General features: G+C 46.1%; 1 pseudogene; it reads left to right on the forward strand.

The window, feature by feature from the left end:
* Positions 1 to 21,914: 21,914 nt before the first annotated feature.
* Positions 21,915 to 59,740, forward strand: LOC123153533 (uncharacterized; annotated as a pseudogene).
* Positions 59,741 to 72,089: the final 12,349 nt, after the last annotated feature.

Raw genomic sequence — 72,089 nt, forward strand, 5'->3', positions numbered from 1 at the left:
TTAATCTGTTCGTCAGTTTTCTTTTTTCCTTGGATTTTCCGCGATTATTTCTGATCGCGATTTTTGATCCGATTTTCGTTTTAGTATAACTTTTTGCTCGTTTATCGGAATCAGGTGATTCAAGCGCCTAGAGTTTCGTCTCGAAACCCTCTTTCCGTTTAACCTACTCAAACAAGTTTTGCTTCTGTCAATTTTGACTTAGGTCCAGATTAGTTATCGAAGCTTGTTTCTTTCGCCGTTTGATTTTCTTGGTTTCGTTCGATCTGTTTCTTTTTGCAAACTGGAGTTCTTAAGTTGAACTTTCTGGTTAGATCTCTTATTTGAGTTTTACCTATGCATTAGATGAGTACTTATTGTATGCTTGTTTGTTTGTTTGCGATAGAGTACCCGGAGTGCACCGCTTGTTACTTCAAATCTCTAGGTTTCACGGATCATCAACAAGGCAAGTAACACTTTGATCATACCTCTTACTACCCAGTTTTATTGCATTAGATCAATCCTCAAACCATTGCATAAATAGGATCTGATTAATATGTGGGTTTTGGGAAGTAGATGAGGTCGTACCTATTACCTGTTTTATTATCAAACCCTGCGAGTTACTTCTACGTTTTCTTATGCCATGCTATGCTAGTAGACGTGGATTGGGTGAGTGTATCCATGACAGATGTGAGATTGTTTACTTAATGGTTAAACTTAAGATGGCAACTTTAACACACATCTGGGTGGATTGAGGCACCTGGTTATTCCAGCGATTGCCTGTTTTTCCTTCTGGACCGCCACCCAGGCTCAAAGGGATCATGAGATTATTCATACTAGAAACTTCCGTGTGCAGGCACAAGCTACTATGGGCTCTAGCATAGTTGATTAAGTGGTGTGAACTCTTAAAGTGGTAGACTAGCAGATGTAGGGGAAAGTAGGTGTAACGGTCTACCCGATCGTAAGGTGCTAGCGCTTCTGAAAGACTATGTCTGGGTCATCCATTTCTCAAACACCATGTAGTGCGAGAATCCTAACGGAGGAGATCGAGTTTTGTGGGGAAAAGTGCGCAAACCTCTGCAGAGTGTATAAACTAATCATGGTTAGCCGTGTCCCCGGTTATGGACGTCTTGAGTATCTAGTACTTGGATTATCATGTGAATCTCATCATGTGACTTTAATTAATTTTGTTGGGTTTTAGTGATAATGTGTAATTGGGATTGAGAGGGTGTCTACACTCTCAATGTTTAACAAACACCATGATAGTTAAATAAAATTTATTCCTTTGCAGTAGGGAAAAACTTGCTTTACGCAAAACTATAACCATAGAGCTTTCCACCAGCCATACATGCATGTAGTATAGCCTATTTCTGTTCACTACTCTCTATGTGTTACATTGCCAGAATATTCCATATGCTGACTCGTTTTCGGGCTGCAACGTTCATGTTGCAGACTTTTCAGACAACGAATAAGGAGCCTTAGATCGTGGTTCTATACTCAGTGATGCCGTTGGAGTTGATGGACTCACTTATCTTCCAAGCCTTCCGCTGTTATCATTATTAGATGGCCTTAAGACATATTATTTTTAATAAGTTCTCTTTTGAGACACTCGATGTAATAAGTGTGTGATTGCTACTCTGTTATAAATCCTTCAAGTACTGTGCGTGTCAGCATTACTGATCCAGGGATGACACTAATGCATAGAGGTCAGACTGTTTGAGGTGTGGTCGCTACAAATTTGAACTGCGGGTCCTCCATAGCTTGCCCGTTATTTTTGCTAAAAATCCTTTTTAGCTTCACAGGTAGGCATTTCATCATAGAATCAGCAACAGGTTGGCATGACTCAAACCCTAGCCACGGACGGCCGCCGCGATGAAATCGGCTGGATTTTGAAAACACCATAGAAAAATTCAAAAAAATCCAAAAATGTGAGACCTCCACGGCACATCATCAAATGTGGCCTACCAACTAGAAAAAAAATACTAAACTTGCAATGCCGGTGTTTTTTTTTTGAAAAGGTGTTCTCAAAAACGACCTACCATAAACAAAGATTCATGGCTTTCAAGCCAAACTAGCAACGATATGGCCGCACTCGTTGAATAGTTTTTGATAATATGTGCAAATTTGGCGCATGCCTCCATCTTGTGATGGCAAACAATGTTGCCAAAGCTAGGTTCCAACTTGTTTCACAAAAAAACCGTTTTCATTTTTTGAATGCTAAAAACATGCGTTTTTCATGAAGTGGCTACAAGGAGGGTCACCCCAAAACGGCGCCATTCCATGTCTATCTGAAAGTAGACCCTATTTTACGAACAATCGCCAAAAATCATGCTTTTCCGACCCTCGTAGCTACTTCCGGCCATTCAGACAACCTTCGACGATTCAGCTGGAACCAGCTGGAATTTGAACTGCGGGTCCTCCATAGCTTGCCCGTTATTTTCGCTAAAAATCCTTTTTAGCTCCACAGGTAGGCATTTCATCACAGAATCGACAACATGTTGGCACGACTCAATGTTGGGGAACATAGTAATTTCAAAAAAAATCCTACGCACACGCAAGATCATGGTGATGCATAGCAACGAGAGGGGAGAGTGTGATCTACGTACCCTTGTAGACCGACAGCGGAAGCGTTGTGTCAACGCGGTTGATGTAGTCGTACGTCTTCACGATCCGACCGATCCAAGCACCGTTACTCCGGCACCTCCGAGTTCTTGGCACACGTTCAGCTCGATGATGATCCCCGGGCTCCAATCCAGCAAAGCGTCGGGGAGGAGTTCCGTCAGCACGACGGCATGGTGACGATTTTGATGTTCTACCGTCGCAGGGCTTCGCCTAAGCACCGCTACAATATGACCGAGGTGGAATATGGTGGAGGGGGGCACCGCACACGGCTAAGGAACAATCACAAAGATCAACTTGTGTGTCTAGAGGTGCCCCCTGCCCCCGTATATAAAGGAGCAAGGGGGAGGGGGCGGCTGGCCTAGAAGGGGGCGCGCCAAGGGGAGTCCTACTCCCACTGGGAGTAGGACTCCTTCCTTCCTTGTTGGAGTAGGAGAAGGGGAAAGAGGGGGGGAGGAAAAAGGAAATGGGGGCTGCGCCCCTTGTCCAATTCGGACCAGAGGGGGGGCGCATGCCTCCTTCCTTTTTGCGCCTCTCCTCTATTCCTGTATGGCCCAATAAGGCCCATATACTCCCCGGCGAATTCCCATAACTCTCCGGTACTCCGAAAAATACCCGAATCACTCGAAACCTTTCTGATGTCCGAATATAGTCGTCCAATATATCGATCTTTACATCTCGACCATTTCGAGACTCCTCGTCATGTACCCGATCTCATCCGGGACTCCGAACTCCTTCGGTACATCAAAACTCATAATATAACTGTCATCGAAACCTTAAGCGTGCGGACCCTATGGTTCGAGAACAATGTAGACATGACCGAGACATGTCTCCGGTCAATAACCAATAGCGGAACCTGGATGCTCATATTGGCTCCTACATATTCTACGAAGATCTTTATCGGTCAGACCGCATAACAACATACGTTGTTCCCTTTGTCATCAGTATGTTACTTGCCCGAGATTCGATCGTCGGTATCTCAATACCTAGTTCAATCTCATTACCGGCAAGTCTCTTTACTCGTTCCGTAATACATCATCTCACAACTAACTCATTAGTTGCAATGCTTGCAAGGCTTTATGTGATGTGCATTACCGAGAGGGCCCAGAGATACCTCTCCGACAATCGGAGTGACAAATCCTAGTCTCAAAATACGCCAACCCAACATGTACCTTTGGAGACACCTGTAGAGCACCTTTATAATCACCCAGTTACGTTGTGACATTTGGTAGCACACAAAGTGTTCCTCCGGCAAACGGGAGTTGCATAATCTCATAGTCATAGGAACATGTATAAGTCATGAAGAAAGAAATAGCAACATACTAAACGATCGGGTGCTAAGCTAATGGAATGGGTCATGTCAATCAGATCATTCACCTAATGATGTGATCCCGTTAATCAAATAACAACTCTTTGTGCATGGTTAGGAAACATAACCATCTTTGATTAACGAGCTAGTCAAGTAGAGGCATACTAGTGACACTCTGTTTGTCTATGTATTCACACATGTATTATGTTTCCGGTTAATACAATTCTAGCATGAATAATAAACATTTATCATGATATAAGGAAATAAATAATAACTTTATTATTGCCTCTAGGGCATATTTCCTTCAGTCTCCCACTTGCACTAGAGTCAATAATCTAGTTCACATCACCATGTGATTTAACACTAATAGTTCACATCTTTATGTGATTAGTTCACATCTTCATGTGACCAACACCCAAAGGGTTTACTAGATTCAGTAATCTAGTTCATATCGCTATGCGATTAACACCCAAAGAGTACTAAGGTGTGATCATGTTTTGCTTGTGAGAGAAGTTTAGTCAACGGGTCTGCCACATTCAGATCCGTATGTATTTTGCAAATTTCTATGTCATCAATGCTCTGCACAGAGCTACTCTAGCTAATTGCTCCCACTTTCAATATGTATTCAGATTGAGACTTAGAGTCATCTGGATTAGTGTCAAAACTTGCATCGACGTAACCCTTTACGACGAACCTTTTTGTCACCTCCATGATCGAGAAACATATCCTTATTCCACTAAGGATAATTTTGCCCGCTGTCCAGTGATCTACTCCTAGATCACTATTGTGCTACCTTGCCAAAATTAGTGTAGGGTATACAGTAGATCTGGTACATAGCATGGCATACTTTATAGAACCTATGGCTGAGGCATAGGGAATGACTTTCATTCTCTTTCTATCTTCTATCGTGGTCGGGTTTTGAGTCTTACTCAATTTCACACCTTGTAACACAGACAAGAACTCTTTCTTTGACTGTTCTATTTTGAACTACTTCAAAATCTTGTCAAGGTATGTACTCATTGAAAAAAACTTATCAAGTGTCTTGATCTATCTCTATAGATCTTGATGTTCAATATGTCAGCAGCTTCACCAAGGTCTTACTTTGGAAAATTCCTTTCAAACACTCCTTTATGCTTTGCAGAATAATTCTACATTATTTCCGATCAACAATATGTCATTCACATATACTTATCAGAAATGTTGTAGTGCTCCCACTCACTTTCTTGTAAATACAGGCTTCATCGCAAGTTTGTATAAAACTATATGCTTTGATCAACTTATCAAAGCGTATATTCCAACTCCGAGATGCTTGCACCAGTCCATATATGGATCGCTGGAGCTTGCATATTTTGTTAGCACCTTTAGGATTGACAAAACCTTCTAGTTGTATCATATACAACTCTTCTTTAATAAATCTATTAAGGAATGCAGTTTTGTTTATCCATTTGCCAGATTTCATAAAATGCGGTAATTGTTAACATGATTCGGACAGACTTAAGCATAGATACGAGTGAGAAACTCTCATCGTAGTCAACACCTTGAACTTGTCGAAAACCTTTTGCGACAATTCTAGCTTTGTAGATAGTAACACTACTATCAGCATTCGTCTTCCTCTTGAAGATCCATTTATTCTCAATTGCTTGCCAATCATTGGGCAAGTCAACCAAAGTCCATACTTTGTTCTCGTACATGGATCCCATCTCAGATTTCATGGCCTCAAGCCATTTTGCGGAATCTGGGCTCACCATCGCTTCTTCATAGTTCGTAGGTTCGTCATGGTCAAGTAGCGTGACCTCCAGAACAGGATTACCGTACCACTCTGGTGCGGATCTCACTCTGGTTTACCTACGAGATTCGGTAGTAACTTGATCTCAAGTTACATGATCATCATCATTAGCTTCCTCACTAATTGGTGTAGTAGTCACAGGAACAGATTTCTATGATGAACTACTTTCCAATAAGGGAGAAGGTACAATTACCTTATCAAGTTCTACTTTCCTCCCACTCATTTCTTTAGAGAGAACCTCCTTCTCTAGAAAGGATCCATTCTTAGCAACGAATGTCTTGCCTTTGGATCTGTGATAGAAGGTGTACCCAACAATAACTTTATGGGTATCCTATGAAGACACACTTTTCCAATTTGGGTTTGAGCTTATCAGGATGAAACTTTTTCACATAAGCATTGCAACCCCAAACTTTAAGAAACGACAACTTTGGTTTCTTGCCAAACCATAGTTCATATGGTGTCGTCTCAACAGATTTAGATGGTGCCCTTTTAACGTGAATGCAGCTGTCTCTAATGCATAACCCCAAAACGATAGTGGTAGATCGGTAAGAGACATCATAGATTGCACTATATCCAATAAAGTACGGTTATGACGTTCGGACACACCATTATGCTGTGGTGTTCCATGTGGCATGAGTTTGTGAAACTATTCCACATTGTTTTAATTGAAGACCAAACTCGTAACTCAAATATTTGTCTCCGCGATCAGATCGTAGAAACTTTATTTTCTTGTCGCGATGATTTTCCACTTCACTCTGAAATTCTTTGAACTTTTCAAATGTTTCAGACTTATGTTTCATCAAGTAGATATACCCATATCTGCTCAAATCATCTGTGAAGTTCAGAAAATAACGATACTTACGGTGAGCCCTAACACTCATCGGACCGCATACATCAGTATGTATTATTTCCAATAAGTCAGTTGCTCGTTCCGGAGAACGGAGTCTTAGTCGTCTTGCCCATGAGGCATGGTTCGCAAGCATCAAGTGATTCATAATCAAGTGATTCCAAAATCCCATCAGATGGAGTTTCTTCATGCGCTTTACACCAATATGACCTAAACGGCAGTGCTACAAATAAGTTGCACTATCATTATTAACTTTGCATCTTTTGGTTTCAATATTATGATTATGTGTATCACTACGATCGAGATCCAACGAACTATTTTCATTGGGTGTGTAACCATATAAGGTTTTATTCTTGTAAATAGAACAACAATTTATTCTCTTACTTAAATGAATAACCGTATTACAATAAACATGATCAAATCATATTCATGCTTAACGCAAACACCAAATAACACTTATTCAGGTTCAACACTAATCCCGAAGTATAGGGAGTGTGCGATGATGATCATATCAATCTTGGAACCACTTCCAACACACATCATCACTTCACCCTTAACTAGTCTCTGTTTATTCTGCAACTCCCGTTTCGAGTTACTAATCTTAGCAACTGAACTAGTATCAAATACTGAGGGGTTGCTATAAACACTAGTAAAGTACACATCAATAACATGTATATCAAATATACTTATGTTCACTTTGCCATCCTTCTTATCTGCCAATCACTTGGGGTAGTTCCACTTCCAGTGACCAGTCCCTTTGCAGTAGAAACACTTAGTCTCAGGCTTAGGACCAGACTTGGGCTTCTTCACTTGAGCAACAACTTGCTTGCTATTCTTCTTGAAGTTCCCCTTCTTCCCTCTTCCCTTTTCTTGAAACTGGTGGTCTTGTCTACCATCAACACTTGATGTTTTTCTCGATTTCTACCTTCGTCAATTTCCGCATTACGAAGAGCTTGGGAATCCTTTCCATTATCCCTTGCATATCATAGTTCATCACGAAGTTCTACTAACTTGGTGATGGTGACTAGAGAATTCTGTCAATCACTATCTTATTTGGAAGATTAACTCCCACTTGATTCAAGCGATTGTAGTACTCAGACAATCTGGTCACATGCTCACTAGTTGAGCGATTCTCCTCCATCTTTTAGCTATAGAACTTGTTGGAGACTTCATATCTCTCAACTCGGGTATTTGCTTGAAATATTAACTTCAACTCCTGGAACATCTCATATGCTCCATGACGTTCAAAACGTCTTTGAAGTCCCGATTCTTAGCCATTAAGCATGGTGCACTAAACTATCAAGTAGTCATCATATTGATCTAGCCAAACGTTCATAACGTCTGCATCTGCTCCTGCAATAGGTCCGTCACCTAGCAATGCATCAAGGACATAATTCTTCTGTGCAGCAATGAGGATAAACCTCAGATCACGGATCCAATCCGCATCATTGCTACTAACATCTTTCAACACTATTTTCTCTAGGAACATATCAAAATAAACACAGGGAAGCAACAACGCAAGCTATTGATCTACAACATAATTTGCAAAATACTACTAGGACTAAGTTCATGATAAATTTAAGTTCAATTAATCATATTACTTAAGAACTCCCACTTAGATAGACATCCCTCTAATCCTCTAAGTGATTACGTGATCCAAATCAACTAAACCATGTCCGATCATCACGTGAGATGGAGTAGTTTCATTTGTGAACATCACTATGTTGATCATATCTACTATATGATTCACGCTCGACCTTTCGGTCTCCGTGTTCCAAGGCCATATCTGTATATGCTTGGCTCGTCAAGTATAACCTGAGTATTCCGCGTGTGCAACTGTTTTGCACCCGTTGTATTTGAACGTAGAGCCTATCACACCTGATCATCATGTGGTGTCTCAGCACGAAGAACTTTCGCAACGGTGCATACTTAGGGAGAACACTTCTTGATAATTAGTGAGAGATCATCTTATAATGCTATCGTCAATCTAAGCAAGATAAGATGCATAAAAGATAAACATCAGATGCAATCAATATAAGTGATATGATATGGCCATCATCATCTTGTGCTTGTGATCTCCATCTTCGAAGCACCGTCCTGATCACCATCGTCATCGGCGCGACACCTTGATCTCCATCGTAGCATCGTTGTCGTCTTGCTAATCTTATGCTTCCACGACTATCGCTACCGCTTAGTGATAAAGTAAAGCATTACAGCGCGATTGCATTGTATACAACAAAGCGACAACCATATGGCTCCTGCCAGTTGCCGATAACTCGGTTACAAAACATGATCATCTCATACAATAAAATTTAGCATCATGTCTTGACCATATCACATCACAACATGCCCTGCAAAAACAAGTTAGACGTCCTCTACTTTGTTGTTGCAAGTTTTACGTGGCTGCTACGGGCTTAAGCAAGAACCAATCTTACCAACGCATCAAAACCACAATGATAGTTTGTCAAGTTGGTGCTGTTTTAACCTTCGCAAGGACCGGGCGTAGCCACACTCGGTTCAACTAAAGTTGGAGAAACTATCACCCGCTAGCCACCTTTGTGCAAAGCACGTCGGGAGAACCGGTCTCGCGTAAGCGTACGCGTAATGTCGGTCTGGGCCGCTTCGTCCAACAATACCACCGAACCGAAGTATGACATGCTGGTAAGCAGTATGACTTATATCGCCCACAACTCACTTGTGTCCTACTCGTGCATATAACATCAACACATAAAACCTAGGCTCGGATGCCACTATTGGGGAACGTAGTAATTTCAAAAAAAATCCTACGCACATGCAAGATCATGGTGATGCATAGCAACGAGACGGGAGAGTGTGATCTACGTACCCTTGTAGACCGACAGCGGAAGTGTTGTGACAACGCGGTTGATGTAGTCGTACGTCTTCACGATCCGACCGATCCAAGCACCGTTACTCCGGCACCTCCGAGTTCTTGGCACACGTTCAGCTCGATGACGATCCCCGGGCTCCGATCCAGCAAAGCGTCGGGGAGGAGTTCCGTCAGCACGATGGTGTGGTGACGACTTTGATGTTCTACCATCGCAGGGCTTCGCCTAAGCACCGCTACAATATGACCGAGGTGGAATATGGTGGAGGGGGGCACCGCACACGGCTAAGGAATGATCACGAAGATCAACTTGTGTGTCTAGAGGTGCCCGCCTGCCCCCGTATATAAAGGAGCAAGGGGGAGGGGGCGGCTGGCCTAGAAGGGGGCGCGCCAAGGCGAGTCCTACTCCCACTGGGAGTAGGACTCCTTCCTTCCTTGTTGGAGTAGGAGAAGGGGAAAGAGGGGGAGAGGAAAAAGGAAATGGGGGCTGCGCCCCTTGTCCAATTCGGACCAGAGGGGGGGCGCAGGCCTCCTTCCTTTTGGCCTCTCTCCTCTATTCCTGTATGGCCCAATAAGGCCCATATACTCCCTGGCGAATTCCCGTAACTCTCCAGTACTCCGAAAAATACCCGAATCACTCGGAACCTTTCCGATGTCCGAATATAGTCGTCCAATATATCGATCTTTACATCTCGACCATTTAGAGACTCCTCGTCATGTCCCCGATCTCATCCGGGACTCCGAACTCCTTCGATACATCAAAACTCATAATATAACTGTCATCGAAACCTTAAGCGTGTGGACCCTACGGTTCGAGAACAATGTAGACATGACCGAGACATGTCTCCGGTCAATAACCAATAGCGGAACCTGGATGCTCATATTGGCTCCTACATATTCTATGAAGATCTTTATCGGTCAGACCGCATAACAACATACGTTGTTCCCTTTGTCATCAGTATGTTACTTGCCTGAGATTCGATCGTCGGTATCTCAATACCTAGTTCAATCTCGTTACCGGCAAGTCTCTTTACTCGTTCCGTAATACATCATCTCACAACTAACTCATTAGTTGCAATGCTTGCAAGGCTTTATGTGATGTGCATTACCGAGAGGGCCCAGAGATACCTCTCCGACAATCGGAGTGACAAATCCTAGTCTCGAAATACGCCAACCCAACATGTACCTTTGGAGACACCTGTAGAGCACCTTTATAATCACCCAGTTACGTTGTGACATTTGGTAGCACACAAAGTGTTCCTCTGGCAAACGGGAGTTGCATAATCTCATAGTCATAGGAACATGTATAAGTCATGAAGAAAGCAATAGCAACATACTAAACGATCGGGTGTTAAGCTAATGGAATGGGTCATGTCAATCAGATCATTCACCTAATGATGTGATCCCGTTAATCAAATAACAACTCTTTGTCCATGGTTAGGAAACATAACCATCTTTGATTAACGAGCTAGTCAAGTAGAGGCATACTAGTGACACTCTGTTTGTCTATGTATTCACACATGTATTATGTTTCCGGTTAATACAATTCTAGCACGAATAATAAATATTTATCATGATATAAGGAAATAAATAATAACTTTATTATTGCCTCTAGGGAATATTTCCTTCACTCAAACCCTAGCCACGGACGGCCGCCGCGACGAAATCAGCCGGTTTTTGAAAGCACCGTAAAAAATTCAAAAAAATCAAAAAAAGGGAGACCTCTGCGTCACATCATCAAATGTGGCCTACCAACTAGCAAAAATAATAAACTTGCAATACTGGTGTTTTTTTGAAAAGGTGTCCTCAAAAACGACCTACCATGAACGAAGATTCATGGCTTTCAAGCCAAACTAGCAACGATATGGCCGCATTCGTTGAACAGTTTTTGATAATATGCCCAAATTTGGCGCATGCTCTATCTTGTGATGGCAAACAATGTTGCCAAAGCTAGGTTCCAACTTTTTTCACAAAAAACCGTTTTTCATTTTTTGAATGCTAAAAACATGTGTTTTTCGTGAAGCGGCTACAAGGAGGGTCACCCCAAATGGTGCCATTCCATATATATCCGAAATTAGACCCTATTTTACGGACGGTCGCCAAAAATCATGCTTTTCTGACCATCATAGCTACTTCCGGCCATTTTAGACAACCTTTGGCCGATTCAGCTGGAACCGGCTAGAATTTGAACTGCGGGTCCTCCATAGCTTGCCCATTATTTTCTCTAAAAAATCCTTTTTAGCTTCATAGGTAGGCATTTCATCACAGAATCGACAATAGGTTGGCATGACTCAACCCCTGGCCACGGACGGCCGCCGCAACGAAATCGGCCGGTTTTTGAAAACACTGTAAAAAATTCAAAAAAAATAAAAAAAATGGGAGACCTTCGCGTCACATCATCAAATGTGGCCTACCAACTAGAAAAAATACTAAACTTGCAATACCGGTGTTTTATTGACCTATTCGGTATGATTTTAACCATGATTTCTACAAAGTATTAAAAAACCTAAAATTTTCTGCCCCCAAACCCAAAAGAATTTCCCTCCCACACCAAAAGTTTACATTCACCAAAATTTCCATCCACTCCCTCCATTCCCTCTCCCACTACCAGGCGGGACTCACCACTCCCTCTCCCACTAACACGCGGGATCCCCTCCCTTCCCCGTAACCCTAGCCCCGCCCCTCCACTCCCCATTACCCACTCCGCAACCCTAGCGCCGCCCCTCCTCCGTGCCGCCCTGACACCCCGCACCTCCCCTCCCCGATGAACCCTGCTCCACGCCGCCCCTCCCTGCTCCACGCTGACCCACTCCCACTCCCTCCCCTGCTCCGTGCTGCCCCGCCACGCCTCTGCACCGCCCCGCCGCGCCGCGGTGTGCCGCCCTCCACAACGACGAATCCACCCTTCTCTCTCCCCTCGACGACGGTGGCTACATCAACGGCTACATCGACCACATCGGCGACGACTACATCAAAGATAGTGACTACATCAACGACAGTGACTACATCGATGACGGTGGCTACATCATCCACATCATCAACGATCGATGATGGAAGGTACCCCTCTCCTCTCCCCTCCCCCCTCCCCTCGATCTTCTAGGGTTCGATAGATCCCCCTCCTGGTCGATCTAGGGTTAGGATTCGGTCGATCTAGGGTTAGGATTCTGTCGATCTATGGTTAGGATTCGGTCGATCTAGGAGCTCCTGGTGGTTCTTGTTCATGTTCATCTAGGAGCTCCTGGTGATTCTAGGGTTAGGACCTCCTGGTGGTTTGTTTGATCCCCCTCATGGTTTAGGGTTCATGTTGATGGAGAGGAAGTGCATGATTTTAGGGGATGGGGATGGATGAGGAAGTGGATGATGTTAGAGGAAGTGCATGATTTTAGGGGATGGGGATGGATGAGGAAGTGAATGAGGTTAGAGGGAGATCCCCCTCTGGTTCATGTTGCTTCTGTATGATTTAATTACTTAGCTTGTATCAGTAGCACTTGGAGAAGAAGCTACTTGCTTGCTTGTTTGTATTAACAGTACTTGCTTGCTTGTATGATTCAATTTCCTTCCATGCTTACTTGTTTCTATCAGTAGCAGTTTGATTGTTTCTATCAGTAGCACTTTCCATGCTTGCTTGCTTGTATTAGTAGCACTTATGCACTTTGCTTGCTTGCTACTAGGGTTTGTATCAACATGTACTTGATTGCTTGTAGCACTTTGCTTGTAGTACTTTGCTATCAGTAGCAGTATTGGGGTTTGTAGCAGTGTTCTTCTTTTGTGATATGCGCATGAAGCTTGTGTTCTTCTTTCCAGTGAACAAGAGAATGCTTAGTACTTATTGTGGTATTGGAATTCCTGGTGTGTTAAGGCTGTATGACTAGTTTTAATATATACTAGATTGGTGCTAGATAATTTTGGGTGCTATAATATACATAGTTGATTCTAATTGTCGAAATGTCTTAACTTGTGTGTCTTCTAGTTTGTAGCCATTTTTGGTGTGTAGAGGCAGCATAATATTAGTTGAGAATAATTTTTTCATCTGCTTTTGTACTTCTACAGGTACTTTTGTTTCATGCTTTACCAGTGGCAACATCTAGTTGTTTTGAAGGTCCTCATGATATACTCGTCTAGCTTCCTGTCAGACTGTCTAAGCATGTGTACATGACACCAATTCACTAGTTCATGTTGCTTGCTTGCTAACATACATGTTGCTTGCTATCATACATGCTTAATTAGGGTCTCCATCAGCAGTACTTGCTTGTATCAATAGCACATGGAGAAGAAGCTACTTGCTTGCTTATTAATTAAGGTTTGTACCAATAGTACTTGCTTGCTTCTCTTCAATTTCCTTCATTGCTTGCTTGTTTCTATCAGTAGCACTTCGCTTGCTTGCTTGTTTAGTGTACATATCTTTCTAGTGTACATGCATGCTTGTTTAGTGCACTTACATGTTTGCTTAAGTAATAACACTACATCATTGTATGTGCATGATGGTCCAAAGGCTTTCCTTTATTGATACAAGTGCAACATTTTACTTTATCCCTATTGCATCTGATTGTTGTTTATTCTATTTTGCAAGCACCACCTCAAGATCATCCATGACAAGGAGGACAAGGTCAAACATGAGGCCAACTGTTGGTATGCAACTTGCTCCTTGTGGTTATACTATCCGTTTCATAAAATATGTGTCTTAATATGCTAAGTGAAATGTATTGCTGCAATCTGAATAAGTTGGCTTAATTGTGCATGTGTGCTGTTAGCCTTCCTTACCTGAATAACTAGGATTAAATGATAATAAAATATCATAAGATATGTTTGGTTGGCTATCCATGCATTCCAAACATTCACCTGATAGTTATGTTTCCTTTATCATGCAAAGACTCACCAAGTACGAGAAGTTTAGGGCTAGAAATATGATGAGGAACAATCGGATGTTCCAGTCCCTTGGCATCGGTGCAATAGCGTCGATGATTAGGAAAACAAATGATGTACAAGAAGGTAGAAGTAATGAGGTTCAAGAAGGTAGTGGAGTTATCAATGATGACCGAGAGTACAATCCTAAGGAGGATGAAGTTATTGATGGAGATGAAGTGGATGATGTCATAGTGAAGAAGACTGTTAAGGTGCAAACTCTGTCTTTGCTTGGAGGGTTGGGGTTCTTGTATTTTATGTGTTTCCTTGTGCTCACATATTTCTCTTGTGATCTAATGCTTTTTCCGTGCTGTTTATACAAGGCACTAAAGGAATCTAGGGCGAAGAGGCCTGGCGTTAAGAAGACAGTCAGCAAGAAGAAGAGCTCAGAAACATCTGCTGCAATGCCTCCAGGAAGGGTGATGGCCCCAGCTCCAGGACAAAAAAAGTGGATCCTGGAACCTGATGAACCTGCCCCTGATAGAGTCACAAGGCGTAAAGCAAAGATGGCGAGTGCGACGGACCATCAGGAAAGTCTGCTGTGCATGGACTATGAGACCTTGGTGCAAATGGGTGATGAGTTGCTGCCCATGGATGAAGGAGCCACTCTCCGCATGGATGGAAGTAGCACTGTCTGCCTAGATGAAGGAGGAACTATCTGCATAGATGAAGCAGGCACTATCCACATAGACCTCAGCCTTGTTGCACCTTCTATTGATAGGAACGTTGTCATCAGTGAAGAAGAACAACAGCTTGTGCTTCAACCAGGCAAGTTGACCTTTGCAATGCTCTCTTTTACTAGTGCATTTTCCAAATGGAATGATCTTGTATGCTTTTCTCGATTTCTTCATTTGTCGATTTCTATTCTAATTTATGAGTTCAATTTCATTTTCAGATGCAATGACTACCAAGACTAGACTTAGAAAGGGCAAAGGGCTAGAGAGAATCACAAAGTCGCTTGGTAGCAAGGTGCCTATCCATATTGCCGAAGGGATGAAGCATCCAGAGAAGCCTCTGCAGGCAGAAAAGCTTGCTTCTGAGTGTGGACTCGTTGCAAGAAGCCATCTGCCGATTCTTCCTCACTTCAAGCTATACCAAAAATGCTAGTCTATTGGAGAACTACATTGGGAAAGTTGATGTAAGCTACTTATTTCGTAGTTAATGTGCTATCTATTTTCTGTTACACCTATGCATGACCACTAATATTGTTCCTACCTTGTTTGCTGTCTTGGTAGGCAAATTTTGAGATGAACACGGACTCGGAGACCATCAACACCGCGTGCAAAGATATTATGCAGAAAAATTCAAAGAACAGACGCCATCAGATCAAGAAGAAGTATTTTGATACCGTAGCAGCAAACAAAGTCAGCATCAAGTCTCCGGTGCCAGATCTGACGGACGGTGAATGGCAAGCTCTGGTGGAGATGTGGTCTACCCCAAGACATAAGGTTTGTCTCTGCTTTGTTTGCTGCTTTATGTTCTGCACATGATATGCTAGTGCTAGATCATGCTGACAATATGCTTTTTTGTAGGAAACCTGTGTGTCGAACAAGATGAATCGAGAAAAAGTCGTGTACAATCAGAGAACTAGTTAGAGGCACTACACAACACACATTTTTGCCACTATGAGAACTTTTCTCTAGAGACCTTACCGTTTGATCCTCGTTGAATAACATTTCTGATTCTTGCTGAATAACATTTTGATTTTTGTTGAAATTTTTTTCAGAAAGAAGAGCGTAAGGGTGAGGAGATGTCTGCGGTTGACTTGTTTAAGGCCACCAGAATAGCAAGAAGCACGGGTTTTCGGGGCCAGTCAAGACTGCTATAGTAAGTCACTCCATGCTTTGTCCAGCCAGTTCAAACTTTTGTCTAGAAACCTCAGCCCTGTTTGATTCACAGCCAGCTTTGATGCTGTTTCATGTCAAGAACACACTCTATGTTCCATGCTTTGATGTTATTTGATAGTTCAACAAATATATTAGACCTTGTTATAGCTATTTGTTGCATTTTTTATGATATGATGAAATTTGATCTGAATGTTAGTTTGATGATCGGCTCACTCGGGAAGCCATCTTATATAGAACCACCATTCTAGGCTTAATGACGTGATCATATTGTTCAAATTGCATGTCTCCAGGTCACATAAGTTACTAGTCAAATAATGTTGTCAAGTTACTAGTCATCATCTTCTTCTATTTGAGCTTGAGTAAAATATCTATGTATAGATTTTGTGTGCTGGTTTGGTTACTTCAAATAATCCATTTGTGTGCTGGTTTGGTTTCTCTTGCTTGGATTGGTTTGCAAAATGTGAAATAGATCTCCCACTAATGCCTATCATTTTCCTCCATATGCTAGCTTGAGATGGAAAAAATTAAGGACGCGCCGGTACCAGAAGGTGAAGAGCGAAAGTCTACTGTTGAAATTGTTGAAGAAGTGCTCAAGACCAAAGTCAAGAAAAGCACATTCCTCAGGAATGTTGGGCTCCAATCATCTAGCAACAACTCTAGCAAGGCAACTGATGTTGTGGCTGCTCATGTTTGTTATCTTGAGCAGAAGCTGGAGAGGTCGGAGCTTCAAGCTGAAGTGATGCGAGAAGAATTGGTGGCAATCAAGATAACGACGGAAGAAGCTGAAGCTGCACGCGACAAGGAACTTGAGCTGCTACGCAAGAAGTCTCAAGATCGGGATGAGAAGTTAGCCCACTTGATGGCTTTCTTTGGAGCTAAGGTAGTTTGAACCTGCGAGCAGGATGAGTAGTTTGAACTTGTGAATCTGTGTTGCATTTTGGACCTGGGTTACATTTTGGTAGTCTCAATTGTTGCTGTTGTAGTTTGTCTTTGAACATGTGAACTTATGTCATAGTAGGTTGTGAACTTATGCAGTTTGTTGCATTTTGCACTTGGCAAGTGAACCTGGGAGCACTTGTGAACTTGGGAGCATTTTGCATTTTGCACTTGGCTGTTTGAACCTGTGATGGCAGTTTGGAAGCTATGCCTTTTCTGTGAAGTTATGAACCTGTGAAGTTATGCATTTTCTGAATATTATTTGGATTAAACTTAGTTGGACTGCAAAAAGGCCGAGGCCCAAACAAGAATTAGACTAAAAAGGCTCGGGCCTAAAAAAAGAGTTGACTATAAGAAAAAAGTTTGTAAAAGGCTGCATCACAGAAAATAAAAAGGCCAAGGCCCAAATTTGAACTAGACTAAAAATGTTGTGGCCCAAAACAATAGTGGACTATAAAAAAATTCATCAAAAAAGGCTCCATTCCCAGAAAATAAAAGGCCAAATTATTGGGCCAGGCCCATGTAGATAAGCAAAATAAAGAGTAAAAAACATTAAATGGGCTGAATTATTGGGCTTGGCCCATGTAGACGGCTGAAATGGACCAGGCTGATTCTATTTTACGACCTTTTCATTTGGTCGTAACTCTACCACGTTAGCTTGCCACTGTGGATCTGACGTGGTGTGATCGGATTGCTAGTGACCAAATTAATTGGTCGTTAAATCTACGACCTTTTTTGGGTCATAAACATCTACGACCATTCCAGAAGAAAGGTCGTTAATTTCAGTTTCCGAAGGCCAGCTTTTGACCTTCTATTTTTGGTCACAAAAGGATCACAAATGGAAAACAATGACCATTCAATGACCAATAGTGGTGGTCACAAGTTGACATATTTCTTGTAGTGTACTATTGCTGATGAGAATGCCAGGTTGAAGACATTACTTGAAACAGGGATGTACAAAAGCCTCAAAGGGCATTAGACACTGTGTGATGTCCTCAAGAAACAGATTCTGAACCAAAACCCTAGGAAAGAGGGTGTTGGGATCGAGAGGAAAATGAATGTTGATGGTTCATACTGGAAGCCTGAGCAGTACCCCAAAACCACATGGGTTGCTGCAAAGGAACCTTCAATGGATCCATCTATCTTATCTGGCTTTACTTGTGCTAACCCTATTATCATTAATGAATCCTTTGATGCAAACTACAAACTATTTAAGAATCAGAATGGTGAAGTGTTTGCCAGGTATATTGGTACTAACTACGGGAATGGACCACCTTTGAAGAAGATCTGGGTGCCCAAAAGTTGTCTTGAGAAACTTCATGTGAATGTCATCATGACACCACCAGGGAAGAAGACAAACCCCAGACCAAAGTCTTCATATGGTCCAAAGGCTTCATACATACAGAGGACTCACCAGAGTCACCCTAACACCAATGTTTTGCAAGGAAACCATACTCGAACTTATGAATATGAGCGTGTTTCATCAAACCCCTATGTTCATAAGACAAAGAACTATTCTGCTTATTCTTATGAGTATTATTCACCTCCTACAAGGCTATTTGCTAGGGCTCCAAAGCCAAAATTCTCAAATGCTGCACTTAGACTCATTGCTTCTAAGCCACCCCTAAAGATGTGGGTGGTTAAGAAAAATTAACTCTCTTTTGCAGGGAAAGGTCTCCAGCCGGAAATCAAATGCGTCTGATGCTTATGCTGGGGACCTAAAACATCTTGTGGGACCCAAGATAAAATGTCCAAATGGTCTTATTATGTATTTCGTCCCAGGATTTCTTGACAAACATCCTACTTATCCTAACCGAGACCTAAATTTTCATAATCCGCTTGTTCCTCAAATGTTTATGCTTCACAATACTCTTGGTGAAGCCTATCCCCCAAACTGCACTCTAGGGTATGACACCAAAGGCTTCAGAATGGATTATGGACAATGGATGCACTAATCACATGACTGGTGATCGAAGTCTTCTCATGGATTCAACCCTACATCCATCTGACAAGAGTCACATCACATTTACTGACACTGGTAAAAAGCAAGCTATTGGGTCTAGGTAGAGTTGCAATCTCAAAGGATCAGCACATGGATAAAGTGATGCTTGTTGAATCCCTTGGTTTCAACTTAATGTCTGCCTCAATGCTTTGTGATCTGAACATGATTGTGATGTTTGGAAAATATCAGTGCCTCGTGCTTATGGAATCTGACAAATCTCTAGTCTTTGAAGGGTATCAAAAAGACGATTTGTACATTGTGGATTTCTCAGCAGGTCAACAGCTGGCTGTATGTCTTCTAGCAAACGCTTTAGAGTGCTGGCTCTAGCATCGGAGGCTAGGGCATGCTGGCATGAGGAACTTGTACACTCTCGCGAAGAAGAAGAAGAAGCATGTCATAAGCATCGAGGGTGTCAAGCTCAAGAAGGTTCATCTGTGTGGTGCCTGCGAAGCTAGAAAGATGACTAGGGCCAAGCATCCCTCGAAGAAAATCATGACAACTTCCCATCCCTTCGAGCTGCCTCACATGGACTTATTTGGCCCTACTCACTAATCTACTCTTACTACCACTGCTTGCCTCTATGGCTTCGTTATTGTTGATGATTACTCAAGATATACATGGGTGCACATAATCCTCTACAAGAATGAAGTGCAGGATGTCTTCAGACGATTCGCCAATCGTGCCATGACAAACTATGGCATCAAGATCAAGAACATCCGAAGTGACAATGGCACAGAGTTCAAGAATACCGGCCTCGACACTTATCTTGATACATTGGGCATCACTCATGAGTTCTCAGCTCCATACACACCTCATCAGAATGGCACCGTGGAGCGCAAGAATAGAACCCTCATTGAGATGGCACGGACGATGCTCGATGAGTACAAGACTCCAAGGAAGTTCTGGCCCGAAGCCATTGATACTGCATGCCACATCATCAACCGTGTTTATCTTCACAAGCTTCTAAAGAAGACATCATATGAGCTACTAACTGGTAAGAAGCAAAACGTCAGCTACTTCAGAGTATTTGGTGCTAGGTGCTGGATCAAGGATCCACATCACACTTCCAAATTTGCACCGAAAGCACATGAAGGTTTTATGCTTGGCTACGGAAAGGATTCGCACTCCTACAGAGTCTTCAACCTCTTTCACTATAAAGTTGTTGAAACTGTGGATGTGTGGTTCGATGAAACTAATGGCTCGCAAAGAGAGCACCTGTCAAATGTGCTAGATGAAGTCTCACCAAGTGAATCCATCAAGCTTATGGGTACTAGAGAAATCATACCTTTAGAGGCACAGGCTGAAGAAGAACTCATCATCTCTGCACCTAATCAACCCGAAGACAATGCTCAACCTGAAGTCAATGCCAATGATGAAGACAATGATCAGCAAGAGCAAAGTCTTCGTCGAGTTCATCCTTGTGTTGCAAATGAAGTGCAGATTGAGAAGATAATCAATAGCATCAATGCACCAGGTCCACTCACTTGTTCAATAGCAACATAGCTAGCAAATTTCTGTGGGAATTTTCGAATGTGGGGTTCTGGCAAACCCTTAAGGTTCGAACACTGGGGTGCGCGTGAAGTCTTTCCCTCCTACCGATCTATGCCCTAGCTCGCTAAGATCTCGCGAACGAACTCGATGAACTCGCAACACAGAAAGACACAAGATTTATACTGGTTCGGGCCACCATTATGGTGTAACACCCTACTCTAGTGTGGTGGTGGTGGATTGCCTCTCAGGATGATGATGAACAATACAATGGGAAGAACAGCCTCCTGAGGTTGAGGTGTTCTTGTGCGTGGCTAACTTGTGTGGGTGAGAGAGTGATCTAAGATGCCGTCTCCTCGCCCCCCATTTCTATGGTGGTGTCTCTACTTATAGAGGCCCTGGTCCCCTTCCCAAATATTGAGCGGGAAGGGAGCCAACAATGGCGGGCAAATTTGAAGGGGGATAGCTAGTACAAGCTATCTTGACAAAAGGTGGTCTCTCTCTGCGAAAGGCTCTGGTGGTGACACCGTCTTGTGCTCCACGATGAACTCCGTCTTGCCGTCCCTCTGGTCTTGGTCTTGTTGCACCGAAATGGCCTTGGTACTCCGCGGTTGCGCTTGCCTCCTTTGCACCAAAGAGGAAACAAGGACGCTGTGCGTGCTGGCACTCGCCTAGCGCCCGCTTGGTGTCGATCATCATGGCTCACTTCACGAGAGCCTCGTGAGGTTTGCCTCGCCTTGATATCTCCGCTCCTCGTGAGCCTGCCTGACTAGGCCACTCCAGAAGAGGTCTCGTGTCGTCTGCCTCACGAGGCTTGGCCCCTCGCGTGGGTCTTGGGTGCCTTGTTGGTGAAGATGGGTCGTACGGCCTGCTGGCTCAGCCATGCCTCGGGTCGCAGGCAGGCAAGTCTGGGGACCCCCGTTCCCAGGACGCCGACAGTAGCCCCGGGGCCCAAGGTGCACTCGGGCTTGGCTTCACGGCGAAGCCAAGGGCCAAGCATGAAGCACCGCGGGCCCCAAAAGCTTGTGGCCTCGATTGACGCGTGGCGGTTGATTGGACATGGGCGTCTCCGCTTCCCCACGCTGCCTCGGCAACTACACGACTTGATGAATCCTTGCGACATGCAATGGAAACCATCATTACCTGCAATCGTGGGAGGTGTTGGTTGGCCTTCTCTTGCTATAAATGGGGCGGGGGGGCAGAGCCCCCGTTGCCCATCTCTTCCTCGCTTGCTGCTTCTTCTTCATCGCTTCGTTGCTCGCTGTGCCACCAATGGCGCCACGAAGGAAGTTCTCCGCCGCCGAGAAGGGAAAGGCCCCTCGCGAGGGACCCGACTCGCCGGCGCCCAAGCGCGGACATGGCCGTCCGCGCAAGCACACCGCGTCCCCTGTCGCGGCCCACTGTCGGAGTGGCGGCACAGCACGTGGAGTGGGTCGTCCCAGCCACGGCGATCCAGCTGATGAGGGGAGGCATGCTTTGGTGGCACCCCCTCCGTCCATGCTTCCACACGGTGGAAGTGTCGCCCGAGTTTGTCGTCTGGTCGGAGAACCCGGCCGGCAACTCGTTCCAACTTCCGCGCTTCTTTGCCAATGAGCTACCGGCCTTCGGTCCAGACGGACTCTGGCTGCAGGCGGATGGTTGCTGCAACAAGGCCTCTTTGGTTGCAGTCGCGACTTCCGCCACGGGCAACATAGCCCTGGCCCACGGTGGGCAGACGTTCGCCCGCGCGCGCGGCTTGGGTCGGCGGGGCGCCCTCCACTTCAAGTACGATGGTGAATCAACCCTCTACCTGAGGGTGTTTGGGGAAGATGGTCGCCGCGCCGGGTGCTGCCCCAAGGAGAACGATGGTGAGGAGGTGCTCCGTCTCGGGGACGGTCGCGACGAGGATGGGGGCGAGCCTGCCCTCGGGGGCGGCTGCGTCTTGTCCCTCTACGGCGGCTCTTCCTCCAGTGACAGCTCCAACAGCAGTGGCCACGACCAGCCGCCGCGCCAGCTTTGGAGGCGGCAGTGGGTCATCTCGTCGCCGCGCCTCCGTGAAGCGCGAAGAAGGATCCGACTAGGTTGGGGTGCCGCTAGGGGCCTGCCTCTGCAGATTGCTGTGATGCTACTTTTCTTTTACTCTTTTTCCTGCATCAAGAATGTAACCAGTTTGGGCCCAGGGGGCGTGTATCGAACTATGGTTCCTCGATCGTGGCACCGTATGTGTTGTGTCGTTATTTTGTGCAAAGATGACTTAACCTGGTATATTCGGGACGCCCTCTTCCTCACGAGGTGCTCATTTCCTCATGCCCATCTTGCCCTTGGTGGCCTACATCTGCTGGGGAACTGCGAAAGCTCGTTAGGAAGTGCGTTAAAATATTTTCCTTTTGCCCTGGTCCTGGCCTGGCGCCTTGTACCGCGGTACCCGAAGGGCACGGACAAGGAGAGGCACACCAACTTTTGGGCTCGAACGAGGGTGGCTCGCGAGAAGGCAAAGAAGGGATAAAAATGCTCGCGAGGGCACCTGCCCAGCCCCCTCGTGAGGCATGCGAGAGAGAGAACACGAGCTAACCCGAGCCGGAAAAACGCAGCGAGAAGCGAGAGGGTCAACTCAGCAAGGAATGCCAAAAGCAAATTTCGATTAAGGAAAAGGGAGCCAAATATGAAAAGCAAATGAAAAGCCGTGTCCGGCACCTAGTCTAGTCTTCAAGTCTTCTCACCAGCACAGAGCTAAGTGCTGTCCACTAGGCGTGGGCGGGAGCCCCAGGGCCTGAGGCCGGCACCCCTGAGACTCCGGGGCATGTACAGCCCCAACTCATTATTACGTGAGAGTGTCACGGGCGGCGATTCTTCATAGGCACCAAGCCTTCTTCACAGGCTATGGTCCTTTCTTCTCAGGCTCTGAGCCTTGCTTCACAGGCTTTGGGCCTTGCTTCACAGGCTCTGGGCCTTGCTTCTCAGGCTCTAGGCCTTGCTTATCAGGCTCTGGGCCTTGCTTCTCAGGCTCTGGGCCTTGATTCATAGGCTCTAGGCCTTGCTTCTCAGGCTCTGGGCCTTGTTTTATGGGTAAAACCTCCAGAGGTGCTGGATGTTCCAGGCGTTTTGGACTGGTACTCCGTCTTGTGTCTCTAGGCGCACATCGCTAGGCCTGGAGATGTGGACGACCTTGAACGGCCCCTCCCACATTGGTGAAAGCTTATGCATCCCTTGTCGGTGTCAAAACCGGCGGATCTCGGGTAGGGGTTCCCGAACTGTGCGTCTAGGCGGATGGTAACAGGAGGCAGGGGACACAATGTTTTACCCAGGTTCGGGCCCTCTTGATGGAGGTAAAACCCTATGTCCTGCTTGATTAATATTGATGATATGGGTAGTACAAGAGTAGATCTACCACGAGATCAAGGAGGCTAAACCCTAGAAGCTAGCCTATGGTATGATTGTTCTTCGTCCTACGGACTAAAACCCTCCGGTTTATATAGACACCGGAGAGGGCTAGGGTTACACAGAGTCGGTTACAATGGTAGGAGATTTACATATCCGTATCGCAAAGCTTGCCTTCCACGCCAAGGAAAGTCCCTTCCGGACACGGGACGGAGTCTTCAATCTTGTATCTTCATAGTCCAGGAGTCCGGCCGAAGGTATAGTCCGACTATCCAGACACCCCCTAATCCAGGACTCCCTCAGTAGCCCCTGAACCAGGCTTCAATGACGACGAGTCCGGCGCGCAGATTGTCTTCGGCATTGCAAGGCGGGTTCCTCCTCCAAGTACTTCATAGAAGATTTTGAACACAAAGGTAGTGTCCGGCTCTGCAAAATAAGTTTCCACATATTGCCATAGAGAGAATAATATTTACACAAATCTAATCTGCTGACGTATTCCGTAGCGTGACATCACACCACGGCCAAGTCTTTATTCGAATCGTTTTACTGTCCCACCTCAGCGCGTTTAGCGAGGCGGTTTCCTTGGCACGTCTTGTCAAAGCAGAGATCGTGTCCCCTTATTCCGGGATTCTCATCAATACGGGCGTGGGTAACCCAACCGTACCCGTTGGTATGTTTTCTCGATCAAAGGCGAGTCCCAAACGGTCACGGGGAGGGCCCTTGGTATTCAACCTCTTATAAAGAGACCAAGGCCTTACTCCTTTCTTTCAATCTCAAACGAGTTCGCCCTTCGCCTCGAGTTCCAACACCCAAGGCTCCAGATTTCAGGCGCTTCGGACCTTCGACAATGTCCGGTTCCGACCTTCGAGGCCGATGGATGCCCTCCTCCGTCACGGAGGAGGACGTGCTGAAGTTGAGAGAGGCCAGGTTCTTGACCGGCGAAATCTCGCATAGGCTGCCTGCTCAAGGGCAGGTCATTCCCACTCCCAAGCCTGGTGAGAGTGTGGTGTTCATGTCTCACTTCCTTCGGGGGCTAGGCTTCCCGACGGATCCCTTCGTGAGGGGGCTCATGTTTTATTATGGGCTGGAATTTCACGACTTAGCTCCGGAGTCCATCCTCCATATTTCCTCATTCATCGTCGTGTGTGAAGCCTTCCTCCGTATTACTCCTCACTTCGGACTATGGCTCAAGACCTTCAAAGTAGAGCCGAAGATGATCGAGGGACGGCACGCGGAGTGCGGAGGTGCTTTTATAAGCAAGAATGCTGGTGCTCCATGGCCCGAGGGCTCTTTTCCAGGGGAGTCCAGCTTATGGCAACGAGAGTGGTTTTATATCACAGCTCCCAGGAGCACCAAGTGGGTGGCGCTGCCTGCTTTCCGCTCGGGTCCCCCGCCACGACTGGCGTCATGGGTCAATAAGGGGCTGGACTGGGGGCCGGCAAAGGACGTGCCCCTGTTGCAGGGCCGCATCCGAGATCTCCTAGAAAGAGACATCAGTCTGGTCGTGGTGACGCAGGTTATGTTAATTCGCCGAGTTCTGCCCTGCAAACGTCGCCCCCTCCGCCTGTGGGAGTTCAACCCGGAGGGACCACGAGTTCTCCAACATTTTCTTGGCATGACGCCCGTGGAGATGTACAAATTGTTCTTCGGACCACAAGTAGTGTGTCCGGATTCTACGGAGGACGCAGGTCTGAGCTGCAATCGTCCGGATACTCAAGTAAGTAGCCTTGTGCCCGGACTCGCTATCCGTATATTTATCATAAAATTGCCCCTAAAAGAGTTGTCCTTTAAACAGGAGTGGATAGCGAAAGCAAAGCTAATCAGGTGTCCGGCCCCCCTCCCCGAGACCACGCCGGGTCCCGTGCTAGTCAGGATGTTGGAGGTTGTGCCTTCAAAGGAAAGCGAGGGAGGGGACAAGGAAGCTACAGCCTCCTCGAAGGAGGTTGTCCGGAAGGGAGGAATCGAAAATTCCTCTCCTCAGGGGAAGAAGAGGACCGCCTCTGAAGACCCGGAGACCATGGCCTCAAAGCGGGGGAAGAAATCTTCGCCAGAGGGTCCTGTGCTGGGGGATACTTCGGCCGAATTATGCCCTCAAGGGGATCAGCCCTCCACCGAGCCGTAAGTAGAGAGGAGTTTTCTTTTTAAGAAATGAGAGAAATCCCCGCTTTATATCTGAGAAAAGTAATCAAAAATTTACCTTGTAGCTCGGACCTTAGCCCTTCTCAGCAGAGCTCGTCTTCGGGGGATCTTCTTCCGGAGATGATGGAGAGCGGAACGCCTCCCCCTGCCGTACCGCCTTGCGAGGCGGGCGACCCTGAGGTATCGTCGTGGAGGGTTTCTCCGAATCCGGCAGGGCCGGAAGGTAGTCATATGCCCCCCCAAAGCCCTCCGCGTCCGGCCTTCAAAAAGGGCCATCGGACGAGTCCGGCGCCGTCTGGTGCATGGTCGGAGGAGCTGAAGGATCTGCTAGGGCGAGCATCTATCTCAGAGGAGCACCGTGCATTGATGGGTACGGTGATTGAGAGGATTTCATCCGCGGAGAGCGGATTGCACGAGGCCGTCAGGAGTTTACTGACAGGTTTTGAGGTACGCGAAATAATGTACCCTTTTTGGACAGTTGCGCATAAATAAGATGCGCCCTTTGTAGATAGTAGCCCCTGAGACTCTGTGCGTTGTCAAAAGTGACGTCGTGCAGAGGATCATAATCCCAGGTCTAATATGCCGCCTTCATACGTAGGTGGCGAAGTGTCCGGTGGCAAGCCGGACTGATGAATTTGCCGAGCTAAAGCGGCAACTTGACGTGGCAGATGCCGACATCGCGCTTGTCAACAAGCGGCTTGACGAGGCACAAGGTATGTAATTCCTCCGGCGGCACCTGGTAAGAGGAGCTTTATGCCAGTATCTTACAATGTGTGCGCTTGATGCAGATGGTGCTGCTGCCATGGAGAATCTTGGGCGGAACTTGCCCGAGCCAAGGAGCAAGCCAGGAAAAGTGATGCGGCTGCCGAAAGGCAATTGAAGAGCTGAAAGCCGAACAGGCTGCTCACTGCCGAAGCAAGAAGGAAATGGCCGAGATGGCCGTGAAGCTGAAGAACGCTGCTGACCGTTGCAAGCTTCTTGAAAAAGAAGATCGGGCGGAACAGACGGACCTGGAGAAGGCCGTTGCCGATGCCAAGGATGCTCGCTCTGCGATGAGAGCTATGAAGGAGGAGCTGCGTCAGGCCGGAGAGATCGCGGCTGGAAAGCCCTTTATGCTGCGGAGGAAGTTCTGTGATCCTAAACATGCTCCGTTAGACCGGATGTGGAGTACGGCGGACACCTATCTGGATTTGGCAGCGAGTGCCGCAGATGCGGCCGAACACTTCCGAGATCAAGAAGATCGCGAAGTGGAAAAGCTCTTTTGGTCGCAGTTCCACAATCCGGAGCGTCCGCTGTCATTAGCCGATCGTTTGGCCGAATGGGCCGAGCTAAATAGGTTGTCCGGACTCGCCATGAAGTATGTCATGAGTCATCTGTGGCCAGAGAGGCCAGAACCGAAAAGTTATTTCAACTTGGTGCAGCAGTTCCTTGGTGCGGCGCCGCATATCAATGCGATGAAGAGGTCAGCGTGCATAGAGGGTGCGCGGATGGCTCTTGCCCGTGTCAAGACATACTGGGCGGAAATGGAGGCCACCGCTGTTGCATCCCCAGACTCGGATGGAAGCCGAGTACCTGCCGAGCACTATTTTCAGGAAGTTCTGCAAGGCGCTCGTTTAATAGAGACGCAGTGCTCGAAGGATACTATATTCGAATAGCATATTATTGTAAAACAATATTTTGATAAATTGTAGAAGCTTTTTATACTTGTGCCTGCAAGTATTATAATACCTCCTGTGCGGCCGTTTAACATATATGTATATATAATCTGAAAGATGGCAGTCGTCGGCTTCAGCCCCCACGCACATAATGCGGGGGTGTTCGCAGAAGGCGCATTTTCACACTTGATCCAACGTCTTGGTCCTACAAAGGAGGTGATAGCGCAGCGAACTAGGCAATCGGACTATGATGCTTTATCACTTTCACTTAGCCATAGGAGTTTGACAGTGAGGCTACTTATATAGCCCCTGGTGGCGCCTGCGCTCGCCCGAACTCGGGGCGCGTATGTGCCTGGCCGGGAAGCGGCCCTTCGTTAATGCGGAGGAATCCTAAAGATTCCGGTAAGTCATCGAGTGGTTGACCAGTCTCACGCTATATCATGACAGTCAGTTTTCGGCTTTCTCTACTGAGGTGCTCGCCTGGCCGAACCGGGGCACAATCGCAGTAGTTCTCCTGGTGCCGCCTTAGCCGATAGAGCGGAACGTAAGGTAGCAAAACACAGGAGCCGGGCAAACCCAACATTTGACCAAAGACATGATTCGGAGCTGATGCATATAAGGCCAAACTCGCGACGCCGAACACTCCCTAAGGTATTCGGTCTTTATGAGGGCGGGCGGGATAACGCCCTTAGTAATAAGCCCCTAGTGTCCAGGTACGCGCAAAACTCTGACGTGGCCACATGCCAAAACGCCAGCCTCCTCCTTGGTTATACCAAGAAACCAGGGGATGTGTATCAACAAGAGACAGTAAAAAAGGTTTACGCAGGGTCTTAATCTGAAAAGAATCCTTGGAACGGGTCCCTGCTGCACGTCTGCGCCTGTGTCTCCGTTGTGCCGTATCCTGGACGGGCGTAGCACGGTGTTCATCTGTAAAAGAGAGGAACTTAGTTAAAGAAAGATCGTGCCGAACATGAGTTATACTAAATAAACAAAGTATAAATCGAAATGGGTAAAATTGAGCTTTATTGTCTCTTGTTTTATATGCGCGGAGCCCCTAGTACAGGGGTATACGGCTATTAAGCCTTTATCAATTGTATGTTTATGCCGGACTCGTCTAGCCGTGTCCGTGGTCTTGACGACCTGTTTAGGTGCTTTGGCTGGTGAAGCCGCTTTATTGTGGGGCTGTCAAGGCAGCCGCACTGTCTTCCGCGCGGGAGGAACACTCAATGTTTTCCCTTTAATGAGATGATGCCTCGTGGACCGGGCATCTTAAGCGTAAGAGATGCATAATGCGGTATTGCGTTAAAGCGGGCGAAAGCTTCGCGTCCCAGCAGTGCTTGATAGCTACTTGAGAATGGGGCGATGTGGAAAGTTAGCTGTTCGCGACGGAAGTTATCGGGGGAGCCGAACATAACTTCTAGCCGGAGAGAACCCATGCAACGGGCATCCGGGCCTGGCGTTACCCCTTGAAAGGAGGTTTTGCTATGGCGAATTTTTGTTGGGTCTATCCCCATGTTGCGGATTGTGTCCTGGTATAACAGGTTTAGACCACTGCCGCCGTCCATCAGGACATTTGTAAAGTGGAGTCCGCCGATTATTGGATCTAATACCAAGGCAGTCCAGCCTGCGTTCCGGATACTTCTAGAGTAATCCTGATGGTCGAAGGTGATCGGTTTTAACAACCATTGGCGAGACTCCTTTGGGATAGGCCGTATGGCGCGTATCTCTGTTGGCGCCATTCTGTTCGTCACGTGAAGTAAGTTTACTGTTTTGACTTCTTGTGGGAAATCCTTTTGTTTCCTGGTGCTCTGCTTGTGGGGTTCGTCGTCGTCCTCACTTGGTGTGTCGAGCCCCTTGTGTTCGGCGTTGAGTTTGCCGGATTGCTTGAAAACCCAACAATCTCTGTGGGTATGGTTCGCAGGCTTCCCGGGAGTACTGTGTATTTGACATATCTTGTCCAAGATTTTGTTTAAGTTGGATAGCTCGTCCCTGTTATCCTTGAGGGGCGGCTTTCTCTGATTCTGCCGCGAGCTTTTGAATCCGGCGTTGACCGCCGTGCTCTTTGGGCTGTTTCTCTTATTCCGGCGCTGGTCCTTGTTGCGTCGGGGTTTTCCGTTTCCATCCCTAACTTCGGATGTACTTGGGTCGCTGGTGCTACATCTTGCCAACCAGCTGTCCTCTCCTGCGCAAAAGCGGGTCATGAGGCTTGTTAATGCGGCCATTGTTCTTGGCTTTTCTTGGCCGAGGTGTCTGGCGAGCCATTCGTCTCGAACGTTATGCTTAAAAGCTGCTAGGGCTTCGGCGTCCGGACAGTCGACTATCTGATTCTTTTTAGTAAGAAATCTGTTCCAGAATTTCCGGGCTGACTCTCCGGGCTGTTGAGTTATGTGACTGAGATCGTCTGCATCCGGAGGGCGGACATAGGTCCCTTGAAAATTTGCCCGGAAAGCATCCTCAAGCTCTTCCCAACTTCCAATGGTGTTTTCGGGAAGGCTTTTGAGCCAATGCCGGGCTGGCCCTTTAAGCTTGAGGGGTAAGTATTTTATGGCGTGGAGGTCATCTCCTCTGGCCATGTGTATGTGGAGGATATAATCCTCGATCCAGACCCCAGGGTCTGTTGTTCCGTCGTACGCCTCTATGTTTACGGGCTTGAATCCCGCTGGAAATTCATGGTCCAGCACCTCATCGGTGAAACATAGGGGGTGTGCGGCACCCCTGTATTTGGGTGTGCCGTGATGTTCGGATATTTGTTGTGTTGCATTGCTTACTAGAGCTTGCTTTCTTGGCCCGTAGATAGATCTGGCTGGGCCATCTTTTTGATGCGGATCCTTTGGTGGATCGCGTGTCGGCTTGTGTGCGGCGCCGCTTGCCGCTCCATGTTGGCCATGCGGTCGTCTATCTGACCGGGTGGCTTTCCTATTTTTTGACTGCGGGGGCTCTAAGGCCTCCTCGTCAAATTCAGGCAGTAGCTTTCGCTTTGGATAGCTTTTTGTGCGGCGACTGCCGCCATATTTGTCTGCGGTGTTGCGTACTTTGCTCCATCTGATTCTGAATGCATCTTCCGCAGTTTTGAGCTTCCGCTTCTGCTTTTTCAGGCTACGCGCAGTGGCGACGAGCCTTTCGTGGAGGTTCTTCTGCTCCATGAGCCTATCCGGCGTAAGGTCGTCCAGACTGTTGTTTTCACCGGGGACGGGGTGTTCGGTTTGTTTATCCAAGTTGCCCTGTTCGGACGGTTGCTCGAAGGCATGTTCGTCGTCCGCCGGCTCGTCCTGCTCTATGGCTGGGTCTGTATGGCTGCTGTATCTGTCGAGGCAGGGCTTGGAGCGGCGCTTACGTCGCCGCTTTGATTGCTTTTCGAGTGAACGATCCCTCGTTGCATCCCTGTGTTCCTCGTCGTCGCTTCCTTTGGGTGTGTCCACCATGTATACATCATGAGATGAGGTGGCTGTCCAGTGCCTTATAGGCGTTGGTTCATGTTCATCTCCTACATCGTCGTCCATACCGTCGATGTCTTCGGAGTCGAAGTCGAGCACGTCGTTTAAATTATCGACAGTGGCTACGAAGTGGGTGGTGGGTGGGCTTTGAATTTCTTCATCATCCGCATCCCAACCTTGTTGACCATAGTCCGGCCAGGGCTCTCCTGATAAAGAGAGAGACTTTAGTGAATTCAGAATATCGCCGAAGGGCGAGTGCTGAAAGATGTCCGCGGCGGTGAACTCCATGATCGGCGCCCAATCGGGTTCGATCGGTAGGGGCGCGGAGGGCTCGGAGTCTGGAGAGGAGTCCGGCTCCTTGGAGTCACGGGCTTCGCAGAGAATAGGGCTGGTGTTCGGCTCGATCGCCGTAGAGATTGCAGCCCCCGAGGCGGTGTCCAACCACCCATCCTCGATTGGCGCAGTTGGCTCCGAATTAAGGGTCGGAGCTGATGCGGGTGCGGCCTCCAGGGCACTGTTCGGCGGCAGAGCTAGATCATGCCCATCGTGACAGTGCGGCGCGCTCGGCTGCGGCTCGAATCCGTCGAAGATCAAGTCTCCGCGGAGGTCCGCTGTGTAGTTTAAACTTCCAAATCTGACCTGACGGCCAGGGGCGTAGCTTTCGATCTGCTCCAGATGGCCAAGCGAATTGGCCCGCAGTGAAAAGCCGCCAAATACTAAGATCTGTCCGGGGAGAAAAGTCTCACCCTGGATCGCATCGTCGTTGATGATCGGAGGAGCCATCGGGCCTAAAAGTGACGACACAGAGGAACTCTCAATGAAAGCACCAATGTCGGTGTCAAAACCGGCGGATCTCGGGTAGGGGGTCCCGAACTGTGCGTCTAGGCGGATGGTAACAGGAGGCAGGGGACACGATGTTTTACCCAGGTTCGGGCCCTCTTGATGGAGGTAAAACCCTACGTCCTGCTTGATTAATATTGATGATATGGGTAGTACAAGAGTAGATCTACCACGAGATCAAGGAGGCTAAACCCTAGAAGCTAGCCTATGGTATGATTGTTCTTCGTCCTACGGACTAAAACCCTCCGGTTTATATAGACACCGGAGAGGGCTAGGGTTACATAGAGTCGGTTACAATGGTACGAGATCTACATATTCGTATCGCCAAGCTTGCCTTCCACGCCAAGGAAAGTCCCTTCCGGACACGGGACGAAGTCTTCAATCTTGTATCTTCATAGTCCAGGAGTCCGACCAAAGGTATAGTCCGGCTATCCGGACACCCCCTAATCCAGGACTCCCTCAGCCCTTCCCTGGAGAGGACCCGCCCCAGGACTAGGTCTCCCGTCTCGAGTGTCCTGGAGCGGATGTTGTGGCAGTGGTATCGCCACAGTGCTTGCTGGTACCTCGCCGCCCGCAGCGCAGCTCCGCCGCGATGTTCCTCCACTAACACGAGGTCCATCCCCCGCGTGGCGTCCTGCTGCGTTTCATGGAATGCCAGGACCCGTGTGGAGCGATGCTTGACCTTGTGAGGGAGGACCTCTTCGACTCCGTAGACGAGGAAGAATGGAGTCTCTCCCATTGGGTTGGTGGCGGTGGTCTGGATGGACCATCGTACGGACTAGATCTCATCATGCCAGCCCCTGCCGCAGGCCTCTAGCTTCTTCTTAAAGGTCCTGGTCTTGAGTCCCTCAGGACCTCCGTGTTAGCACGTTCGGCCTGAGCATTGCTCCTGGGGTGGGCCACCGAAGCGTAGCAGATCTGCATTCCAACGTTAGCACAGTAGGTTTTGAAGAGGTTGCTAGTAAACTGCGAACCGTTATCTATGTTGATGCGGTTGGGGACCCCGAAGTGGCTCATGAGGCCCTTGATAAACTTGACAGCAGAGCCGGCTGGGATGGTACGGACAGCTTCCACTTCCGCCCACTTGGTGAACTTGTCGATGGTGACGTAGAGGTAACGGTAGCCCCCTGGCGCCCGAGGGAACATGCCTAGGATATCTAGCCCCCAGACCGTGAACGGCCATGTGAGCGGGATAGTTTGAAGGCCCTGAGCTGGTTGATGGATTTGCTTGGCGTGGAATTGGCAGGCTTCGCAAGTCTTCACCAGCTCGGCTGCGTCGTTGAGTGTTGTAGGCCAGTAGAATCCACTTCGGAACACCTTGCGGGCGAGGGTCCGTGATGACGAGTGGTGTCCGGAGTCCCCGCCGTGTATGTTAATCAACAACTCCCTTCCTTGGTCGCTGGATATGCAGCGTAGTGTGACATCGTTCGGTCGTTTCCTATATAACTCGCCGTCTTGGATACGGTATGCCGTGGCTTGCCGGGCCACGCACTCCACCTCCTATTCCTTTTCCGGCAACATCCCGTGCGTTAAGTGCTCCTTGAATTCCTTGGTCCAACATTTCTCCTGAGGCTCGAGGGCCAAGGGCAGCCGAGCTCAGGAGGTCGGTCCACAAGTCGGGGCTCCCGTGGCTGGAGGCTGGGGGAGCTCCTCCCGAGGCTGGGTCGTGGTTGAAAGAGGTGGCGCAGCTGATGGCTTGAAGAGCTGCTCATCAAAGACGCCCGGCTCCTGTGCTTGCCGCTTGGATGCTCTCCGGGCGATGTCGTCGGCTTCCTTGTTGGTGCCCCGGGGTACGTGATGCAGCTCCAGGCCCGAGAACTGTTTCTCCATCTTGCGCACCTCCACGAGGTAGGTCTCCATATGCTCGTCCTTCGCCTCGTACACCTTGTTGGAGAAGTTGACGAGGAGTTGTGAGTCGCCTTTGACAGTGAGGCGCTTCACCCCTAGGGCCGCCGCAGCCTTCAGGCCAGCTATGAGGCCTTCGTACTCCACGATGTTGTTGGAGACCTTCTCGCCGTGCTGAAAGAAGAGTTGCACGGCGTAATAGAGCTTGTCCTTGGTGGGCGAGATTAGCACTGCTCCAGCCCCGGCGCCCTTGTGTGCGAAAGCGCCATCGAAATGCATGACCCAACCGTCCAAAGCCTCACTTCCTGGGGAAGTGGACCGGTCTTCTCCTTCCTCAAGTGTCGGGGCATCCGTCCATTCTGCCACAAAGTTAGTGAGTGCGGTCCCCTTGATGACCCTGGTAGTGCTGAACTCCAACTGGAATGCTTGCAACTTGATGTTCCACTCTGCAACCCTTATGGCTGAGTTAGGGCTCCAAAGTATCCTTTCTAGTGGGTAGGTTGAGACGACCTTGATGGGGTGGCCCTGGAAGTAGTGTCGCAGCTTGCGTGAGGCCACCAGGAGTGCGAGCAGGAGCTTCTAGGGCATGGGATAGCGTGCTCTCGCGTCTCGTAGTACGGTGCCGACAAAGTACACCGGGTGTTCTACGAGGGTTGGCATGATGTCGAGGCTCGGGTCCTGCAGAGATCGGGACATATCCTGAGGTGGAAGGGTCCCTGAGACCCTAGTGTCCTCAGGAGCTTCTGCGACGCCGCCCTGCTGAGCTTGGCCTTCCACCGCTGATGCCTTTGCTGCGCCTTCCTGACCCCGTGCTACTTCAGCCTTGGCCTGGCGGGGCGCGCCCTTGACTTGGCGCTCCTCCCGAATTGCCACCAATGCCGCGCTGGCGGAGTATGGGGTGGCAGCAAGGTAGAGTACCAGAGGCTCGAGGGGACATGGTGCCACCATCACTGGGGGGCTTGTAAGGTATTTCTTGAGGTCTTGGAAGGCCCGGTTGGCCTTCGGGTTCCACTCGAACGGGCCCTTCCTCTTCATGAGCTTGAAGAATGGTAAGGCGCGCTCTCCCAGTTTGGAGATGAAATGCCCTAACGCGGTCACCCGCCCTGCTAGCTTCTGCATCTCTTTGAGGGTCTGCAGCGGGCTCATGTCCTCGATAGCCTTGACGTTCTCCGGGCTCGCCTCGATCCCCCTGTGGGATACAAGGAATCCCAGAAGCTTGCTGGAGGGGACACTGAACACACACTTTTCTGGGTTGAGCCTTAAGTTCACTTGGCGTAGGCTCTCGAAGGTCTCCTCCAAGTCTTGAATCAATGTCCTTGCCTCGCGAGACTTGACCACTATGTCATCGACGTAAGCCTCTGCGTTCCTCTTGAGCTGCCGCCCCAGAGCGATGTGCATCAACCGCTGAAAGGTCGCGCCCGTGTTGCGCAGCCCGAAGGGCATGCAGGTGTAGTAGTACACCCCACATAGTGTCAGGAAGGCCGTCTTCTCCACATCTTCCACCGCCATCTTGATTTGATGATACCCTGAGAATGCATCCAGGAAGCACAGGAGGTCACACTCGGCGATGGAGTCAACAATCTGGTCGATGCACGGGAGTGGGAACGGGTCTTGAGGGCAGGCTTTGTTAAGATTGGTGAAGTCGACGCACATCCGTTCCTTCCCACCTTTTTTCGGCACCATGATAGGGTTCGCCAGCCATTCGGGATACCAGACCTCTCAGATGGCACCTGCCGCTTCCAGCTTGCGTGTCTCTTGGACGATGAAGGCCTGCTTCTCAGTGGACTGCCGTCTCGCTAGCTGCTTCACGGGGAGGACGTTGGGTATACCCTTAGATGATGCTGGATCACCTCCCTCGGGACCCCTACCAGCTGATTTGGCTCCCACGCGAATATCTCCTTGTTCGTGCGCAAGAACCTCACCAGAGCTTCTTCTTGTTCCCGGTCGAGACTGGCTCCTATGGTAAAGGTGGCTCCTGAAGGCCCGTCCTCGCTGACCGGTACCTGCTTGGTTTCCGCCTTGTCTTGGGTGAACAACTGCTTCTTCTTGGTGGGCGTGGCCTCCCTGGCTGCGGGGGCACCGGCGTCGGTGGGTTGTGCTGCTGCCGCGGTCTTGAAAGCGAGCCTGAGCGCCATCACGGCCTCCTTAATGCCCCCCTTGATGGTGAGGACGCCCTTGCTCCCTGGCATCTTCATGAGGTTGTAAGCCGGGTTAGTCGCCGCCATGAGCTGAGCGAGAGCCGGGTACCCGAGGATGGCGTTGTACGGGAGGCCGATGCGAGCGATGTCGAAGTCCACCAGCTCCGTGCGGTAGTTGTCGCGTGTGCCGAAGGTGACAGGGAGGCCGATCTGTCCCAGGGAGTGGGCAGCTCCACCACCCACTCCTGAGATGGGCTTACTGAGACCGAGCCGCTCGAGTGGCACATGGAGAAGGATGAAGGCTTCCACGGAGAGCAAGTTGAGGCTGGCACCACTGTCGATGAGGGTCTTGGTGATGGCCACGTTGTAGATGGTGGGCGTGCAGAGCATCGGAAGCACTCCGGAGCCGGCGGTGGAGTCAAGGTGGTCTTCTGAGCCGAAGGTAAGGTCAGCCTCTGGCGTAGCCCAACCCGGCGGAGCCCCTGGGCGCCTGGAAGTGGCCCCGATCTGACGGAGGAACGGCTTGGCGTGGCAGTCTGACGGCGGTGCTTGAGAGCCGCCCAGCAGGGCCGCAACTGCGTGGTGCGCCGGCGCTGCGTAGCGAGCAGTGAAGAGGTCGTGGAGCTCCTCCCAAGATGCCACCGTGGATCTGGGAAGGTTGAGCAGCCAGGTGCGTGGCTCACCGGCGAGGGCCATGGGAAGCCAGTTGGCCATGACCTTGTCATCGCCCCCGGCTTCGAGGATGGCCTCCTCGTATGCCAGCAGAAAGCTGACGGGTCTGTCGCGCCGTCATAGCACGGCGGCATCTCCGGCCTGAACTTGGGTGGCCACTGCACCCGCCGCAGGGCGGGGGCCAGAGCTCGGAGCCCCCTGGCCCCGTTGTCGACACTGACCGTCGGAGTCGGCGGTAGGGCGCCTGCCATGTGGGCGAAGCGCGGTGGAGACGGAGCGCAGATCGATGGAAGGGAAGCCGCGGCGCACCCCTACCTGGCGCGCCAAATGTTGGATGTGGGGTTCCGGGAAACCCTTAAGGTTCAAACACTGGGGTGCGCGTGAAGTCTTTCCCTCCTACCAATCTACGCCCTAGCTCGCTAAGATCTCATGGACGAACTCGACGAACTCGCAACACAGAAAGACACAAGATTTATACTGGTTCAGGCCACCGTTGTGGTGTAACACCCGACTCCAGTGTGGTGGTCGTGGATTGCCTCTCTAGCTGATGATGAACAATACAATGGGAAGAACAGCCTCCTGAGGTTGAGGTGTTCTTGTGCGTGGCTAACTTGTGTGGGTGAGAGAGTGATCTAAGATGCCTTCTCCTCGCCCCCCATTTCTATGGTGGTGGCTAGCCCTACTTATAGAGGCCCTGGTCCTCTTCCCAAATATTGAGCGGGAAGGGAGCCAACAATGGCGGGCAAATTTGAAGGGGGACATCTAGTACAAGACATCCTGACAAAAGGTGGTCTCCGCCTGTGAAAGGCTCCGGTGGTGATGTCGTCTTGTGCTTCACAATGACCTCTGTCTTGTCGTCCCTCTGGTCTTGGTCTTGGTGCACCGAAATGGCAACCTTTGCCTGAGGCCTCGGTACTCCGCGGCTGCTCTTGCCTCCTTTGCACCAAAGAGGAAACAAGGACGTTGGCGCGCTGGCGCCCGCCTGGCGCCCGCCTGGTGTCGATCGTCATGGCTCACGTCACGAGAGCCTCATGAGGTTCGCCTCGCCTTGATATCACCGCTCCTCATGAGCCTGCCTGACTAGGTCACTCCAGAAGAGGTCTCGTGTCGTCCGCCTCGCGAGGCATGGCCCCTCACAAGGGTCTTGGGTGCCTTGTTGGTGAAGATGGGCCGTATGGCCTGCTGGCTTAGCCACGCCGCGGGCCGCAGGCAGGCAAGTCTAGGGACCCCCGTTCCCAGGACGTCGACAGGAACTTTGCATTTGTCTCTATATCTGAACCCAAGAAAGTTCCTAAAGCCTTCATGGAACCTGAATGGATTCAAGCGATGCAAGAAGAGCTTCAACAGTTTGAGCTGAACAATGTGTGGGAACTGGTTAAGCGTCCTGATCCTCGCAAGCACAATATCATTGGCACAAAATGGATCTACCGCAACAAACAAGATGAGCATGGTCAAGTTGTTAGAAACAAGGCTCGTCTCATTGCTCAAGGTTACACTCAAGTAGAAGGGATTGACTTCGATGAAACCTCTGCTCCTTTGGCTAGGCTTGATGCCATTCGCATACTGCTGGCCTATGCCAACCATCACGACATCCTTCTGTATCAAATGGATGTGAAGAGTGCCTTCCTAAACGGAAAAATTTAAGAAGTGTATGTTGCACAACCACCTGGTTTTGAAGACCCAAAGCGTCCTGACATGGTATACAAGCTCAACAAGGAACTGTATGGCCTCAAACAAGCCCCACATGCTTGGTATGACACACTCAAAGACTTCCTAAAGAGCAAAGGCTTAAACCTGGTTCCCTCGATCCCACACTCTTCACGAAGACATATGATGGAGAATTTTTTGGAGGCCAAATATATGTGGATGACAGTATCTTCGGCTGCACAAACAAGAATATTGTGATGAATTTGGACACATGATGCAAGAGCAATATCAGATGTCCATGATGGGTGAGCTGAAATTCTTCCTCGATCTTCAAATCCATCAGCAAAGCAACAACATCTTCATATCACAAGAAAATACCTCAAAGATTACATGAAGACGTTTGGAATGCAAGACTGCAAAAGGATACACGATGCCAATGCCAACCAAAAGTCATCTGGGCACGACGACAATGGTAAAGAGTTTGATCAAAAGGTATACCGCTCCATGATTGGTTCTTTACTCTATTTATGTGCATCTAGGCAAGATATAATGCTTAGCATTTGCATGTGTGCCCGATTTCAAGCGGCACCAAAGGAGTCGCATCACTTAGCTGTGAAGCAACTTCTTCGATATTTGGCTTACACCCCAACACTAGGATTATGGTATCCAATGGGCTCAGAGTTTGATCTAGTTGGATTCTCAGATGCTGATTATGCTGGTGACAAGGTTGACCGCAAGTCCACATCAGGCACATGTCACTTTCTTGGACGATCTCTTGTTTGTTGGTCTTCAAAGAAACAGAATTGTGTATCCCTCTCCACTGCTGAATCTGAATACATTGCTGCTGGATCTTGCTGCGCTCAGCTTCTATGGATGAAGCAAACTCTCAAGGACTATGGCATCCACCTGAAGCATGTGCCACCCTACTGTGACAATTAAAGTGCTATCAAGATTGCCAACAACCCAGTTCAACACTCGAAGACAAAGCACATTCAGATCCATCATCACTTTCTCAGAGATCATGTCATGAAGGAAGATATTAATATCATTCACGTCAACACCGAAGAGCAATTGGCAGATATCTTCACAAGGCTCTTGGATGAGAAAAGGTTTTGCAAGTTGCGGTGTGAGCTAAATATCTTAGAATCCTCAAATGTCCTATAATTGGACACACATCCTAACGCTTATGCATGTTGATGACTTAGATGTGCAACACACAAAGTAACATATATCTTCAATCAATGAAGACATACACTCTACGTATGAATACATTAACGCGGAATTTGACTTCAGAGTGCCACGATAATTGTGCGTTGTGTCTGGGTCTAATACTTCCTATACGGTGGGTAACGCCACCACGAAAATCTTTTTGAAGTATTTCATGTGGTGTCATAATTGCATAGTCTTCACATTTGGTTTGTCTTCAACATTGGTTTGAGTTCAAGGTTTATCTTTGCAATGTTGAGATTGGCCTGATATATATAGGACAACACTATTATAATCCCAGGATTAGAATAGTTATTTGGATCAGGTGGGCTCTATAAGGGGCCCGATCACATGTTCCCGAGATTCCAGAAAACGCACACGACCCAGTCCCGCACCTCTGCTGCTCGCTCTCCCCCAATTCCTCCTGCCCCCCCCCCCCACCCGCGGCTCAAGATCGCTCCCTCCCTCAAGATTCGGCAGGCGCGCCCGACACCAACCCCCGGATCAGACTGCCACGGCGCCACCGGTCTTGGATCTGGCTGCCGCGCCGCCCGCCTCTGCTCCTCGCCTGTCTGCCTCCATGCCCGCACGAGGGGATGCAAATCCTCGTGCTCCTCCATCGGCAGCCACGAGAGGGCCTCCAGCGCACCTTCCCTTACTCTCTTCCTTCTCCATCCTTCTCCCTCACACCCTCTGTATTCTACCACAGTTACCCGCCATAGCCATCATGGACAGCAGCCACGCGGCAGGAGCTCGCCACTGAAGTCCCCCGAGCACCATCCGCCCCGAATTTAGACGGGAACCGGACGAGGCCGAGCCCTCGCGCCCAGATCTGCGCGTGACTCAGCACCACAACCGCCACCACCGGAGATCCAACAGGGAACACCAACCCCAACGACCTCCACCTCCCGCCTACCCGCCACCCCAGCCAGTGTGTCTCCCTGTGCACTCCGCCGCCGGCTGTAAGAGCTTGGACGCCGCCACCTCGCAGACTCCTCCCGGTGGGGCCGAACCGCCGCAGCAATCTGGAAGTTCGCCGCCGCCACCTTGGGTGGTTCAACTGACATGCCCCCGCTTCTGGAACCACCTGTAGGGACGACCACCACCCCTCCCTCCTTCTTTTGCAGGTGAACTTCCTCCTCCTGCTGAAGCTGACCTTCCTCCCTCCTACTACTTACTCATGTTGTCTTGGATGATTAAACCGCGTCACATTCTGCTCGTTCAATTCTACAGCGGCGTATCACATAGAGAAGTTTGACCCACACAACCGCTTTAGTTCGATGTTACTGCATAGTGCAGCTTTGTTATGCTCTTTTCTTATTTTGACAAAAGATGTTGTTTCTGTAAATTTGAGCACATAAAGTTCAAAAAATATAACAGAGATAAGCAGCATGTATGCGTGTGTGTGGTGGTGAGGTTGAGGTTAAGAAAACGTGTGTGGTGATGGTGAGGTTTAGAAGAACATGTGTGTGGTGGAGAAATTCACTAGCTTTCTTAATCGGGGCACAAGTAATAACTTATTTTGTGCAAACACAATACAAAAAAATGTATGTGTCTTTTATAAAGAAAAATAAACAAATGGTCAAGTATCATCCCATGAAAGTTCATGCATATGAAAAAGGGAAATTCGAAAGGTCGGGGGTGACGAACAGAGAAGTTCATGCATCAGTGTTGAGGAAGGTCAGGACAAAGGTACTCAACCCACTCTGGTGTCTCACATCACACATCAACTATACATATTGAACGACCTCTTTGTTCATCAAGAAATTCGAGCTTCCTTGTAGCGACCCAACCCGAATGGATCAAGTATTTGTGCTTAAGTGTCATCCCTGGATCGGTATGCTGACACACACAATACTCGAGGATTTATAACAGAGGTAAATCACATGTATAAAGTAACGTAAAATACTATTACCTCAAACCAAATAGCGGAAGTAAAAATGTTGTGCATTCCCATCAACACCAACGACAAAGTTGAGTGTAGAAAATCGTAACCCTAATGTATCACTTACTTGTCGTAAGATAATCCTGCAACATGAGACGTTGCAGCCACAAAGGGTCAGTACACTGAATGTACTGGCAAATTTACACCATAGAGAAATGATGAACAATGGCTATCACTACATGCATATTTGGCTGGTGGAAAAGCTCTATGGTTATAAGTTGAGTGTAGACACCCTCTCAATCCCAATTAAGCATCATCATTAAAACCCAATAAGATGATGAGATTCACATGATAATCCAAGTACTAGATACTCAAGACGTCCATAACCGGGGACACGGCTAATCATGATTAGTTTATACACTCTACAGAGGTTTGCGCACGTTTCCCCACAAGACTCGATCTCCTCCATTGGATTTCTCGCACTACATGGTGTTTGAGAAATGGATGACCGAGACATAGTCTTTCAGAAGTGCTAGCACCTTACGAACGGGTAGACCGTACCAACCTACATCCCCTACATCTGCTAGTCTACCACTGTAAGAGTTTGCACGACTTAGTCAACTATGCTAGAGCCCATAATAGCTTGTGGCTGCACACGGAAGTTTCTAGTATGAATAATCTCATGATCCCTTTGAGCCTGGGTGGCAGTCCAAAAGAAAAACAGGCAATCACTGGAATACCCAGGTGCCTAAATAGGAAATCGCTGGAATACCCACGTGCCTCAATCCACCCAGATGTGTGTGCTAAAGTTGCCACCATAAGTAAACCATTAATTAACAATCTCACATCTGTCATGAATACTCTCAAACCCAACCCACTTCTACGAGCATAGCATAGCAATATAAGCAACGTAATAGTAACTCCCCAGGGTAAAACAGGTAATAGGTACTACCTCATGTACTTCCCCAAACCCACAATTTAATTAGATCCTAATCATGCAATGTTTGAGGGTTGAAACTAATGCATAAAACGGGGTAATGGAAAGTATGATCAAAGTGTGAACTTGCCTGCAATGTTGATGAAGATGATTCGCACTCATAACTCTTGATAGTTCTACTCGTCACACTCCGGTCAATCTATCGTAAGCAAGCAATAGTAACCACACATAAGCCATCACTCAAAAGATCAGCAAGAACGAAGAAGACGATTCAGAAAACTTCAAAACCAAGCAAATAACTCTTGCAACATAAAACAATTTCTAACAGTACCAAAATTATGTGAATTTGGCCTTATCAGAAAGTGTAGGTCAAGAGCTTCGATTTGCAAAAAGAATCAACTCAAACGGAGCTACGAAACTCAAGTTATGATCAAATTAAGTTTGAATCTAAATCTGATCTAATTCAAATTTTAAAATTTCAAAAACATGTTTGGGCTGGATTACTGGATAGAGGAGATCGTAATGAAGAAGTAGGCGTTGGTTTCGTTGGATTTGGACAAACGAGTGAAAAGTTACGAAGGTTTGAAAAGTAGGGGCTAAACGGTAAAGAAACTAATTACGGATAGGTCCCTGGCTAAAACTAACAGAAAAGGAAAAGACTAAATAATGAAGGTTCGTTTATAAGATCTAAACAGTGGACGTTCGCTGTTTAATGAAACCAAAAAAAACAAACCTAGTCTAGGGTTTAAAAAAAACCGAGGTTAAAAGAAAAACCGGATCGGACCGACGGTTTTATACCGGTTTGGAAGGTTTCGACGACGGTGGCGGTTTCTGGCGAGACAGGACGGCGGCGGCGGCTCGGGTCCGGCCGGGGCGGCGGCTCCGGTTATCCAGGAGGGCGGCGAAGGGGTCGGGGAGGGTCGGCGCGGCGAGGCGAGGAGGATGGCGGCGTCGGCGGTGGTCAACGGTGACGGGATGGAGCGACGCGGCGGCGGTGGATCTCGCCGGCGGCGGCGGGATGCGGCGCAAGGGTGGTGGTGCGGTGCGGCAGAGAGGAAAAGGCGGCGGTGGCGCGAGCTTATATAGAGGGGGGGCGAGGGGTTGCGTGGAGGAGGGGGCAAGGCGGCGCGGGGGTGGCCGGGTCGGCCACGGCAGCGACGGACGCCGTGCCCGAGCGGGACTTCCGCTCGGGGAAGGAGAGGGGCGGCGCGCTGGGCTGGGCCTTGGCCTGGCAGGAGCTAGGCCGGCACAGTCGGGGAGAAGAGTTTTCTTTTAAAAAACATTTTTCACAGACAACAAAAAAACAAAAGAAAACAAATATATTATATAGGAATATAACATATCAAAATTTTCAGAAAAAGATTGTCTACAACGTGAACAATTTCCTAGCATTAAATAAAATTCACACAAATTCAGATAATTCAAAGAGTGCTCCTGCCCTACTAAAATCCAAATAAAATCATTTTAAAAAAACCTAAATGATTTCAAACTTATTTATCTCCAATTTTCTGATGTAGGGAATCATGTTCCCTATTTTCCATGTATTTTATTTTTGGAGAAAAATAATTTGAATAAAACTCAAATAACTCCAAATTGAAAATAATTTCAAAAGGATTTTAAATTTGATCCTTTTAAACTCCCAACTCATATTTCATAATTTGAAGAAGTCATTTTATTTTCTCTCATGAAAATCATTGAGTTGCATAAAGTTTCTGAATTTGAAATATTTCCAAATAAAATTCAAATCTTTTCAAAACCCCTTTTCATTTAAATAAATGGAAGAAGTCATGTCATCTTCTCTCCAGGGTTTTATGGTGAAAAGAATTTGAATTCATGGAGATCATAAATGCAAAAGTGAAAGTTTGGGAAAGTCCTTTTATTCCCTCTCATTTAACTTTCAAAAAGTTTCGAATTTCACTCAATCAATGACACAACAACCAAACAAACAATCAATCTATCTATTTATTATAACATTCCAAAATTTAGAATTTTGGGATGTTACAAACCTACCACCCTTAAAACGAATCTTGTCCTCGAGATTCGGAGAGGCTAGCAAGAAAAAGGTTAGGGTTTGGAGTCTCCTCAAAATCCATCAATTGTCACAGGAGGGGGTCTAGGGTGCTACCACCCTTAGAAGCATGGTTACGGTCCCATCAATACTCATATACTCCATCCTTATTCTTGACAGGGCCGGTCTTCTCAAATCTTCAGGATAAGTCCTCCTCTGGCTCTTCCGGTAGTGGCATAACCTTTACCACAATTCTTCTGTACTTTCATCCTGGTAAGGTTATTCCGAGACTGGGTCTTCTTAGCTGACGGGTCTGGCGCCAATACTAAAGAACTATCGATATCTCATGGCAGTTAACCATTTATGGCTTCTCCTGCAGGAAATGGGTCTAGGCTTCATTCTCACCATATGTCCTACGATTGGCAACAGCTGCCTTGTACAAGGGAAAATGATTATAACATTCTAAGGTTTAAACAAGGCTTAATATCGTCGTCTCTCTACTATAGGTAAGTCACTCAGATTTACCATCCCATATAGCAAGGAGAATAATAAGAGTAAGTCGGTATGGTGATCAATCCATCCCGCGCCCAAATCATTACCTTGTATACGGTTTAGCGAATCTCGCATTCTAACACTCGGTCATCCTCACAAGCATTGCAGAATTTTCTCTTGTCCATGAACTGCGTTCGGAATAATCCATTGATTCTGCAAGCCAAACAAACATCTATCATTCCTTCACAACTCTCAGGTTTTGCGTTACTCCTATAAAATCATCTGCCGATAAACGGCGTATCTTCCTCCAGGGTTTTTCCTTCAGCAAGAATGTGCTTGCTTCTCGGCAGGTCCTGGGGCCTGTGGGTTATGGCCCATCTCATCACTTGTAGTCCTTGAACTTATCATCGGGTAACTAATCATTATTCCAACTTCCAACTTCCTAGTATTCTTAAATCCATCCAATTGTATTTTCTTCCTTCCTTCTATTGGCACCAAACTAGGACATGATTACTCAGACTCATCATTGAGTTTCCATTGATCCATATTTCCGACATCATACCTCCTTTATATCCAATAGTAATTTATCTCTTCATCCTCGTGGGATATCCCTCATACTGAGATAAACACTTATACTTATGAAGTCCATATTCCACTTCGTGGAACATCATTATCCTTTCCAGGGTCAAGCGTCCTTACATGGGAATATTGGCCATCTCTGCATGACACTTCTTCAACGGGGAAACGTGAAACACATCATGAACTCCTGACAGTCCTTCGAGTAACTCCAACTTGTAGGCCACTTCTCTCATACACTCCAAAACTCGATATGGTCCTACAAATCTCGGGGCTAACTTTCCCTTAACTCCAAATCGTTTAATTCCTCGCAGAGGGGACTCATGAAGACATGCTCTGTCTCCAATTGCATAGACTACCTCCTTGCGTTTTTGAATCTGCATAACTCTTCTGCTTGGACTGAGCTACCTTCAATCTATCTCGAATCAACTTAACATTCTCTTCTGACTCCTTGATCACATTTGGTCCAAACAACTGACGGTCTCCAACTTTATCCTACATACTCTTGGGGTATCACACATATCGAGACAAAAATCATATTTATTTTGTCCGAAATCCACTCAGTGGAGTATCCTTATCTTTTCCAGGGGTCAGGGGTTCTTACAGGGTACTACCACCCTTAAAATACACAAATCTTCCATAGACCATATTTCTCATATCCTCAGAAATGGTCAAAATCCTTCTTCATAGAGTAACAACTCATAAAATTCATATCAGTACCAACGATGCTAACTTTATTCATTCTCCAATGATTACAATCTCTCGCTTTTCCATTACATGTCTCAACTCAACACCTTGATATAAAAGAAAATGTTCTCACTTCTACTACTCCATTTCTTTTGTTGCAAACTCAACTATCTAGCACCAGTTTCCTTCTCCTTGGGGCATTCTCTGGCAAAGTGCTCTGCTCCATTACAACTAAAACATATTACTTCTGACAACTCTCGAGGTTTCCTTTTTGGGCAATTGTTGAGGTAGTGCCCTGACTCCTTACACCTGTAACATGTGATATGACTCAGGTCCCTCCTGGACTCCAATCGGTTTCTCTTCCTGGACTTTTCCATTCCAATCAGGGCTTCTATTTCCTGTGGGTCATATTCTACTTCCTCTATCAGGAATTCTACTAGATCCCCATTCAAGCAATTTTTGGAGATGTGTCCTTCTTCTCCACATGAATAGCAAGACTTAGTGCAGGGTTTACTCAGGTCTTCTTTAGGTGTGTCCTCCACTTCTTCCTTCATCACAGTTTCTTCTAAAATTTCCATGAGGGATCCTTTCATTACTTCTTTTCTCTCCTGGATGGTTCGTTGTACCATGCGGTAAATGTGACACTGAGCAGGATAGTGGGTAGTCCCTTCACACAAGAAACAAGTAATTTGCCTAGTTAGGCATTCTTCAACTGGGTGGCTTCCTTCACAATTAGGGCATTCATCCTAGTGTTCTTTATGGGTGTGTCCCATTTCTCCACAAATCTTGCATGCTTAAGGTTTCCTCATATCCTTTCCATAAGGCTTCAACTTCTCGGACACAATGTGAGATCTTTGCATAGTCAACTTTAATTCTCTCCAAGTGGTTACTCCTTTCCATCCATTCATGGTTTGGTACATCCTCCACCAAGTAGCAGCACCTCTTTTAAAGCACTAAAGAGCATGCTGGGTCATATCCTTTCTGACTATAGGATTATTCTTCATGTGATCCTCCATGTTCTGAATCCATCGGTCTGTCTCAAGTTGACTTATCGGTCCAAGAAAACATGAGTTCATCTCCATTCGTCCTCTATTGGGTCCAGGGGTTTGGGGGTGAGATAAGAGAAATAGAGAGGGACACACAATGCAAACAACAGTTTTGAAAAGACAGATTTTTTTGTGGCTGTCAAAAAACATCAAACAAATGACAGCTCATAACTGTCGCATCTAACATAGGCATATAACAGGGGTCTGGTCTTCTAAAGGTCAATAAATCTTCAAAGTCGCCAAACTTTCAAGCCTTGTTCATGCCTCCAAAGGCTACTTCCGATCGTGCTTGTCCTTCTCAAGTTCTTTTGCCAGATCATCTCTGTCGACGCGAAGTCTCTCATGACGTCCTTCAATATTCTAGGGTTGCATTCCAAACTTCTGGGTTTCAACATCCTTGGCATGAACCATGGTCCTACTGTCCTTTAGTTGATGACAATTCTCCGGTATCTCGGGGTTGTAGCTCCTCTAGCTTGGCTACCTTTAGCTTCTGGGTCCCGAGTTCTTCACGAAATACCTTTTCATTAAATACGGCTTCCTGGAGCTCCATCTTAAAATTCTTGATGTAACACTCCAAATCCTATTGATACACCAGCTAAGGTCAAAACTTCGTCTTGCTGATAGGTGCTCCATCAGCCTTCTTGTCATCCAATCCTTCCAAAGAAATGCATCCTTAACTTTGCACGGCGGCAATAGCATAAGCGGGCGTTAGAATCATGGATAGCCGTGTTTCTGCTCTTGCCATTTCCATGAGCTATCATTCCATAGTTGATATCTCCTACCTTAGGGTTTCTTGACAAAACCTTGAGTTCTAATGCTCCATGCTCCGGTCATTCTCCGTTACACCTTGATCTCGGGTAGTGACAACTTCCATAGTCTGCCAAGTTCCATAAGGGGTGCCTTCCTAGGTCATACAAATCTGGAAAATTCTACAGGGCCTTCAAATTCTCCTAATCTTCGGAGTCTTCAACCGTTGTAGTTTCCATTATTATAATACACGATAAAAGTCCTCTTCATTCCGAATGGTCTTAGTTGTCCAATATCTTGTCTTTCTTGGAGTGGTTTCATCAGTCGAATCCTCGTGTGGTCAAAAAGGGAAAAGGGTATGGTCTCACTAAAGGGAATATTTGAATAAGCTCAGAAGAGAAGAGAGGAAAAGATCTTTTTGAAAATGAAGTCTTAGAGAAAATCTTTCCTATGGGCTTGCCAATTTCTAGGGTCAAGTCCTACAGTCAACATGTGCTCTAATACCATCTTGTTGCGACCCGACCCGAATGGATCAAGTCTCTATGCTTAAGTGCACTAGTAGAAAAAGGGTCAAACGTGAAGCACATTAGTGCCGGTTTGAATTAGAGCCGGCACTAATGTGTACATTAGTGCCGGTTCGTGGCGGCGATCAATAGTACCGGTTCGTGGCGAACCTTTAGTACCGGTTCATGCCACGAACCGGTACTAAAGAGGCTGCATTAGCCTGCGGTCAGGCTATGGCCCCACCATCACCATTTAGTGCCGGTTCTTACCACGAACCGGTACTAATGATGTTATGGCAAGCTGTTTTTAGTCCCACCTCACCAAGAGAGAGGTAGTATAAGCGGTTTATAAGCCGTGAGTGCGCAGACAATGACGAAGAGTTGCAATGCTCACCTACATGTTGATTAGCTTCAAGCCTTGCGGAATAGCATAGATTGCACTGAGCTATGTGCAGTGCAGTCTACACTATTCTGAATGGCTTGAAGCAAATTAACCAGCATTGCACCTCTTTTTTATTTTTAATAACTTATTTAAACTCCAGACTTCTTTTGTGTTCAGTATGCAGCATTTAAAGCGACGTCATCAATTTCCAACATGTTCTGACATCATTGTTGTTTTTCGGTCATTTACCTAATTGTTTAGAGAGCTAAATGACCGTGAAATTGAAAATCACTACAAAATGAATACTGAAAATGTTGAAACTTGGCATGGTATCATCATATCACCCGCATAGCATGCGCGAAAGAGTAGAGAGGGTCACGGCAAAAACTGGACGCACTTCGTGTACAAACTGGACAAACTCTTTCCGAGTATCAGGGTTTCGGAGTCCGGAGTGGGTACTAATGTGTTGCACCTCTTTTTTATTTTTAATAACTTATTTAAACTCCGGACTTCTTTTGTGTTCAGTATGCAGCATTTAAAGCGACGTCATCAATTTCCAACATGTTCTGACATCATTTGTTGTTTTTCGGTCATTTACCTAATTGTTTAGAGAGCTAAATGACCGTGAAATTGAAAATCACTACAAAATGAATCCTGAAAATGTTGAAACTTGGCATGGTATCATCATATCACCCGCATAGCATGCGCGAAAGAGTAGAGAGGGTCACGGCAAAAACTGGACGCACTTCGTGTACAAACTGGACAAATCTTTTCGAGTATCAGGGTTTCGGAGTCCGAAGTGGGTACTAATGTGCATCCCACCAATCAGGAAGAATCACACGGATCGTGTGTTTCTTTCTAGCTCTTGCGAGTCGTTGGATCAGGGGTGTGTTTCTTCCTAGCTCATGTGAGTCGTTGGATCGAAACTACCACAATCACTTTGTGAGCCAGACGACCCTATATATAGCTAGCCCACCTCTCGCCTTCCCTGCATAAGTCTTTCAGTTCATCGACTACATACATCTACCGGTTCATCGACTGCATACATCTACCAGTTCGTCGACTGAATACAACTCATTCGGATTCGCCATCATACGTCCAACCGTGCATTTGATATGCATATATATGCATCACGAGCTACGGTTGGGCTGTATGATGGCGATACCAATTGGTTTGTTCTAGATCCGACATAAAAGGTTTGATACAACTTCTTTTTTGTGACATAAGAGCTATCTCTCCTCCTACCTATTTTAGTTACACAACTACCTATTTGTGCCAAATTTTCACTTTTGCTGTTGCTCTTGCATCATAAGCATCCATGTTAACTGGACTTACAAGTAATGCAATTTAACCAAACTATCTTGTGATCTTCGCCAAGAGAGAGGCAGTATGAGCGGTTTATAAGCCGTGAGTGCACAGACAATGACGAAGAGTTGCAATGCTCACCTACATGTTGATTAGCTTCAAGCCTTGCGGAATAGCATAGATTGCACTGAGCTATGTGCAGTGCAGTCTACACTATTCCGAATGGCTTGAAGCAAATTAACCAGCATTGCACCTCTTTTTTATTTTTAGTAACTTATTTAAACTCCGGACTTCTTTTGTGTTCAGTATGCAACATTTAAAGCGGCATCATCAATTTCCAACATGTTCTGACATCATTTGTTGTTTTTTGGTCATTTACCTAATTGTTTAGAGAGCTAAATGACCGTGAAATTGAAAATCACTACAAAATGAATCCTGAAAATGTTGAAACTTGGCATGGTATCATCATATCAACCGCATAGCATGCGCGAAAGAGTAGAGAGGGTCACGGCAAAAACTGGACGCACTTCGTGTACAAATTGGACAAACTCTTTTCGAGTATCAGGGTTTCGGACTATACAAAAATAAATAATGCAGAAAATAAAAAAAATATACAAAAAAATTACTCAAAAATAAATAGAAGAAAATAAATAATGCAGAAAAGAAAAAACTATATAAAAACTACTCAAAAATAAATAAAAGAAAATAAGTAATGCAGAAAAAAACTATATAACAAATTTGTTGGCACACTGCCCTGTGGGTCTACCAGACCTAGTGTGTGCAAATGCAGGCCCAGGAGGGCCAGCAGACTCACAGGGCAGCGTGCCATAATTAATTCGGCCCAGAAGCCTGCTATATAGAGGAGTTCGAAGAGGTAGTCGCGGTTGAGTTTATAAACCAGTGCGGCTGCCCTTCGCCGGGCGAGGTGGGACTAAACTTTGGGGTGGCAGCGCAAGGCCTTCACACCCAAAGATCTGGGATGTGATCGGCTTAACTATCATCACTTTCTTTTGTGTTTCACACCCAGGAGGGAATCTCTGTAATAGTTAGGGTAGCTAGTTATGTGTTTTGGCATTTGAAACGCGAAGAAATTTTATGTGCAAGCAAATTCTTTCATGCATTTACTGATTTTTTCCAGCTAAATGACCCTGAAATTGAAAAGCATTTCAAATGAACTCAGAAAAGGATGAAAGTTGGCATGGTATCATAATTTCACCCACATAGCATGTGCAAAAAAGTAGAGAGGGTTACCGCAAAAACTGGATGCACTTCGTGTACAAAATGGACAATCTGTTTCAAAGTATCAGAGTTTCGGACGAAAACTCATCCGTTACAAAGGCATTTCATTTTTTAAATAACTTAAGCATTACCAAATTGAATATAATGATAAAACACACTAATATTAAACATAAGAAAAAAGAATCACTGAAAATGTATTTTTAAAGTTAAGTTATTCACAAACTAGTGATTCACACAAATTTCAAATAATTCAAAATTTAAACTATTCAAATTTAAAAAGTACCGGCACTAACTGAAAGTTTCTAAAAACTATCAAAAATATTCACAAAGAAACTCTAAATACAGCAAAAAAACAACTAAAAATAAATAAAACAAAATAAATAAAGCAGAAAAGAAAAAACTAAATGAAAAAAGCCCACCTACCGGGCCACAGCGGCCTGCATACGACTAGAAACCCAACCTGTTGTTGGGCCAGGATGCAGGCCCGCAAGCCCAATAGGCCCCACAGGGCAGAGTAGCAGAGGTAGGCCCAGAAGGCCTGCTTTAGAGAGGAGCTCGAGACAGCAGCGGCGGCGGGGCTTATAAGCAGGTGTGAGTGCCCTTCGGCTAGCGAGGTGGGACTAAACTTCTGCGCCCCTCGCCTGGCAGCGCACACCCCTTTAGTACCGGTTGGTGGCTCCAACCAGTACTAAAAGCCTTCGTTTCCCGCCGCTTGGCCTGGCGAAAATAGGCCTTTAGTACCGGTTGGAGCCACCAACCGGTACTAAAGGCCCATCCTATATATATAGCTCTTACGAAAATTTCAGTTTCATCCCCACTTCGTCTCCAACCTCCGCCGCGTGCGCCGCTCGATCCCGTCGTCGCCGCCCGTCGTCCGTCGTCATCGTCGCTGTCCCCGCCGCCGCCCGTCGTCGTCGTCGTCTCGCGCTGCCGCCCCGAACGCCGCTGCCGTCCGTCGCCATCGCCGCGGCCATACGTCTCTCTCTCGCTCCCGCACACACATACACACACATACATACACACACACACACCGGCGCCCCCGCCCCGTACGCCGGCGCCCCCGCTCGTACGTACGGGGCGGCGGCGTACGGGGCTGCACACAAACACACACACATATACCACACACACACACGCATACACACACATACACACATACGTACACACATATACGTATATATACACACACATGCATACACACACATACACACACACATTTTTTTTTACTTATTTTCTGTTTTTTAGAAAAGTTAATTAGATGATCGAATGTTATATTAATGTCGAATGTTAGATGAATTAGCTAGCTAGATAGAAAAATTGTCGAACTAGAGATTAGAACTAGTTGAATAATTAATATAACTAGTTTATTTTTAGTAAGAAAATTTAGGTATATGAGATTAGAACTAGTGGAATAATTAATATAACTAGTTTATTTTTAGTAAGAAAATTTAGGTATATGAGATTAGAACTAGTTGAATAATTAATATAACTAGTTTATTTTAGTAAGAAAATTTAGATATATGAGATTTGATGATCTAATTAAAATATTATTTGTTAATGAGTTTTTTTGTTTATTTAATTTTTTATATATTTTGAGTTTATATAAATGTTAGATTAATGTCGAATGTTAGATGAATTAGATAGAAAAGTTAAATATATAGTAATGTCAATTGAATATATAGTTAGATATATTAATGTCAAATGTTAGATGAATATATATTTGGCTAGATATAGGTGTTTAATGTTTCACCTATATGAACATAGGAAATGTCATCTGACGACGAAAAAGATTTTATTTTGTGCGAACACTGTGAAGACCAGCGCGGCCTGTGCGACCAAAATTTCCTTGTTGATGGTAGGCGCTTCAGCATCAAGCTGGATGAGACATTCGAAGTTGATACAGTAAGTCACTTTGTCAATTATTATTTGAATGCAAAACTTATGCTTCATTTGCTTCAACTTATAATTTTAAATTTTCACTATTCTACTAGCGCATCCCCTGTCATGCAAGAATTTTTGTTTTGGATAAGATAGGTTTTAGTGCTATAGATGATATGGAGGTAAAGAGAGTTTACTTGAAGACGGAGCATGGGTATACTTTCAACGTCAAATTATATAATGGAGACACATACACCCATTTTGAATGCAAAACTTGGCAAGCACTATGCAAGGCTTATGCATTTGAGCCTGATATGGTTATCACCATTGATATTCGTCCGGAAGATGATATTGAAGGTAATATAGACATCTGGGTCGATGTGCAAACGCCTCCAGTTCTATCATTTGGTGAGTTTTTCTCAACCATGCATGCATATGTTTATGTCTTTCATACAGTTTATTCAAAAATAGTTGACAACTAATTTGTATTGTCAGCTTATTTCGGTTCAAGCAAACATGTCCGGCGCTTGGTAGACAGGACCTACTACTGCCCCGGGGCTCAACTAAACTGCGAGGAGATAAGTCATTATGTTTCATGGCTTGAGGATCTTAATACTGTCAAGACAATTTTTTTTCCTAAACTTAGAAATGTTAGTACTCAAAACGTGCGACCAATGGTGATCGTATTGAACTACGGTCACATCTATAATCAAAAGATGGTAAATTTTAAATATTTGTCCTTAATTAGTGCATCTTTTGCATACATTATTTTTGAAGCTAAACTTTCATTGCTTAGTATATTAATTACTATACGATGTTGTTCAACAGGGACTTCCGATGATAGTTGTGCCTCAGTGGATCGAGACAAAAGGTCGCATGTCAATGGTTAGCTTACGACCAAGATTTCCTACATTGCACATGAGTGCATTCAGGATTTCTGAAAGCGAAGAATGCTTAATAGTGAAAGATTGGAGCAAAATTGTTAACGATCGCAGAGAAGTACTAGGGGGCAGTAAGGTGAAGCGCAACCCAAGATTAGGAGACAAATTCATCTGCATACTCCAGTATGATGAATCAGGAGAGCTATACATGTTCTATGCTATTCTACCTGAGAGGGAGCAGCAGGATCAGTAGCTACTAGTTCATGCTCTTAATTAGTACTTGTCTCATGTCCGTGTCCTGAACTTCGATTTTGGTGACGATTATGTTGAACTTGATGATATCTTTGCTTCTGTTACAAAGTGAACGTTTCCTCTTTAAGCTAGCCATCGTTGATGATGATTAGATAGCTAGCGCGGTAATGACTATGATGATTAAATAGTGGTAATTAGACGACTACGATGATTTTTAGCTACCTAGAGTTTATTTATTTATTAATATGCGATGATGACGATGATGATGACGACTACAACTCATTATAACGTAAAACAATCCTAAATTAAATTGATAACACAAATTTAATTGAAAAATACAAAATAAAACAAAAACCCACAATCATTTAGTACCGGTTGGTGTTACCAACCGGTACTAAAGGACTCCCGGCCCCCGGAGCTGGCTCGTGCCACGTGGTTCCCCTTTAGCACCGGTTCGTGCTGAACCGGTACTAAAGGGGGGCCTTTAGTGCCGAAACGTTAGTGCCGGTTCCATAACCGGCACTAAAGGCCCTTACAAACCGGTACTAATGGCCCGTTTTCTACTAGTGGTGCCATCCCTGGATCGGTATGCTGACACACATAGTACTCGAGGATTTATAACAGAGGTAAATCACATGTATAAAGTAACATAAAATACTATTACCTCAAACCAAATAGCGGAAGTAACAAGGTTGTGGATTTCCATCAACACCAATGGCAAAGTTGAGTGTAGAAAATCGTAACCCTAACGTATCACTTACTCGTCGTAAGATAATCCTGCAACATGAGACGTTGTAGTCACAAAGGGTCAGTACATTGAATGCACTGGCAAATTCACACCATAGAGAAATTATGAACAATGGCTATCACTACATGCATATTTGGCCGGTGGAAAAGCTCTATGGTTATAAGGTTTTTGCGAAAAGCCAAATTTTCCCTACTACAAAGGAATAAATTTTATTTAACTATCATGGTGGTTGTTAAACATTGAGAGTGTAGACACCCTCTCAATCCCAATTAAGCATCATCATTAAAACCCAATAAGATTAATTAAAATCACATGATGAGATTCACATGATAATCCAAGTACTAGATACTTAAGACGTCCATAACCGGGGACACGGCTAATCATGATTAGTTTATACACTCTGCAGAGGTTTGCGCACTTTTCCCGACAAGACTCGATCTCCTCCTTTGGATTTCTCGCACTACATGGTGTTTGAGAAACGGATGACCGAGACATAGTCTTTCAGAAGTGCTAGCACCTTACGCGGGTAGACCGTACCAACCTACATCCCCTACATCTGCTAGTCTACCACTGTAAGAGTTCGCACGACTTAGTCAACTATGCTAGATCCGATAATAGCTTGTGGCTGCACACGGAAGTTTCCAGTATGAATAAAATCATGATCCCTTTGAGCCTGGGTGGCGGTCCAAAAGAAAAACAGGCAATTGCTGGAATACCCAGGTGCCTAAACAGACAATCGCTGGAATACCCAGGTGCCTCAATCTACTCAGATGTGTGTGTTAAAGTTGCCACCATAAATAAACCATTAATTAACAATCTCACATCTGTCATGAATACTCTCAAACCCAACCCACTTCTACGAGCATACACTACTGGAATCAGGGATTTTGCCGTCTGCCAGTTCTTTGTCGTCTGCTTGCGGACGATAAAAAAGGTCTTTGCCATCAGCTACCAAACAACAGACGGCAAAGAACTGGCAGACGGCAAAGAAGGTCTTTGCCATCTGTCATTTCTTTGCCGTCTGCTGGCAGATGGCAAAATTTTTTTGCCATCTGCCAGGGAAGGCAAAGAGGTGTCAGCATATGCCAGTACACTGCAACGGTCCATCCCCCTCTTTGCCGTCTGCTGGCGGACGACAAAGATTCTTTGCCATCTGCTGGCAGACGGCAAAGAGGGGGCTATCTTTTTTTTGCGGGTAAAAGAAAACCGTTGCCCCCACCTTCTCTATCTCTATCCCCTCTCTCTCCGCTCCCGCCCCACAGCCGAGCGCCGCCCGACCCCGCCTCCCTCGACCCCGCGCCATTGCGCCACCTCGCCTCCGCCCGCCGGTGCGCGCTGCCACCTTACCGGACCCCAGGAGCCCCGCCGCCTCGCGCTGCCGCCTACGCTGCATCGCGCGCCGCCCCGCCGCGGAAGCCTCGTCGCTTGTCGCCCCGACCTCGAGATCCGCCGCCGCCATGGGAGCCGAGCACCAAGCTCCTCTGCGCCCCACCCGCGTCCCCGCGTCGCCACCGCCACCCAACGCTACCTCGCGTCCGGATCCGGTCGCGGGAGGTCCCTCTCCCCCGATGCACCTCCGCCTCTCCCTCTCCTCATCTTCTCCCAATGCGTCGCTGCCGCTGCCTCCGCCTATCCCCATCTTCTCCCGCCCAGCCACCGCCTCTCGGCTCTGGCGCTGTGCTGCAGGGCGTCGGAGTGCTCGCGGGACTATGATGGGGCGTGCCTGCAAATGCGCATGTCCTATAGCCACGCCGCGTGCATCTTCCTCTTCCTCCTGCAGCGGGCCGACTGCAGCCTCGCCGGCGCACTCGGCCTCCTCAGGATCCCCATCTAGCACAAGGTTATCTTCTCTTCTGTCTCCGTGCCTGTGGTTCCCTTCCAGAATTTGTGCCATACATATTGGGCTGACTGTGCTTGTTCTGCTTGTGTTCTTACCATCTTGCCTCTGCTTCCATTGTCTCTACAGGTTTATGTGGACGGCACCACAACCATGCCCACCCACGAAAGGAAAGCGATCATGAAGGAATTCTTCTACGGTACTAAACAAATGTCCTGCAGAAACTGAAAAGTGAATAAGGCCTTTGCGGTTTGGACCTGTGAACTGAAAATTTTCCATTGTCTATCTGTCTACCACAGCCATGACATTTCCCTTCCTTCTGCAACTGGAACACGGGATCAGCGGCATCGACTACCCGAGGCAGAGGGCGGTGTGCTCGGAGTTGTACAGGAGGAGAGACGGCAAGGGGGAGGGTAGTACGAGGCTGGTCTCTGAGGTCGACGCCGAGATAGAAGAGGAGTGTGGGATCTGCATGGAGTTAAACAGCAGGGCTGTGCTGCATCCACGATAAGTGCATCGATTGCTACCGCCAATGGTGAGTGAGAACAAGAACCTGACCCTCGCGTATTTTTGTTTTGTTTTGTTTCTCTGCCATGTTTGTTCAGTTCAACTTCAACCAATGAGATGCTCAATGGGAACTCCCTGGGTTATCTCTACTCTACTGTACTGAGTTGAATGAATGTCAATAGTAGCACATGATGCAGAATCTGGCGTTGAATGAATGCTTCTCGTCATGGTCGCTGCCGTGTGGAGGCTGCTCCCGCTCCCCTGCTCCTTGCGTCGTCGTGGCCGCCGCTGCTGCCGGTGGAGCACGGGATGCTGCTGGCCATCGGCCCACCCCCGGTCTGTTGCTTCTCCAACTCCTTGTGTCACTCTTGGTTCGATCTTTAGCGCTGGAGCAACATAGTTCCTGTAGGTGGGTTAGCATCTTGGCTGGATTGTTTGATGTGGCCTGTTTGCCTGTTCAGGTATGCCAACAGCTTGACGAACATGTCTATATGCGTGTAAGCAATTAAACCTGGGGAGAGGAGTTAGTTTGCAAGTTATAATTCTGTTTTATCTTACACGTGAGGATTAGAAATGCTCTTGTACACTGGTTTTCCCTTGCTGTACATCACTAAACTTGGTTCAGTTAAAAACTGCAGTGCCTGACAGTTCTGGACAGCAAGCTTCTATCTAAAAAATGAGTTAGCTATGCTTAGAATTTAGAGTTGGCCCCTTTACATAAGTTTTAGATAAAGTCCCAAGGTTTCCGTAGAGTACTTATTTGCTTCGTTTGGATGTACGGTTTGAGAGCAGCCATCATTTTAGTTTTCTGTCCCGAAATTTATGTTCCTGGGGTGCAGAATTTGTTGTATGGCAGTTTAGGCCATGCTAGAGGTTTAATTAAATTAAAGTCACAACACAAAAATTGTAGAGGATATTCTGCAGATGCTTAAACATATATTATTTGTTAGATTTCATGTTATACACTAAATCCTATGGAATTATTAAGATGACTGTACTATGTTGGACAGAATTTTACGTTTGACTTGGTGATTGTAACTAGACTTATACTCTAAGATTTTGTCATCGTTGATGATATGAGGACTTATAATGTGATAACGTACGTATGAGCTGGGGTCTTGTGCGTAGGAGCGCCACTAAATTATATATTCTTATGTGTTGAGACCATGCTTTGCTGTGACTGAGATATATGCTTGATGACAAGTGTGGGTACTTCGAGTTCGGAACCGTTTGCCTCACAATTTGTGCCCCGCGGTTGAGGCAAGTTCACAACGGGATAATGACTTGCATAATCTCTACATTCCATTTTTATTTATGATATCTTCCATGTCAATGATGTTTATTATGATGGCGATGACGATGACCATGATATGTTGATTCAAGTACTATGCTTGCATTTGCATACTTGCACTCATGATGATAGTGAATGAAGGCGTGCACTACCTTGGTGGGAACATTGAGACCTTCATTGTTGGGTTGCGACCTACTTTGGAGGCAACCTCCACATATTGGAGTGAGTGGATGTCGACGGGCGTCCACTCAAGCTATACCGGTATACGCAATGAAATGAGATGAGCATGTAGGCATGTAGGGCACCATTATATGTGTTGAACACTAATGAGTGTATGGTGTTAACCGAGTCTTGGTATATTGATATGAGTACTGTTTATTATTCCTTTATGAACTTGCTGAGTCTTTGTACTCATCCTTGTTGCTTATATGTTTTAGGTAAATCTTGACGACGACATGCATGGGAGTCTTGGGAGTAGCATCCTCCTCGCCGCACGGGCCTCCTACTCGCTGCACGGGCTTCCTCCTTGCCAGAGTGACGCCCCTCGCCGGAGTAGCGCCAGCCAAGCCCATCGGCCACCAGGTGCGTCCTTGGATCAGTTTCCTACAGGCAGCATGTTGTTCCTACTCCTCTACTTACTACAGCAGCACAATGTTCTTCTGTATTGCAATAGAGCAGGAGTATTTGCTAGAGTATCTAGGACGTACAACTATGGTTAATTGCTTTATGTACACATGCATGGATCTGTCATAACTTTACACTAATTTAAGATTGTCTTGATCTGAAGTGCTGGCTCCTACAACATTGCATTTCACCAAGTGAAATGCTACATTTCTACTCCTAACTCATTCTCTCTTTCTTAGTGTTTTTGTTATGCAGGTTGGAAGAAAAGAAGAAGATCCAGAGAAGATCTTAATAATAAGATAGTTTTGACTTTGTGAAACTTGCTACCTATGGATGAAACTGTGTAATATTGATGGAACTATGTATATGTATGGATGAAACTTGCTACTATTGGTAATATGTGTTGGATATATATGTGTTCATGACTATTGGTAATATGTGTTGGATATGTTATATTGGTGATACATGTGTGTGTGTGTGTGAGAAAGAGAGAGAGAGAGAGAGAGATTTTATGTGAAAACGAATTGATATAAGAAAAAACAGAATTAAATGGGGCAATATAGGCTCTTCGCCATCTGCCAGCGGATAGCAAAGAAGTCATGCCCTTTGCCATCCGCGGCGGACGGCAAAGGCCCGCCGTTAACCACCTAACGGAGTAACAGCGCATTTATTGCCATCTGCATTCTTTGCCGTCCGCTGCTGATGGCAAAGGCCCCTTTGCCGTCAGCCGCCAGAAGCAGACGGCAACGTAGCTCTTTGCCGTCCCCTACTTTGCCGTCCCCTTCTGCCGTCCGCCATCCATGCCTTTGCCGTCCGCCGTGGCAGATGGCAAAGTAACTGATTCCTGTAGTGATAGCATAGAAATATAAGCAACGTAATAGTAACTCCCAAGGGTTTGATAATAAAACAAGTAATAGGTACTACCTCATCTACTTCCTAAAACCCACATTTTAATTAGATCCTAATCATGCAATGTTTGAGGGTTGAAACTAATGCATAAAACTGGGTAATGGAAAGTATGATCAAAGTGTGAACTTGCCTGCAATGTTGATGAAGATGATTCGCACTCATAACTCTTGATAGTTCTACTCGTCACACTCCGGTTAATCTATCGTAAGCAAGCAATAGTAACCACACATAAGCCATCACTCAAAAGATCAGCAAGAACGAAGAAGACGATTCAGAAAACTTCAAAACCAAGCAAATAACTCTTGCAACATAAAACAATTTCTAACAGTACCAAAATTATGTGAATTTGGCCTTATCAGAAAGTGTAGGTCAAGAGCTTCGATTTGCAAAAAGAATCAACTCAAACGGAGCTACGGAACTCAAGTTATGATCAAACGAAGTTTGAATCTAAATCTGATCTAATTCAAATTTTAATATTTCAAAAACATGTTTGGGTTGGATTACTGGATAGAGGAGATCGTAACTTAGAAGTGGGCGTTGGTTTTGTTCGATTTGGACAAACGAGTGAAAAGTTACGAAGGTTTGAAAAGCAGGGGCTAAACGGTAAAGAAACTAATTATGGATAGGTCCGTGACTAAAACTAACAGAAAAGGAAAAGACTAAATAATGAACATTCGTTTATAAGATCTAAACGGTGGACGTTCGCTGTTTAATAAAACCAAAAAAACAAACCTAGTCTAGGGTTTTAAAAAAACTGAGGTTAAAAGAAAAACCGGATCAGACCGGCGGTTTTATACTAGTTTGGAAGGTTTCGACGACGGCGGCGGTTTCCGGCGAGATAGGACGGTGGCGGAGGCTCTGGTCCGACCGGGGAGGCGGCTCCGGTCGTCCAGGAGGGCGGCGAAGGGGTCGGGGAGGGGCGTCGCGGCGAGGCGAGGAGGATGGCGGCGTCGGCGGTGGTCAACGGTGACGGGACGGAGCGGGGCGGTGGCGGTGGATCTCGCTGGCGGCGGTGGGATGCGGCGCAAGGGCGGCGGTGGGGTGCAGCGGAGAGGAAAAGGCGGCGGCGGCGTGAGCTTATATAGAGGGGGGCGAGGGGTTGCGTGGAGGAGGGGGCAAGGCGGCGCGGGGGTGGCCGGGTCGGCCACGGCGGCGGCGGACGGCGTGCCCGAGCGGGACTTCCACTCGAGGAAGAAGAGGGGCAGCGCGCTGGGCTGGGCCTTGGCCTGGCAGGAGCTGGGCCGGCCCAGTCGGGGAGAAGACTTTTTTGTTCAAAAAAACATTTTTCACAGACAACAAAAAAAATAGAATAAAACAAATATATTATATAGGCATATAGTATATCAAAATTTTCAGAAAAAGATTGTCTACAACGTGAACAATTTCCTAGCATTAAATAAAATTCACACAAATTTAGATAATTCAAAGAGTGCTCGTGCCCTACTAAAATCCAAATAAAATCATTTAACAAAACTAAATGATTTCAAATTTATTTATCTCCAATTTTTTGATGTAGGGAATCATGTTACCCTATTTTCCATGTATTTTATTTTTGGAGAAAAATAATTTGAATAAAACCCAAATAACTCCAAATTGAAAATAATTTCAAAAGGATTTTAAATTTGATCCTTCTAAACTCCCAACTCATATTTCATAATTTGAAGAAGTCATTTTATCTTCTCTCGTGAAAATCATTGAGTTGCATAAAGTTTCTGAATTTGAAATATTTCCAAATAAAATTCAAATCTTTTCAAAACCCCGTTTCATTTAAATAAATGGAATAAGTCATGTCATCTTCTCTGCAGAATTTTATGGTGAAAAGAATTTGAATTCATGGAGATCATAAATGCAAAAGTGAAAGTTTGGGAAAGTCCTTTTATTCCCTCTCATTTAACTTTCAAAAAGTTTCGAATTTCACTCAATCAATCACACAACAATCAAACAAACAATCAATCTATCTATTTATTATAACATTCCAAAATTTAGAATTTTGGGATGTTACATTCCTTAAGCCACATTGTTGTGTTGTGAAAAAACGCATTGGTTCTATGCGCCTTGGAGAAAAATGGGTCTGAAAACCCTGTTTTCGTGTTGTCCCACTGAAAAATGCCTTCATTTCTTTCTTAAACATGTTAATTGTTGTGAGATTGTTGGTTTTTTTATCTCTCTTCCAGTACATGATAGTGAACATATCAACGAAAAAACACGTCTGATGATTTCATACGCTTTCAAAATTTGGAAAGTTCAAGGTGTGTCTGATGAGAAAGTTTGTATACTATAAAAATGTGGCTCGGGAGAGAAGGTCGAATTAAAAAAGAGTCCAAAATCAAAGAAGGCCGAATTAAAAAACCAAAGAAGTCCATTTTTTGTTATAAAAACGGATTAAAAGAATCAAATTTGTCCTAAGAATAAAACTAAAGAAGTTCAAATTAAATAATGGAGAGAAGGTCAAAGTTTATAAAATAACTCAAATTTGTTCTCCACAGAGTAAAATCAAAGAAGTTAAAATTAAATTAGCAAAGCAATTCAAACTTTATACAAACACATATTTATCCCGTGCCTAAAAGAGTAAAAGCCAAGAAGTTCAATTCTTTAAGAGAGAGTAGTTCGAACATTTGAACAAAAAATGGTTCTATAAAGTTTCTTAAAAATACATGACAGAAGTTCAAGGTGAAAACAGTGGGAAGTTCAAATACTACACAAAACACATTTCAGATAAGAAATATAAGAATAGAAAACTAAAAGCTTAAATGGTTTGTGGCAAGAAGTTCACGTGCTTCTCCGGGTGAAGGTCAAGATCTCTAGTACGAGACGTGCGACCTTCAATTACATGTAAAAAAACATGCAAAAACAACATTGTTTTTGCCATTTTTAAAACTGATCTCAAATGACAACGAATTTATATTATCTGTCTACATGAAAAAGTTGCTCCTATTCATAACTTTCCAACGGTATATTATATGCTACATTCCGATCAATGGTTTAAAAGTGTTATCTATAACGTTAAAAGCACATTTTTATGCATTCAAAAAAAATATTTTGAACCCTCGCGAATATGGAAAAATGATCAACACAAAAAAGTTGTGTGTTTTCAACAACTTCCGTCGGTATATCATTTGCTAAATTCCGGTAAGTAGTTTGGGAGTTACGGGCAAAAACAGCACGTCAAAAATAGAGTGAAGTTCAACGTGAAAACAGCAGGAAGTTCAACTACTACACTAAATGAATTTCAGATTAAAAACTTTTAAAACCGTCGCGAGTATGGAAAAATGATCAACACGGGAAAGTTGCAGTTTTACATCAGCTTTCGATCGATATATCACTTTCTCAATTCCGGTGAGTGGATGGAGAGCTGCGAGCAAATAAAGCACGTGAAAAACATAGTGAAGTTCAAGTACACACGTCAAGAAGTTCAGGTTGTTCACGCGGTGCATTTTTGAAGAATCTGTTTCGCGATAAAGACAGAATGAATGATCTCACCATTTTTTAAATTACGTGAAAACGGTTAGGAATCCGAGAAAACCATCAACATGAAAAAGTTTCGCATTTTCCGTAGCTTTTTTCAATGGTATATTATTTGCCCCATTCCGATGAAGTTTGTGAAAATTATGGCGAAAATACCTTTTTAGCCATTTTCAAAATTGACTTAAAACAATAAGGAATTGGGAGAAACAATATATACCAAAACGTTTTCCATTTCCTCAAGCTTTCCAGCGCCGTCTCATTTGCTGCATTCGGATGCACGGTTAAAAAATTAGCTCGAAAACACGAACTCGGTAGGACTTGTATCGTTTTCTAAATTACTCTTAAACCGTTCAAAATTAGAAACAAGTTTCAACATGAAAAAGTAGCGCATTTTAATAAGCTTTCCAACGCCATATCATATGCCTCAGCTGGATTAGCCGTTTAGAAATGGCATGAAAAATACGATCTCGGCTGTTCGGTTTGCGAAATTTTACGTTTTTCTAAATTAGTCTTTAACCATAGGGAATTAGAGAAAACTTTCAATATGTGGAAGGAGCTGTTTTGCAGTAGCTTTTCAACGCCATATTATATGCCTCATTCCGATAAAAGGTTTAGAAATGCTATCGAAAATACGATTCACGTTTTCTGTGTGAAGAAAAAATGGTTTTCAAAACTGCTCTTAAACCGCTTACATTTTGACAAAAAATTAAGTTGGGTCATGATACTGGTGTCCATAGCTTTCCAATGGTATATCGCAAGCCCCATTTGGGCAATGTTGGTGGAAGTTCAACCTAACACTAGGGGAAGTTCAGGTCGAACAACTCAGGCAGTAAAATTGCAAAAAACGCAATTTCATCACGACTCGAGAGCAAAATCCGCCAACGAGCGAGATACCTATTTAAAACCGGTATTTAGTTGCTAAAAACGTTTCTAGATTACACTAACATCATATAGAACACGACTAACCAGAATAATTCGTGGGGGAAGCACAGTTGCAAAGATAGCCCGAAGGTCGAGTCCGTACAGAGGGAAATTCAGGCGCGTTACTCACGCAATTCAGGTTGTGATCAGAATATTATTCTGATCCCGTGATCAGAATAGTGTTTATGTGTGTGTGTGTCTATATATATATATATAGGGTGGGTCTATTCTAACAACACCTCTTAAGACCATATTCTAACAACACCTGCTTATTTTGCTAACACTCCTCCGCTCCCCAGCACCGACTGGAACCACATCCACCCCCGCGCTCTCCACCTTGTGCCGCTAGCACACCTCACCACCGTAGCCCCCAATCCCCTCCCGTGCGCTGCCGCCCTGAGCCGCCATGGCTGTCCCTCACACACCCGTACTGTGCGGGGCCGCGCACACCCCGTCCCCTCTTCCATGCGTGCACCGCCGTCCATGGCAGAGATGGGTCCACTACTTCCTTCTCTCGCCGGCCCCGGCCCACCGCTCCCTCCGACCCCCTCCTATTCCTTCTTCCCTCCTAAACCCCGCAACCAAACGCGCACAAACCCCCCCGCTCCTTCACCTTCTTCCCCGTGCGCCACCAGAACCACCGCCCCCCCTCCCCCCGCTCCGCTAGAAATCCAACTCCCCACTTTCTTCCTAGCACCGACACCGGCAGAGCCCCCGCACCCTGGCCACCGTGGCCCCAACCACCATCTCCCCGCTCCGCCCCTCCCCTGGCCGAGCACCGCATCTGGCCGTGGGCTCGCGGCGAGAACCCACCAGATTCGGCCTCCTAGATGGATGTGGGCTACAACGAGCACCGGATCCGCCCCCCGACGAAAGGTTTCTCCGCCACCGTTCACCTACAACGGCCACAACGGGGAGTTACCCCCCCTACTGCGTTGATCTAGTCCCGACGAGGAGCTCCCCCCTCCCGTTTCTTCTCCAGCAGGGCGTCGGGCTGGGTCCTCGTCATGGTCGCGCCCCCTCCCGGCTAGTCGCGCCGCCTCTCCCCATGGTCCTCAACCTCTCTCTGCATGGACTACTCCGGATCTGGCGAGATTCACGCTGTATCGAGCTTCCACCGCCGGATCCCATTCCCCTTCTTCCCTTGGGCCTGCCCCAACACCCGAAGCCTCCACCAACGGCGAGCGTGGGCCTCCCTCCCACTGCTTCCTCCCTCTCTGGTGGCCGGCCTCCCCAACACAAGATCCCCGCCCGTCGCCGTGCCATGGCTCCTGCACCTCCCTCATCTGACAAGAAAAACTTGTGCGACGTCCGACAGAAAAGAAATAATGAAGTCCACTTGACTGTCTGTGGCAGTGCCGTTTTTAGTTTGAAGCAGTACATTGTTCTCACCGATGCAGTACACACGGCGATTTTGGTCTCACGAAAAACAGAGTGTCTGCTTTTCGGTAAAATCAAAACTGCTCTTAAACCGTAAGGAATTAGAGAGAGTGTTCTATATGAAAAAGTTGTGTCTCATCGATATCTTTCCAATGGTGTACGATTTGAATCACTCCGACTAGCAGTCTGTAAAAAAATTGCGAAAAAACGTCTGCTGCCACTAGTTGACCGCCGCACGATTTTCAAAATTAACTTAAAACCGTAAGGCATCTCAAAAATATTTCTACATATGAAAGTTGTGCCTTGTCTGTAGATTTGCAACGGCGTATCACATGCTCTTTTCCACAAACAGTTAAGAAACTGTAGTGAAAACCGTACCGAAAAATTAAAATTAAAATAAAAAACATAATTCCGTGATTTAGTAAATTTAAAACTGTTCCTAAATCGTAACGAATTAGAGAAAATAATAGATATGAAAAAGATGCGCCTCGACGATGTCTTTCCAACGGTGTATCATTTGCTTAATTCCGACGAGCGGTTTAGAAGAAAACGTGAAAAAATGCTCGCTGAGAGCCGTGAGCCGCACAATTTTCGAAACTGCTCTTAAACCATGAAGAATCTCGAAAAGTGTCCAACATGGCAAAGTTGCGCCTAATCCATAGCTTCTCAGTGGTATATTACACGCGTCGTTCCAATAAATGGTTAAAAATGTGGAGCGAAAAAGGTACCGAAAAAACAATGTATGCAGTTCTTTCCGACCCGAAGTTCACTAGTCTCTGTATTGTAGTACCTGTGCTACTGAAAGTGCAGTGCCCTGGCGTTGAGTATGCAGTGTGGAAGTTTTATCAGAATAGTTATTCTGCTAATATTAGCTGAGTAGACCGGCAATCACTTAGATCAAGAAAAGATTCAAGCATGAAGACATAACTATTCACTGTGATCAGATAGTTGTTCTGTCCTCTACAGCATTCACTTATAGCTATGTCTTCATGCTTGAATCTTTTCTTGATCTAAGTGAATGTGATCGGACCCTAACCCCTTTTGTGCTTCTTCCTCAAACTCTATCTTTCCAAATCATATGTATTCTATTAAAACCTGGCAATTGTCTTCTCTGAGTCATTGTCAGCAGAAGACATAGAGACAAACATTTAAATCTGTTTTAATTGCCATATCCTCTTGCCTGAATACTGGAGAAGCCGGAACAACCACCCGACAATCCAGGCGAGCATGGGAACATGGATCAACTCCCAATGAGTTGCATGCAAGCAACATTTCTTTCAGATGCGAACCGCCAGGGGCACCTGCATAATTACGATGTGATGTCCCTATCCCTATAAATACACACTCACCGCGGTCATTATCTCTTCTTCCACCTCGCCACCTCGCACAAACCCTAGCGCCTCCGCTAGCTCGCAATGATGCTGCAGACGAAGCGCTTGACTGCCGCAACTTCTTCGGCGCCGTCCTCACGCTGGCCACAGATCTCGTCCTATCCGCCGTCGTTGTAGGTGTCTTCCATCGCCAAGTTAGGGCACAGAAGATTGAACTGCTCGGCCTCCAACTCTACCTCGTCTAGCAGTTCATCCGCGGTAATTAAATCTTACTTTTTACTGCCTTTTAGATTCGACAGATTCATCCACTTCAACCAAAAGTGGTTTCTTCACTCCCAAATATGGATCCATCCTTATTTGCATCTCATATCATGCCAAGTATATTCACTTATGCTTCATAACTAGTTAGATTCCCCACTCGTACTTATTCACGAATTCGTACAAATCTAGAACCGACTCTATTCAAATAAGTGAATGTCTTCGCTCTATGAGGTTAATGTCTTCAAACCGATTTTTCTTCAAAATCTTCTGAGAATGCATATGACCTCTTCCCCTTCCCTCGCACATTAATACTATCACATGTACATGTCTGTGGGAGAATCCCTTGGTTCTCATAGTCTTCATTCATTTGCAGAGTTCTTACAGCAACACATACACTCCCCTGAAGCCAGCTCTTGTTTGACAAGGAGACGGAAGCCATTCACTGTTCTGAAGCCATTCAGGTTGAATATAATGGCCACTGAGAAATCTGCCAGGAAAGGTGGCAGGCAGCGCAGAGGCAACACAGCTAAGGATTTACCTCCAAATCTGTTTGAGTTGTACAAGGCAAATCTTGAGGAGAGCTATGGCCAGCGCAAGACCCGAATCCAATGGATTCGAAGATATTGGGCCGAAGAATGGTTCAAGTACAACTTCATGATCCCTGAGTATGCAGAGAAGAATGCTATCAAGCGCCCCTGGGGAGATATTCTATACAGAAATCTGCAGCCCAAGTCCAAGACTCACTACAAAAAAAATACACTTCCGTGATGATACGTGTTTGTCACAGTAGGTCACGTTTTCTGTCGTGCATGTACATCCATGACAAATTTATGACAGAATCAAGATAGTCATACCTGTGCTGTCGTAGAAGTGTTCCATGACATTACCAAAATTATCATCATGGGAGTGTCCACTTCCATGACGATAAATCACGCGCCACAGAAGTGCTTTCGTCAAGGGTGACCGACACGTGGCATCCATCGTAACAGAACACCGTTAATCTATCGGGTCCGGTTTTGGATCCGATAACCCATTAACAGCCCCGACCAATGGGGCTTTTCCACGTGTAAAATCATCATTGGCTGGAGGAAACACGTGTCGGCTCAACGTTGGGACAGATGTCATCCACTCATTGGAACCAAAGCGCCTATGATACGTCGACACGTGGTACGGCCAAACAAAAGCCCATTCGTATGAAAATGTGGCGGGCCGGCCCACTGCAAGCCCGTGAATGGCATGTTCGCATATAGCCCATTTACAGCCCGCTAACCTAGGGCCCGTTTACGGCCTATCCGAATTAGGCCCAGTAGCATCATCTAGTCCGTCCAATATAATTCCAGCCCGTTTTAGCTTCTGGCCCATGTATGGCCCATGACGTCTTTCGGCCCATATGAGGCCCTTATCACTCTCAGCCCATTAACGGTCCGTGGTAAAACTGGCCCGTAATGAACAATGTATCAGTTTATACCAATTAACGTCATGTGGTGAAACTGGGCCATAATGAATAGTGTATCACTTTATACCCATTAACGACCCATTATTTCGTTGGGCCGTTTCCAGCCCATGTTATCTTTTGGCCTTCTTGGGGCCCATTTATTCTTGAGCTCATTTCCACATTCGTTTACTTACGGCCCGTTACTGTCATTTTCTGCTTGTGGGCCAAATTCAGCCCGTGGTTATAGTCGTCTCGTTTGTGGCCCGATAATATGTTGGGCCGTTTTCATGTCAAAAAACATGTTGGGCTGTTTTCATAGAGTTATCAAATACGGCCTATTAACGGCCCATTATTGTCCACGAATAGTACGACCCATGATTGGCGAAATGATGATACAGCCCGTAGAAGGCCCATGGATCCTACGGCCCGTAAAAGGCCCATGAATCGGACGGCCCATAGAAAGCCCATGGATCCTATGGCCTGTATAGAAGGCCCATGGATCCTACGGCCCGTAGAAGGCCCATGGATCATACGGCCTGCTGGAGGCCCATGGTTACAACAGTCCGTGTGTTGCCATGATTATTCTGGCCTAGTTTCCAAAGATAGGTTATTGTGGCCACTAGAAAAACACAGAAAAAGAACTATAGTGACTACAAGCAAACAACTAAACAAGACAATAAGGAAATAAATAAGCAAGCAATTAACGCTAGCCTATTACCGCTATTACACATATTACATCCATTGGGCTTCAAAGTTCGCCACCAGTGCAAATATAGGGAACAAAGCAGCATATTACATACACTGGCCGTAAAAATTGGCCACCAGTGCAAATAAACGCGGTAGTAAAATAAGAGCATAACTGAAACAACTTTAGAAGAGCTCAAGAAATGTGGTATCCACCATGCTGGCAATAAGCTTAGCAAGCTTATTAGCTTTGTCCTGTTTGGCGCTAAAATCCTCCAACACTTGCTGTTGCACCAGAAATTATGCATCTGAATGCTCTAGGGACTTCCGCAGTCCTTCCACTTCTTGTCACAGCACAGCTGATCGATGTCTTTCAGCTTGTAGTTTAGACTCAATAAACCGAACTGATTTAGACAGTGAGTTTGAATAGCTTGTGCAAGCGGTACTGGCCAGTAACTCCAACACTCAACCAAGACAGGACTTTGGGATTGTCTCACTGTCTTTGAGATAGTCTTAGCTATTTTATCAGCTTTGCTGGAGACCAACAAGGATGTGTCACTATCCTGAACCTTATTTGCATTACTTCCTTTACCATTGCTTAATAAGGCACTCTTCCCCAATATTCTGTCAGCATTCTAAAAGAAGAAACAAGCAAACACATAACAGTTTAGCATGTACTAGTATATGAAACTCATTTCGGTGAACCAGTTCATTAGTAAGGTGGACATGATTAAACTACCAAGTCTTCTATTGCCAAGTACTAGTACATAATAAAAGCATCAAATAAACATATATCTATGTCCTATGGTCACTGCATTGTCTTGCCAAATCAGAATAGAGACACGGTTCAAATCATATCAGTTCAAGACAAAGTAGCAGTGAAAGAATACAAAGCATGGGAAACTACACAGCACAACAAGATTTCAGATGGGTGCCACAGGTCTACATGTACAACAACACTATTGGCTCTGTTGTGATGCTATTAATGTGCATGATATGAGAAGTCAACTGTATACACAATTGAAATTGAAATCAACAGAGCTATTGATAAGAGCAAGCCTGTTAAAGAAACATGCGTGAACATACCTGTTGTGCCATTGCAGTTTTGATTGGATCCTTCAATTTAAAAATAAGTTTGTATGAGTAAATACAGTGATACAAGAGCAAAGCAGTATGCACGATAGCAATCATAGTTAAAAAAGGCGCGCCTAAGAGAGCGCTTAAGCGCGCCTAGGCTCTAGGCGTTGGCGAAATGCATTGCGCATAACTATGCTCTGTGCATAACTGCGCATAAGCATGCCCTTTGGTTAGTAAAGCGCAAGGCGGTGGCAAAACGCACAATTAGCGCCTAGCGCTTTTTTGAACTATGATAGCAATGGAATCTTAAATGAGAACAGTTGTTCTTCAGGTTTGGGCACTTGTTCTACATGAACAGAGTACAGTAAGACGCAGGAATATAGTACTTAAAAGTAGAAAATGAGCTCATAGGCCTTACCACATTCTTGGTTTGGGACCAGTACAGAACAAGGCGTTCCCAGTCATCGTCCAGTATATGTGTCTCAGGAGAACGTAAGGGGATTTGATGAGTTTCTTTGCCGGTGAAGTACATTTTCTTCAAGTAATTCCGATACTGCAACCAAGCATTCTTGAAGATAGCAGAGGTATTAGCACAGGTTACATTATCCTGAGTTTCCAAATCGGTCCTTCTCTATAGAGAAAAATGGGAAAATTTGTTGTATTATAACCATCATGGAGGTAGGGACAAAGCAAAGTAATTACCAATAACATTACTTACACATAACTCCTGGACAAACACCTGCAACTGGCATTTTCCTTCATCTTCAGTATAATATTTCCAAGATGGGAAGATACGCACATACGATTTAACAATATCAAATGCGATAGATGCTAAACTACGACTAGCTGGTTGTGCTTCCTCCACAGTAATAGGCGTACTAACTAGTGGAGTTGGGGTTCGCCGTGGTAGTACTGGCCCTTTGGGCACTGGTGCTGCCTTACTAACTGCTCTTGTTTGGAGCTCTGTGGTGGAGATGGTGTTGTGTCAACAGGAACTGGGTTACTATCTGCTGGGGTGGGGGTTAGATTGGGTGAAGCTGGTTCTCTGTCCATCGCAGTAGGGGTACAATCTGCGAGAGTTTGGGTTATGTGTGGTAGGGCTAGTTCCCGTGCATGTACAACCGGGGTGCTATCTCCACCAAGAGGTAGCACTGTTTTATTTGAAGACCATGTTTTTAGTCCGCTAGATGTTGGCATCACCCACTCCAATTCAAATGGCTGATAAACAGGAAACATAGTTGAATGTACAGACATTGTATGAGAGACAAATGCAATAGATAGTGTGGAAAAAAGAGGTCATGAAATAGTTGACAT

This window comes from Triticum aestivum, chromosome 7A, assembly GCF_018294505.1.
Source record: "Triticum aestivum cultivar Chinese Spring chromosome 7A, IWGSC CS RefSeq v2.1, whole genome shotgun sequence".
NCBI classification, from domain to species: domain Eukaryota; kingdom Viridiplantae; phylum Streptophyta; class Magnoliopsida; order Poales; family Poaceae; genus Triticum; species Triticum aestivum.